Source organism: Stegostoma tigrinum, chromosome 39 (assembly GCF_030684315.1).
Source record: "Stegostoma tigrinum isolate sSteTig4 chromosome 39, sSteTig4.hap1, whole genome shotgun sequence".
NCBI classification, from domain to species: Eukaryota; Metazoa; Chordata; class Chondrichthyes; order Orectolobiformes; family Stegostomatidae; genus Stegostoma; species Stegostoma tigrinum.
The window spans coordinates 509013-581101 of record NC_081392.1 but is presented as its reverse complement, the minus strand read 5'-3'; the positions used below and the strand labels follow the sequence as shown (position 1 = coordinate 581101).

Sequence of the window (72089 nt, the reverse complement as noted above, 5' to 3'; positions counted from 1 at the left end):
AACACACTGTCTGATTCCCATGCAGCTGGATGTGTGTTCAATAAAACAGATTGTCCTGCCAGTCATGCACCGTCAGAATAATACTCAGTCCAATGGTTAATTGCAAGCTGATGAGGGAATCCATCATTTGCAGTCACTTAGGTGGATCCAGCGATTCTGCCCTTTAACTTTAAAAGCTGTCAAAGTTTGAAGTTGGATTTGAAATGGTCCTTTCCACCTGAGTCCAAGCTTCAGACAGTCCCAGTCCCAGAGAAGTATGAAATCTCCGATCTGTGACCATGAAGAGTGATTCTGGTCCTTAAGGTCTTGGTCTGGTGTCTGCGGAGGTGGTCCGAAGGCGCACTTCGCCTATGAATGAAGAAATTTTAGAGATGATGTTAGTTGGTGGAAATACCTTTGCATTTCTTCTCCCATCACATTTCAAGTCAATTTGGGTGGGTGGGCTGCTATTGGCATCCCAGGGTGTTCTGCTGGGTTGGCCATAGACTGAGCGCCCTGTAGTAGAATGGGGTATTATTCACATGTGGTACAAGGTTAGGGGCAAAACCGTTAACCAGCTAAGGCCAGTCTATAATGTCCGCTTGGTCAATTTCGCGTTGAGTGTTCCGTTAGCTCTTTCCACTATCCCTGCTGCCCGGGGGTAGTAGGCACAGTGGAATTGCTGCTGGATGCGTAACTCATCACACAGTTCCTTATTAATCTTTCCTACAAAGTGAGTGCCATTGTCCAAACTAATTTGTTGAGGCACTCCAAACCTCGGTATTATTTCACTTAATGATAATGTTACTACCATTGATGCTTTGTTATTTGTCATTGGAAAAGCCTCTATCCACCTACTGAATACATCTACAATGACAAGACAATATTTATAACAGTTTACACACGGTAATTCAATAAAATCCAGATGAATGCATTCAAACGATCCACCTGGCAAGGGTGTTTTTCCTGGTGAGCATTTCACCCCCTGACCAACATTGTTTTGGTGGCATGTTAGACATGATGCTATACGAGACTGGGCTGCCTCAGCCAGTCTGGGGTGCCACCAGGTACGGAGCATAATACCACTCATTCCCTCCTTGCTAAGGTGGGTGTCAGCATGCAGACAGTCAACAAGCATTGGTAACAAAACATCAGGTATATACACTTGGCCGACTGGGGTAACCCAAAGGCCTGACGACACAGAATGCAAACATTCCAAATATCCTTTTCAGAAGCAGAGGCGACCCCTGTAAGTGCTGAACAGTGACTAAAACTGGCATGCCTGTCCTGTCTGAAGGGCGCATGTGATTTACTGCCTGCTTGTTCATTGAGGGCACAATAAAAGTTTGATCTGCAGCAGCCTGTTTGGCAGCCTGATCAGCCCAACTGTTGCCCTGAGTAACTACAGAATCATCGGAGGCATGGGCAGTGCATTTGATAATAGCCAATTGTTTAGGGAGGAGTATTGCCTGGCGAAGGTTTTCAACATAGAGGCAATTCTGGATGGGTGCACCTGAGGACGTTAAAAACCCATGCTGAGACCATAACTGGCCAAAGTTGTGGGAGACTCCAAAGGCATACCGAGAGTCGGTGTAAATATTCGCTGACTTCCCTGAGGCTGGGATGCAGGCGTGGGTGAGAGCAAAAAGTTCTGCTTTCTGAGCAGACACTGGTGGCTCAAATGCTGTTGATTCTAATGTGGAGGCAGCATTGACAAAAGCGAATCCAGAGAGGGGGTACCCAAGGGAGACATGGAGGAACTGCCATCAACAAACAGGATAAGGTCCGGAGAAGGGAGTGGGATGTCAGTAAGGTCCGGTCAGGGAGAGGTTAGGAATTGGCTCCTTAGCAGGCAGTCATGTGGGGGTTCTAAGAACTCATCCATGGGGGCGCTCAAACACATGACTGGGTTAATAGTGGAGCAGAAAGAGAATGTCAAGAGGGGATTGTTAAGGAGTACGACTTCGTAGCGGCTTAAACGTGCCTGGGTAAGGTGTTGAATCTGGTGCGAGGTGAAGAGGGCTACATGGCATGTGAGGTATAGACAGTAAGAGGCTGGTGGAGAGTAACATTCGAGGTGCAATGACGAAAGAATAAAGCGCAGGAAGAATCTGGGAACAAGGGGGGAGCTACAGAGTCCTTGTGGATAGAGTAGTAGGCAACCAGTCGTTTGCTATCGCTGTGAGTCTGTGTCAATACCCCAGCACCCATCCAGAACATTAGCATATAGCTGGAAATGTCTGTCATATGAAGCTCTTCCCAAAGCCAGGGTGGCATCAAGGGCTGTTTTTAAGTCTGTAAAGGCTGACTTTTGTTCGTTAGAGAGGATGAAGGCTTTTGAGGCTTTACAAGGAGCCAAAGGGTTTAGGATTTTGGTAAGCAAACTGGCCAATCCATGTTATTAGTGCGAATAGCTGTCGCCACAGCCTCAGGTAAACACTGCAGCAAAAGACCATTAAACTGTGGTGAGGGATTCCCTGCAATGTAGGCAGTATCACCAGAATAGGTGCCACAGGTGGAGTAGAAACGGTCCCAGAAATCAGGACTGTCCTCCCTTGGTTTGAGTTTGCACACTGGCACTTTGGTAACGTTTACCAGCTGTTGTAAGGTTCACTTGAGTGCATCTTTAATGGTGTGTAGCTGAAGGCCTTCAACCATGAGACCTGTAAAAGTATTCCAGTCTTGGGGAGCTGGGTCTCCTTGGTGACTTTTCCACCTAGTACATTCAATAGGGGTAAGAGCCATGCAGCACAGGCTAAAGAGGTCTTGCGGGGGGGTGGCTTGGTACATTTGAATAGTGCCCAGGATGTAATCTATAAATTCTTCTGGATTAGTCTTTCGATCAGGGGCCCTTGACGTAATTAAACACGTTTCTTGTGGCTTCCAAGGGGTGTAGATCTGCATGGTATTTTGACACCCCTGTGTTGGGTTTGTGTGAGGGACTGTGCAATTAGGAAATTGCTGATTTCTCTTTCGGGGGTCCTCCTTTAGGGGACGGTTTTCCGAGGGTCCCTCCCAAACCCTGTCCTCAGATTCACTATCCTCCACTTGTGAATCGGGACTATCATACTCTTCACTACTTGTAGAATTGCTGGGGAACACTAAACAGCTGCTAGAGGGTTGAGAGAACTGCATGCAGGGCTTACATTTTTGTGGACTTCCCCTGTGGGTTTTAAAAGAATCCTGCTCTCTCTCTTTTTGCCCACTATCAGTCTGTTCCGTATTCTGTTTCCTGTTTGTCTGTTTAGTTTTAGACCTAGTACGAGAGGAGATAGAGCCTGTACAAGCCGTGGGTTTGTCAGGAGATTCACGTGGGCTGACTACTGAAGGGCTTGGAGATACTATAGCAGGAGGTTTGGTCGTCAGCGTATGGTGGCGGTGATAGGGTTATGGGCAATTGCTGGGACAGATGGCAGTGTTGGGGTACCTGCAGATGGAGGTTGGCCAAGGGCGGGTAGGGTTGTGGAGGGGGTAGTAGTCCCAATGGGGCAGAGGGGAGCCTTCCCCAGTCCTCCTCATCTTGCTCATCTGTATCATTAATTTGGAGCAACATTGGCTTGCCAGATATGTCAGGAGGTACCTCTGATTTTTTATTTTCTGTCAATGTGGCCTGCTGCTCTAAACCCCATTCTTTGTCTTGTCTTTCCCTTTCCAGCCTTTCTTGTTTAACCCTTTCCTGTTCATTCATCCCATGATCCTCACACTGCAGCTTTAACACCTCCCAAGGTTTAGATTTTCCCTCACTATCACATGCACTAATCCCTCTCCTACGTGCATTATCCACCCAACTGGCCAGTTTTGATTTCTCAGTCAGCTCCTCAGCTGTCTTTCTCCAGGATGATATTAACCTTTTCCATTTGCTTCCCACATTATGTGTCCATAGTGCCTCTTCTGCTTTAGTACAGAGATCTATATCCCACGTTCCCCATAATGGCCAATTCTCATTTCCCAATTTTTTTGTTTAGGCATGCTGACAGACGTCTGTACAATACTTCATTTTCGGGGTTATCCCGGCATAACCGATGTAAAGGGGTTCCAACAACCGGCTTATCTAACGTTTGTCCCATTTTTAGCGCTTTTGCTTTTTACTCATTTCTATATACTACACCAGTGTCCTTAGTCTCAACACCCACTTCAGGATCCTGACCTTCGCGTGGGGTATCTCTCCTCTTAACAACAGGTCTAAGGCAGGGTGGTTGAGACAGACAGATACTGTAACAATCCTATGCCTATGTCCGAACACCTATTCTGCTTTACCGGTCTTATACTAATACCCCCACCCCACCTCGGACTTACTTTACCAATTTTACCTGACCTAGGGACTCTAACCCCGGCCACCGGAGGACTCTAACCTCCCGGATTTTCAGTTACCTGACCTGGACACTCGAACCTCCTTGCATTGGGATTTAGCAGTGTTCAAGACCGTGCATCGTCACGGGGTTCCATCAGTACAGAGCCACACAGGGACGAGGGGTCACACGGGTGGCATGTTAGTGAGAGAGACCAAGGTGAGTAGTACCTTGTAGACCCGTCCACCTCACTCCACCGACACTTGAACGATCACTTATTCAGTCCTCCATGTAAGACTGCTGTACATGTTGGAACCCTGCTCGCTGTGCCAAGTGTTCGGTTTGTTTTCGGAGACCCTCACAGACTTGATGCAATGACAAGACACTGACCTGTTTAGAAAAACACAAATCCTTTATTACAAAGCAAGTACAAGCTGTGGAAGATCACTGTACTCAACCCGGCACCGAATGTAGGGTCTTGTAAGCGATTCTCCCTGAGCAGCGGACAGTCCCTGTTTTTTATACCTTATCGAGTGCATAATACATAAAGCAATTTTACATTTCACAATGGCATGTTACATGAATGTAATTTCAAGCCGCCGACATGTCTAGCTTGAACAACAGTCAGTGCCCTGGCCCCTTTTAGCAGAAACAGAAGTTGCATTCTTTACAGGATCTCAGAAGTCTCACACCTTTACAAAACCCTGCCCACTTAATCTTATTTGAGACAGTTTCCACATACCCCTGTGCAGGAAGATAAAGACTTACAAAGTTTTACACCTAATTCTATTCAGGCAGGAAGCTTAAGGCTGTGATCAGAGATAATGGGAACTGCAGATGCTGGAGAATCTGAGACAACCAGGTGTAGAGCTGGATGTACACAGCAGGCCAAGTACCATCAGGGGAGCAGGAAAGCTGGCGTTTTGGGCCAAGACCCGTCTTCCGAATTTTTTCTGAAAATTTTCTGAAGAAGGGTCCATGAGATGTTATTGGGATAATATCTCCTTGATTTCTATATTCTCTATAAGTTAATGCTTTTCATGTGTTTACACAGAGATATGCAGACACTGCCTTATAACTTCCTGCCTGATTAGAATTAGGTGTAAAACTTTGTAAATCCTTATCTTCCTACACCTAAATAGAAAGACACTACCTTAAGCTTCCTAGATAACAAAGTGTGAAGCTGGATGAACACAGCAGGCCAAGCAGCATCTTAGGAGCGCAAAAGCTGACGTTTCGGGCCTAGACCCTTCATCAGAGACCTTGATATCTCTAATAGGGTGGAGGGATTGGCTCAAATTCACTACAACAATACCAAAGGCCATGTGGATAGAACCCAGGAATAGGAAGGGTGCAATTACATAGATGGGATTGTATTACATACCTCTCAATAGCTAGCAGGTGATAGAGGAACAGATATGTGGAAAAAAGTGTGGTAACAGGATTGCTCTGGTGAGTGATTTTAACTTCTATATTGACTGGGACTGGCTTGGTGCCAGGGGCTTTGTGGAGTCTTTGATATATCCTTGAGGTGGGTGGGGGGTGTCACATTTGTTAGGTGTAGCCAAGATAGTTGTTTGAAACAACTAGGGAAAGGCCATGCTAAATCTGGTAATGAAGAATGACGCTGGCCATATGATTGATAATTCAGTGAAGGAGCATTTTGGGAACAGTGACCCTCATTCTGTGAGTTTAAGTGGATACGGATAAGAATAGTTGTCAAGAGAAAGTACTAAATTGGGAGAAGGCTAATTGCAACAATATAAGGCAGGAACTGGGGAACATACACTGAGGCAGCTGTTTAAAGGTAAATCTGGCAAGTGGGGATCTTTTAAAGGTGAAGTCAAACAGAGTTCAGGACCAACAGATTCCTGTGCAAATGAACAATAAGGGTGGTAATTTTAGGAACCTTAGCTACAAGAGAAATTGAGAGATAAATCAAAGACCCCACAAAGAAAAGAAAGATGGCAGGAAAGAGGAATTAAGGGGGTAAAAGGAGCCATAAAATGTTTTTGGCAAACAGGATAAAGGAAAATCCCATGATGTTTTATACATATATAAGGAACAAGAGGGTAGCTAGAGTTAGAGCAGGTCCGTTCAAGGACAAAGGAGGGAATTTATGTATGGACTCAACAGAAGTGTGTGAGGTCCTTACCGAATTGGTATTCACAAAGGAGAAGGACATGGTGGATGCCTCAAGAGGGGTATATTGATCTACTGGGCTTGTCATTATGTGTTTTAAAATGCATTAAGGTAAACAAGTCCTCAGGACCTAATGGGTTCTATTCCAAATGCCGAGGGAGGCAGGTGAGGAAATTGCGGGGGCCTCGTATGACATCTTTGTGTACTGTTTAATCATAGGAGAGGTCTCAGGGGACTGAAAAATAGCTAGCATAATATTCCTGTACTTAAGAAGGGCGATAAGGATAATCTGAAAAATTATAGGCTGCTGAGCCTTACATTAGTGACAGGGAAATTATTGGAGAAGATTCTGGGATTTTCTCATTTTGAAAAGTATGGACTTATTAGTGATGTATTTTGTCTTTTGCTTGAGGAAAGGTTGAGACAAAGGTATATAGCAGTCTACTCAGAGCAAATAAAATAAACAGCTTGTGAGGCCTTGGGAGTTTTTTTAAGTTGGAATAATAGAAGGAGCCTGAATATGCAGGGCCAAGGTCCCACAGAGCCAGGATTTTTAATTTAGCTTTCAGTAGATGTTGCTGGGGTCTTGAAGCTGGATGTGGAAGATTTTATTCTGCTCTCTGCTAAAGCTAAAAGTTGGAGTTCACTTCCTCTGTGAGAATTGTTTGTGGGACAATCTATATTACTGAATTTGCCTTTGCAAAGATGTGTTTATGGTCTGTTACTATATTGGAGCAGTTAATGAGTAGTTTATTATTTTGTTAAGTATTTCAAAAGTTACAGTTAAGCCAATTCTTTTATTTTATTTAGCCTGTATTTTAATTGTGGTCTATGTATAAAGTGTGTTTTGCTTCAAGCCCGAAGCCTTGTCCAATCAAATTTCACCTAAAACACTGCCCTTGCTTTTAAAATAAGAGAGTTAGCATCTAGGCATCATGTTTTCAGGAGGTTTAGTCTGGTCCATATAAATAGGCAGCATGGATTTGTGCAGGGAAGTTTGTATCTCATGAATTAAGTTTTTTTTGCAGAAGTGACAAAGGTGATTGATGAGTGCAGGGTGGTAGATGTTGTCTATATCAGGTCTAGCAAGATCTTTGATAAGAGTTGGCAGGCTGAATCAAAAGGTGAAGTAATATGTGATCTGCATGAGCTGGTGAGAAGATTACAGAACTGGCTTCGCCATAGCAGACAGAGAATAACAATGGAAATGTATATTTCTGACTGGAGATTTGTTACCATGGTGTTCCTCAAGAATCAGGGCAAGGACTAAGGGGGTGGCCATGGGCACCCGCATGGGCCCCAGCTATGCCTGCCTCTTTGTAGGTTACGTGGAACAGTCCCTTTTCCGCACCTACACAGGCCCCAAATCCCACCTCTTCCTCCGGTACATTGATGACTGTATCGGCGCCGCCTCTTGTTCCCCAGAGGAGCTCGAACAGTTCATCCACTTCACCAACACCTTCCACCCCAACCTCAAGTTCACCTGGGCCGTCTCCAACACATCCCTCACTTTCCTGGACCTCTCAGTCTCCATCTCAGGCAACCAGCTTGTAACTGATGTCCATTTCAAGCCCACCGACTCCCACAGCTACCTAGAATACACCTCCTCGCACCCACCCTCCTGCAAAAATTCCATCCCCTACTCCCAATTCCTCCGCCTCTGCCGCATCTGCTCCCACGATAAGACATTCCACTCCCGCACATCCCAGATGTCCAAGTTCTTTAAGGACCGCAACTTTCCCCCGACAGTGATCGAGAACGCCCTTGACCGCGTCTCCCGTATTTCCCGCAACACATCCCTCACACCCCGCCCCCGCCACAACCGCCCCAAGAGGATCCCCCTCGTTCTCACACACCATGCTACCAACCTCCGGATACAACGCATCATCCTCCGACACTTCCGCCATTTACAATCCGACCCCACCACCCAAGACATTTTTCCATCCCCACCCCTGTCTGCTTTCCGGAGAGACCACTCTCTCCGTGACTCCCTTGTTCGCTCCACACTGCCCTCCAACCCCACCACACCCGGCACCTTCCCCTGCAACCGCAGGAAATGCTACACTTGCCCCCACACCTCCTCCCTCACCCCTATCCCAGGCCCCAAGATGCATTCCACATTAAGCAGAGGTTCACCTGCACATCTGCCAATGTGGTATACTGCATCCACTGTACCCGGTGCGGCTTCCTCTACATTGGGGAAACCAAACGGAGGCTTGGGGACCGCTTTGCAGAACACCTCCGCTCAGTTCGCAACAAACAACTGCACCTCCCAGTCACAAACCATTTCCACTCCCCCTCCCATTCTCTAGATGACATGTCCATCATGGGCCTCCTGCACTGCCACAATGATGCCACCCGAAGGTTGCAGGAACAGCAACTCATATTCTGCCTGGGAACCCTGCAACCATATGGTATCAATGTGGACTTCACCAGTTTCAAAATCTCCCCTTCCCCTACTGCATCCCTAAACCAGCCCAGTACGTCCCCTCCCCCCACTGCACCACACAACCAGCCCAGCTCTTCCCCCCCACCCACTGCATCCCAAAACCAGTCCAACCTGTCTCTGCCTCCCTAACCGGTTCTTCCTCTCACCCATCCCTTCCTCCCACCCCAAGCCGCACCCCCATCTACCTACTAACCTCATCCCACCTCCTTGACCTGTCCGTCTTCCCTGGACTGACCTATCCCCTCCCTACCTCCCCACCTATACTCTCTCCACCTATCTTCTTTACTCTCCATCTTCGGTCCGCCTCCCCCTCTCTCCCTATTTATTCCAGTTCCCTCTCTCCATCCCCCTCTCTGATGAAGGGTCTAGGCCCGAAACGGCAGCTTTTGTGCTCCTGAGATGCTGCTTGGCCTGCTGTGTTCATCCAGCCTCACATTTTATTATCAAGGACCCCTGTTGTTTGTAATACATGTATAAATGATATGGAGGAAAATGCAGGTTGCCTAATTACTAAGTTTATGGATCACACAAAGATTGAGGGAGCTGTCGATAGGGAAAAGGATTGCTGGAGAATACAGCTGGAAAAAGATTAGGCTGGAGACTTGGGCATCTGGAAAATGTGAGGGTATAGCATTTTGGAAGTTCTAATCCAGGAGGGAACTACACAATAAATTGCAGAACTCTTTGTAACATTAACATAGAGGGATTTAGCCTTACAGGTCCACAGTTCCCTGAAAGTGGCAATATAAGTGGATAAGGTGGTCAAGAAGGATATAGCATGCTTGCCTTCATCAGTCAGGGCATTGATTATAAACATTGGCAAGTCATGTTGCTGCTGTACAGTACTTCAGTTTGCCCACATTTTGAACATTGTATACAATTCTAGCCACCATAATACTAGAACGATATGAAGGCTTTGGAGAGAGTACAGGAACGGTTTACTAGGATGTTGGTTAGTTTTGACTGTATTAGCTATGAGGAAATATTGGACAAACTTAATTTGTTTGCACTTGAACAGAGAAAGATGAGGTGTAACTTAGTAGAGGTTTACAAAATTGAGAGGTATACATCGTTGGAGTCTTTGATAGGAAAGCAAGCTGTAGGGAAGAATTCAAACAGTCTGCAAATAGACAAAGGTAGGTGAAGTAGGTGAGGTTACATTTGGAAGGTAGAATGTGATGTGGAAAAATGTGAGATTTTGGTCAAGACAAATAGTGTGGGAGTGAACCGACCAGGAGTAAATTTCAGAAGGATGCAGAATTCTGGTTGCTAACCATTTTAACTCTCTCTCCCACTCCCTTACTGACATGCCTATCCTGAGCCTCCTTCAGTGCCACAATGATGCCTCATGCAAACTGAAGGAACAGCACCTCATATTCTGCATTGGGAGCTTACAGCCTGATGGCCTAACCAAAGAATTCATTAGTTCCAAAATCTCCCCACCCCAGCCTCATTGCATGTCCAACCCTCCCTCTCATCCCCACCTCCTTGACCTGACACTACCTGTCTATCTCCTTTCCCACCTATATGCCCCACCCTTCCCACTGACCAATCCCATGACCCCTACCTGCATCCACCTTCCCTTGCCCCACCCTTCTTCCCGCTACTTATGTCCCAGCTCCCTCCCCCTCCCCGGTACTGATGAAGGCTCCAGGCCTGAAATATTGACTCTCCTTATGCTTCTGCTGCCTGACCTGCTGTGTTCCTCCAGCTCCACACTGTATAGACTGACTCCAGCATCTGCAGTTCTTGTACTTGCAGAGTGCAGGCACATAGCTGTTTATTCAAGCATTTACCGTTACCATGCAGGGAGAGGCATTTGAGACACTCCTCACAGGGTTGTGTTGAATGCACTCTACCCTAATGCAAGCAGATTCTCATCTTATACATTTTCCTTGTCCCGCCCTGAAACCACAGTGTACGTCCCTTCCCCCTCTATGCTAGTGGTCAATAGCATTGGGTTGTCCAACCATGAATGGATCCTTGGTATGTCATTCTATATCAATAAGTTGCTTGGTGCTATGTGTGGAACTGCCAATTAATTAGATCAGGAACTTTTAAATATCTCATTACAGAGAATACAAAAGAATATTGATTTTGATCAGTTCCAGCCAAGTTGTGCAGTTACATTTAATATTAGAATTCTTTAGCTAACAAGTTGTACCTCAATGTGGTCATTCAATTCACTTTCCAATGTCTGTTAATCTTTGTCCTCCCTGTAATGATAAGGATGGCTGAGAGGGACACTTCTAACAGCTTGAACCTTTTGTTGTAATGCTTTTAGTGACTTCTTTTTTGTATATATGTGGGTCACAAACTATATTAGAATCTACATCTATGATTACCTGAAGGATCTAAACTAAAACATACTCTTAATATTGTATCGGGTTTATTTAAGTAATTCAAGAAAACAACAAATTAGTATGAAACATTCTTATTTATGTAAGCCATTGCAGGTGCACGTTCCATCCCAGCTAGTAGCCTTGATTATACAGACCTGCTATTTTTCCACATGTGGAAACTCCATTTAAGAAAATATTTGCAAAGCTCTCTAACTACTTTCAGCCATGTCCTGCAGGACTAGAGGGACAACTGTTGGCCATTTTGTGCTGCTCAGTCATGGGCATCCCGAATAAATAGAAAAGCGGAATACGATTAGAGAGACTGAAAAATGCTGCAACACAAGTTGTTTTGGGTCTCCTCATGCATGAACATGATCACAAATATCAAAGTTTGTATTGTGGGATAACAGATAATTAAGAAGGCAAATGGAATGTTGCCTTTTATTGTGAGGAATACAAAGTTTAAAGTAGAAAAGTTTTGCTGCAACTGTACGGGACATTGATGAACCCACATCTAGAATATTGTGTGTAGTTTCTCTTCCTTTATTTAAGGATGAATTTACTTGACTGGAGACAATTCAGAGAAGTTGCACTGGGTTGATTTTTGGGATGGCAGAACTGCGTTATGAGGAAACCTTAGAAGGTTGATTCTCTCACCATTGGAATTGCAAACAATGAGAGGTGATTTTATTGAAATGTCTAAGATTCTGCAGGGACTTGAGAGGATGGACACATAGAACAGCATGTTACCCCTCACCAAGGAATCTAGAACTGGGGGATAGCTTCAAAATAAGGCATGCCTCATTGAGATGAGGACTTGTTTTTTTGTCTCTCAGTCATTAAACTTTGGATTCACTTCACCTGAGAGCAATGATAGCTATCTCATTAAATAGATTTGAGGCTGTCTTGGATATTAGATTCGCAAGGGAGTCAAGGATTATGAGGGCATAGAGGAAGCTGGAATTAAAGCCTGATTGTTTTTCAACAATGTCTCCATAAATACTATTGATGTGTCATGGAATGCCAAAAAATTACCGCAAGCAAGTTCACCAAAGCAGTTTTTGCAAACTGTTTCAGGATTTAACCGTTTATCATAGAACATAATGACTAGGAGCAGGAGTATGCCGTTCAGAATTTTGAACCTGCTCTGCCATTCAATATTCTTATGGCTAACACTTTCTCTCAATGCCCAATTCTTGGTTTCTCTCTCGAACACTGATGCCTTTAGAAATAAAAAAAAACCTTTCTTGAATATATTAAGTGAGTTAATTTCCATAGCTTTCTGTGGAGAGAACTGTTTGATTTGCTGATTGGTGGGAAGGCGACCCTAGCAGATACAAGAAATGATTATTAGAAATAAACAAAGACCCATGTGCTGCAGGGTTATTGTAATGACCTCTCTGAAAAGGTTGATTATAAAATGTCTTGGGTCAGGTTAGGACAGGATAAGCTTCCACAATGCTCAGTCTCCCAGTGTAACTTGGTATTCTGCATGCTGTCAGACAGAAGGAAATTCCTAATGAATATATTGCTCTCTGTAATCACCTTGAATGCATATTTTTCCAGGGTCTACTTCCTCTTAAATAAGATAATCTGATAGGCTATTATCCTGCTGAGGCCGAAGAACACATTTATTACACTTCATCTTCTAGTCACAAATAGACTACAAGAAATCACATATTTGCTCACTAATCAACTTCCTTCATTTGTACCTTCCAGCGCTCGATCAGCTGTCTCAAATCAAAGCATCAAATCAAATAATTATTTACAATAATTTTAAGATCTTTCTTTTCAAATGGTCAGAAGACTTTGCCCTATCTAAATTCATTTCACATTACAAAAATTATATTGATAGCCACATCCCCCTAATCTATATGTCCAGACCTGTAAACACACAATCAATGATGGACACCTCTAGGGACAGCCCTAGATTCTCCCATGATTAGATTAGATTCCCTGCAGTGTGGCAACAGACCCTTTGGCCCAACAAGTCCACACTGCCCCTTGGATCATCCCACGCAAACCCATCCCCCTATAACCCACACACCCCTCAATACGACGGGCAATTTAGCATAGCCGATCACCTAACCTGCACATCTTTGGACTGTGGGAGGAAACTGGAACATCCGGAGGAAACCCACGCAGGCATGGGGAGAAAGTGCAAACTCTGTATAGACAGTTACCTGAGACTGGAATCGAACCCAGGTCCCTGGTGCTGTGAGGCTGCAGTGCTAACCACTGAGCCACCATGTCCCCACATTGTGATCTTATGATGTTTACCAAGACACATTTTTCATCTGTTCTTGGACCCTTATAAGGCATCCCACTGACTTATATTCCAATGCTGGCAGTTATATTCCTTCCCAGAATTTGTCAGCTGCATCTTTGCCAATAAATTGGAATCTTGCTTATTTCTAAGGACTCTTCAAATTCTATTATTCTTAACATTCCCTACGGTCCTTATTATATGAGATACAAAAAGATGCTAATTTCTACTAATTGGAACTGATACTATTCATTTTATAACTATGTAAAGTTGGTGACTTTCAGTGAGATGGAGGTGGAGAAGGACTATCCAGCTGGAGCTCATCCGCTACACTTGTTATTTTTCTTCTTTTTTTGGCCCCCCCTTTCTCCTCCCTTCTTTCGATTTTGGACATCTGGCCCTGGCCTCTGAAGGAGAGTCATCATTTAGCCTCCCAAAACAGAGACACCAGTGATCAGAGGCTCAAGGCAGGGATGCCAGCAACCAGTGGCCTGAAGAGAGGACACCAGCAACCAGTGGCCAAAGCAGCCCCGTGTGGACTGTGGTGGCAGCCAATGGTCAGACCACATGGAGGCCCCCACACCATGGTCTTTGGCAGCCCTTGGACAGAGACTCTGATGTTTGTCTTTTTAATCTATGGCTATACTATGTGTGGCTGTAATTTAACTTTTTCTTCATTTTCTCTATTCTACAATTAAGGATTGTATTTAGGTATTCTGTACCTAAGATGATACTGTAAGTGGTGACCTATGACCTTCCACTGCACTCATTTCAGTACATGTAATGATAAAGCTAAATCAGTTCAATTATATATATTATATGGTTAGGGACTTTACTGTCCCTACTCCAAATATTTATGTATTAACTCTTTTTTTACTTTGTAAGACAACATCTATTCAAATTCCATCAATAAGACTGAAATTCAATCACTTTCACAACTCAAGAAGCTTGTCTAAATTCCTAAGATTTTGTTGTTTATTTCCCATTGTTTATTTGCCATTGTTTATTTCCTCAAAGTCAAGCTGATAGCCTTTAGATATAATAGGAACTGCCGAAGCTGGAGAATCTGAGACAGCAAGGTGTAGAGCTGGATGAACGCAGCTGGCCAAGCAGCATCAGAGGTGCAGGAAAGCTGATGTTTCGGTTCTAGACACGCCCTTCTGAGGAAGGGTCGAGACCTGAAATGCCAGCTTTCCTGCTCCTCTGATAGTGCTTGGCCTGCTGTATTCATCCAGCTCTACACCCTTTAGCAGTTATATGTTTTCCCCATTTGTCATTCAATTCCCCCTTGCTGACGGGATTGTGGCTCCTCTCCACTATCTATAACCCTTTGTTTGAAAGAATTCAGCTAAATTTCTCAATGTTAGTTGTAGATTGTATTTCTTAATTTCTCAATACTCACTAACCTAAGAGTTTGTTGTGGTATTATACTTTTCTTTTAATCCTTGCAAACTTCAAACTTCCGGTTGTCTTTTCTCAATATCTCTTATCAGATGGACTATTACAAACTTCTGCAGCTGTAGGTTTTTACAGAACTATTTTGAGATTAATTTGTAAGATCCTTTGTTCTGTCTAGACTTTGTTTCTTTGGAACTATCTATTCACAAAGCTACAATTGTCCTAACTTATGATCTCACTTAATTACTGAACTGAACAAGCTATTTCTGTTGCTACAGCTAAAAACCTTCTCTGCCGGCTTTAGTCAATTAATAATCCTGGGCCAATTAAGAATTTTGCGCCACGTCCAGCCATGGGCTGCTCTAACACTCTGCCTTCATACATAAATTCTGTCCTTTGTATTTGAGTGGACCTACCCTTTTCCTAGTTGCCCTCTAGCTCCTTGTGTATGTATAAAATGTTTTGGGATTCTCCTTAACCCTCATTGCCAATGACATTTCAAGGCCCCTTCTAAATCTCCTAATTTCTTGCTTAAATACTTTTCTACTTCTTTTGTACTCCTTGAGCCTTGCTTGATTTAAATTTCTTACACCATACAATTTCTTCCTTTTTCTTTTTGACTAAAATTTCAACATCTCTATTCATGAAAGATTCCTGAATCTTGCCATTCTTATCTCTCATCTTCACAGAAGCATGCTGGCCCTGAACTCTGAACAATTGACCTTTAAGTGATTCCCAGATGCCCTGTTATCAGCTGCCATAAATGTAACTTCTCAAGTTCCAGCATCATACAGTTATAAAAACTGAAAGAAGTATGGATGCTGTAAATCAGGAACAAAAACAGAAGTTGCTGGAAAAGCTCAGCAGAACAGTTCTGAGGAAGGGTCAATGGACCAGAAATGTTAACTCTGATTCTTTTGCTTCAGAGATGCTGCCAGACTTGCTGAGCTTTTCCAGCAACTTCTGTGCTTGTTTCTCATACAGTTATACTTAGCCTTTCCCCAGTTTAGCGCTTCCACCCAAAGACCAGTCTTATCCCGCTCCATAACTATCTTAAAACTTACAGAATTATGGTCACTGTTCCCTAAATGCTTCCCCACTGAAACTTTGATCATCTGACCAGTCTATTATGGCCCCTCCCTTCATTGGACTACATACATATTGTTTCAAGAAACCCTCCTGGATGCACATAACAAACTCTGCCCCATCTCAGCCCTTGGTACCAAAGGAATCGGAGCCAATACTGGAGAGATTAAAATCATCCACTCCAAATAACCCTGTTATTTTTATCAGAGATAGTAGGAACTGTTGATGCTGGAGAATTTGAGATAACAAGGTGTAGAGCTGGATGAACACAGCAGGCCAGGCAACATCAGAGGAGCAGGAAAGTTGACGTTTCACGTCTGGAACCTTCTTCAGAAATGGGGGAGGGGAAAGAGACTCTAAAATAATTAGAGAGAGGGAGGGAGGCGATGATGGAAGGCGGATAAAGGAACAGATCGGTGGAGAGGAGATGGACAGATCAAGGAGGCGAGGATGGAGCCAGTAAAGGTGATTGTAGGTGGGGATTTGGGATGGCGGCTGGCCAGTTGAGGGAAAATGGACAGTTCAAGGAGGCAAGGATGAGGCTGGAAGGTAGGAGGTGGGGGAGAGGTTTGTTAGTGAGGTGGGGGATAGGTGGGAGAAAAGACAGGCAGGTCAAGGAGGCAGGGACAAGCTGGGCTGATTTTGAGATGAAGTTGGGGGTAGGGAGATTTTGAAGCTTGTGAAGTCCACTTTGAGACCATTGGACAGCAGGGTTCCCAAGCAAAATATGAGATGCTGTTCCTGCAGCCTTTGGGTGGCATCATTGTGGCACTGGGGAGGCCCAGGATGGACACATTGTCCAAGGAGTGGGAGGGGGAGTTGAAGTGGTTCGTGACAGAGAGATGCAGTCATTTGTCATGAACGGAGCATAGGTGTTCCACTAGGCAGTCTCAAAGCCTCCGCTTGATTTCCTTTGATGAGGATGCCACATCGGGAACAGTGGATACAATGTACCACATTAGCAGATGTGCAGGTGAACATCTGTTTAATGTGGACGATTTGCTTGGGGCTGGCATGGGGGTGAGGGGGGAGGTGTAGTGCAGGTGTAGCACCACCTGCAGTTGCAGGGGAAAGTGTCAGGGATGGTGTTACTAGTGCGGAGTGTGGAGCAGTGTAGGAGTCATGGAGGGAGCGGTCCATCTAGAAGGAAGATAAGGTCGGGGAGGGAAAATGTCCTTGATAGTGGAGTCAGATTGAAGGTGACGGAAGTGGTGAAGGATGATGCGTTGAATCTGGAGCTTGGTCGGGTGGTACATGAGCACAAGAGGGATTCTGTCTTTGTTATTATTGTGGGGAGGGAGTGTGAGGGATGAGTTGCAGGAAATGGGAGAGATACGGTCGAGGGAACTTCCAACCACTATGACAGGGAAACTGCAGTCCTTGAAAAACGAGGACATCTGGGATGTCCGGGAATGGAATGCCTCATCTCAGGAGCAGATGCGGTGGAGGCAAAGGAATTGGGAATAGTGGATGGCATTCTGGCAGGAAGGTGGGTGAAAGGAGGTGTACTCTAGGCAGTTGTGGGAGTTGATAGGCTTGAAATAGATATTGGTCTCCAAGTAGTTGCCAGGGATGGAAACAGAGTCCCAGGAAGGAGACAGAGGTATCAGAGATGGTCCTGGTCAACTTAAGGTTGGGTTGGAAGGTGTTAGTAAAGTGGATGAACTGTTCGAGTCCTTGTCAGGGCACAAGGCAGTGCTGATACAGTCATCGATATAATGGAAGAAGAAGTGGGGGATAGGGCCAGTGTAGCTGCGGAAGAGGGCTTGTTCTTCATATCTGTGTGCAGCACGGTGGCTCAGTGGTTAGCACTGCAGCCTCACAGCACCAGGGACCCAGGTTCGATTCCAGCCTTGGGCGACTGTCTGTGTGGAGTTTGCACATTCTCCCCGTGTCTGCGTGGGTTTCCTCCAAGTGCCCCGGTTTCCTCCCACAGTCCAAAGATGTGCAGGCTAGGCGGATCGGCCATGCTAAATTGCCCTTAGTGTTCAGGGGTGCATGGGTTATAGGGGGATGGGCTTGGGTGGGATGCTTCAAGGGGTGGTGTGGACTTGTTGGGCTAAAGGGCCTGTTTCCACACTGTAGGGAATCTAATCTAATCTAATCCTACTAAGAGGCAGGCATAGGTTGGGCCCATGTGGGTACCCATGGCCACCCTCTTTGTCTGGAGAAAGTGGGAGGAGTTGAAGGAGAAGTTTTTGAGGCTGACAATGAGTGCGGATAAGGGTGACAGTGGAGGGGGACTGCTCAGGCCTGCGGGACAGGAAGAAACGGAGGGCCTTTAGGCACCTGCATGGGGAATGCAAGTATGGGTCTGGACGTCCATGGTGAAGATATTTATATTTTTATTTTTATACCTTTCTATGATCCATTTACATATCTGTTCCTCTATCTGTTGCTGGCTGTTGGGAGGTCTACAGTATGACCTCAGAATAGTGATTGCACCTTTCCTATTCTTAAATTCTACCCATATGGCCTCACTAGCTGAACCCTCCAAAATGGCCTGTCTTAGTACAGCTATGACATCCCTCTCTGTCTCGCCTGAAGCATCTAACCCTGGAACACTGAACTGCCAATCTTGCCCTTCTCTCAAAGTTTCTGTAATGGCTAACAATATCGTAATCCCATGTACTTCATGTACTCATCTGCCTTATCTGTTATACTCCTTGTATTAAAATAAATACACTTCAGACCGCCAATCCTGCCATGTTCTTTAACCTGGAAATGTGTGTTCTTCTGTTAGACTTATGTGACTTAACCTCTGCCTTCTAAATTACTCCACATACTGACCTACTGCTCTGGTCCAGACGCCCTCTCTTACTGGTCTGAGATCTCCCAAATGGCTCTAACAAAACTACCTCCAAGGATATTGGTGCTCCTCCAATTTAGATCGAGTCCATCCTTTTTTAATATCCCAGGTTTTGGAATTTCCAAATTTCAGGCTCTAACTGCCTCCTCTTTACCATGCAAGCCCTCTATTTGTCCATCCCCCACCAGGATGGTCTTGGAGGTCTCTGCTTCTTCCTGGAACAAAGGCCTAAACCATTCCCACGCATTACCACCACCCTCTGCCTGGCCGAAATCATCCTTACCCTAAACAACTTCTCTTTTAAATCCTCTCATTTCTTCAGGTCAGAGGGGTGTGGCAATGGGTACCCACATGGACCCTAGTTTTGCCTTTGTCTTTGTGGGGTACATGAAACATTCCTTGTTGCAGACCTGTTCCAGCTCCCGTTTACAACTCCAATTATATCGATGATATCATTGATGCCACTTCCCTCTCTCATCCAGAATTGGAAAGGTTTTATCAATTTTCACTTCCAATTTCCACCTCAGCTTCACTTTCGCCTGGTCCATGTCCGACTCCTTCCTTCCCTTCCTTAACATTTTCGTTTCTATTTCTGGGGATTGATTTGCCACTAATATCCACTACAAAACTACCAACTCCCAGTTACTTGGACTGTATATCCTTGCACCCTGCTTCCTCTAAAGAGTCTATTCTACTCTCCCTGTTCCAACTCTGGCACATATGTTCCAATGATACCAACTTTGACAAGGGAGCCTTTGAAATCTCCACCTTCTTCTTCAATCGAGCATTCCCCAGCATTGCTGTCGTCAGGGCTAACAACTGGCTCTGACCTGTCTCTTGCGCTTCGGCCCTCACACCCTGTTTTCCCTCCCGCAATAGTGATAGGGTTCCCTTTGCCTTACCTATCATCCCACCAGCACTTACATCCAGACGATCATTAGCTGCCATTTCTGCAACCTCCGGACACATATTCCCCTCCCTTCCTTTTTCTTGCCTTCCGTAGGGATCATTCCCTCCATGACAGTCATGTCGACTCTTCCTTCACTATTGACACTTCTCTGCAGCCCCTCAGCATCTTCCTCTGCAATTGTTGAAGGTGTAAAACCTGCCCATTTTTCTCCTCTCTCTTCAGTATCCATTGCCCAAACATACCTTCCAGGTGAAGCAGTGTTTTACCTGCACTTCATACAATTTAGTCTCCTGCACTCACTGCTCACAATGTGGTCTCCTCTACATTGGGAAAACAAAGGGTAGACTGCGTGACTGTGCCCACAAAAATGACCCTGAGCTCCCGGTTGCCTGCCACTTCAATCCACCACCCTGTTCTTTGGTCAATATCTCTGTCTCAGGTTTGCTGCAGTGCTTCAATGAAGCTCAGCACAAGCTAGGAAAACAACATTTTCTGCTTGCAGCCTTTTTGACCCAATATTGAGTTCAATAACTTTAGGGCTTGAACTTTCCTATGTCCTAGACCTTACCTCCACACACCAGACCTTGTTATCACATAGTTTGTTATTACACACAACTCATTGTTAGCCACTAACATTCTCCACAAATAGCTATTCACCCTGCTGGCCACATCATTATGCACTCCTTTTTCTGTCCAATTGTTCTTCTCTCTCTTTGCACTCTATCCCCACCTATCATTTACTACTTACCTCCTCCCTCCACCCTATCATCTGCATAAAAACTGACACTTTCCTAGCTACAATCATGTTTGAGCAAGGGTTACCAGACCAGAAATACCAACTGTGATTTCTCTTCACAGAAGCAAAAGCTGAACTTTTCCAGCAATTTCTGTTTTGGTTATGCAGGTTTCACCTGCCCTGGAAGACATCCCAATAATCCAGATATCTGAAGCCCTCCCTCCTATACCAGCTCTTTAGCCATGGATATTATGCATATTATCTCCTATATTTGGCCTCACTAGGATGTATGTTGTTATCATCAATGTGGACCACGATCTCTGGCTACCTACCACCTCCTTTCAGAATATCATGTGGTCCCTCAGAGATATCTATGACCTGGGTTCCAGGAGGTGGAAGCTTGCGGTAGACAGTGTTTGTGTGTCTGGGCATTCGTGTCCAGTGGCATACCACAGGGACTGCTACTGAATTTCTCATTGTTCGTGATGTAGATTTGGAAGAAAATGGGGGTGGGAGATGGTAAGAAAGTTTGTAGATGACATGAAGATTGGTCAGGTTGTTGCCAGTGAGAGGAAGGTCTTAGGTTATGGGAGGACATAAACGGATTGGTCTGATGGGCAGATCAATGTCAAACTTCTGTCATGGTGGTCACAAGGTAAGCGAAACAATGTTTAGGCTCCTGAGCTCAGGAACCCGGGGCTTGACCACTCCATCAATTTTCCCTTTTCTTTGACTACATTCTTGTTTCTTTTGAAGTTTTAACTTGACTTTTAACTGGAGACCAAAGGCACGTGATAGTGGAGTAGTGTTCCTAAGCACGGGGCTCATTTGCTCTGTCTGCTTTGTTACAATTCTTTTCTTTTTCTTCTCTTTTCTTGTACATTTTTTATCTTTTACTTACTTCTTGGCAGTGGCAAGTGATTCTGATATGAACCCATGGCAGCGAAACGTGCAGCCAGCATGGTCTCCTGGAAACAGCGTGTGACGCCAGCGCAGTCTTGCAGCGGAAACACATGACCCCAGTGCGGACTCGTGGTGGCAGCATGTGACTACAGCACAGACTCAAGTGAGACTCTTACTTTTCTGGGACAAGCGCAGGACCTGGCATTGGAATCAGCAGCTGCGACATTGGCGGATATGACATCAGCGAGATAGGCTCAGTGACAAGAGATGGCACCTGAGGATCGACAACTTTGTCATTGATTGGGTCCGGCATTGTTGTTGGCGAAGCAGTGGCAGAATGGGCATCGTGGTTACATTGATGAGGTGGGCCCAGTAACAAGAGACAAGACTCCAACTTTGGTGGGTCCAGTGCATGCAGCAGTAAGGCAGTAGTGAAGGAGAATTAGCCCATTGGCGAAAGGTGGTGCCTGGAGAGTGGCAACTTGAATATTGGTTGGGTCCAGTGTAGATAGCGGTGATGTGATGGAGGAGTAAAGGCGACGCAGGCGTTGTTGATGATAAGTTGGCTTAGGATGGACTTTATACAAGCTACATCTTTCTTTTTCTTTTCACTTCCTTGTCCTCAAACTATTTCAAAATGGTGTCAGATCATGGTGACAGTGAAACTTCTCACTATAAAATACATGTGACAATAAAATCATCATAAAATGAACTTAACCGTGATAAGTGATACACTAATGAAGAAATAACAAGGTAAGGGAGTACTCAATGCATGGCAGGATGCTGGGAAGCTGACAGCAACAAAGAGATCTGGGGTGCTTGTTTACAGATCCCTGAAGGCAGCAGGTTCCATTAATATGGTAGTTAAGAAGGCATATGTGACACTTGCCTTTATCAGTCAAGGCATAGAGTACAAGAAGAAAGAGGTTATGTTGGAGTTGTACAGGAATTTTGCTAGGCCACAGCTGGAATAGAGTACGCAATTCTGGCCACTATGCTATCGGAAGAATGTAATTGCACTTGGGGCTGCAAAAAAGATTCACCAGGTTGTTGCCTGGAATGGAACACTTTAGCTGGTTAAGATGAGTTGTTGTATTTGCAGCAGAGAAGGTTGACAGGGAACCTGACTGAGGGGTATAACATTATGAGGGGCATTGACAGGGTGGATAGAATGCAACTGTTACCCTTAATTAAAGGAACAATAACAAGGGGCATAGTTTTAAGGATAGGGAGTTTAGATGGGATTCGAAGAAAGGATTTATTACCTGGGATGTTGGGTATGTGGAATGCACTATCTGGGAGGTTGTTGAGGTAGGAAACCACAACCTTTAAAAAAAAAGGATATGCACTTAAAATAATGGAATATTCAATGCTATGGACCAGCTGCAGGAAAATGGGTCGAGTGTAAATCTAGAGTAGTTTTTTTGTTGGTGAGTTTCAATAGGCTGAAGGGCATCTTCTGTGCTATATGATTCTATAATCACAGCTAACCCTCTTGCACTTTACTCTCCTTTCAGCATCTTACCTTGTTCCACCCTCCTCCACTCTTCTTCTCACTCTTCATTCTCTGCTGCTCAGCCAGGTGAAATAAAAATTTTATCATAGTGGTATCTTTACTGTTTTCCTCACTCAGCTCCTGCATTGAGAAATTCTCATTCTCAGTGACTTGAAGCTCCAACTCATTATGTTTTCTGAGTTCCCTATCCTCCCTAAATCTCTTCCTCCACGTAAAAACTTTTCAATCCATATTGGGTTCTCCTTGTCATCTCAAACAGTCTCACTACTCTGTGTTGACAGCCTTCTCCTGGCACTCATCAGAACAATTTGCAAGAAATTTCAATAAAGTGGGAAACCAGAATTTATACTGTATGAGAGGAAAATGCTGACTGTTTAGGAAGAGGACTCTGCTTGAAGGAGCATTGCCATGGAGAATGCAACAAATAATGTCATCTCTGCTCCATCCACCCTGCCAAAAGCCTGATAGCTTAATTTCTTTAGTTTTTCTTCTTTGTCATATTTCCAAATCCACATGTTTGTTGTGTTTATCTTCTCTTACGTTTGTTCATAAGAACTATGTCTTATACTGTTGATGCTGTTCCCATTAAATTGGTGATCATCCAATCTTCCCTCCTGGGTCGCCAATTTTATCTAATATATTGTCTGTCTCTCCTTTAAATCTATCAGTATCATCCCTCTTCCTGAAAATATCACACCTTCAGCTCTCTTTTCTTGCATACCCAATCTCCCATTCTTCTACAACATTCTTCAACATACTGTGTCTTCCAAATCCATTCTTGTCTTTCCTGGAGCTCCATTATTGAATTCATCCAATCAGGTTTGCCAATGGTACAGAAACAATTCTTATCAACGTCATAACTAACACCTCACATTAGTGTAGCATAGGTAAACTTCCCCTCCTTGTGTTCCTCAACCTGTTTGCAGCTTTTGATCCAGTCAACTACACTATCCTCCTCCGGTGTCTCTCCTCTGTTGTCTAGTTAGGTTGGGCTACTGTCACTTGGTTCTATTCTGAACTGTGACTCATATCTACTCATAACTTAAAACTCTTTCTGCCCCTGCACCGGAACCACTGCCACTTTCTCATGTAGGCTGATGACATTCAGTTCTACATCACCAACACCTCTCCTGACTCCTCCAATTTTGTTCATTTATCAGACTACTTATAAAACATTTGGCTCTGGATGAGCAGAAATTTCCTCCAATTGAATGTTAACGAGGATGAATTTATTGTTATCAGCCCCTTCTCTATTACGTGGGCACTAAATCTATCCTTATCCCTGGTGACAGTCTGAGTTGAGCCAGTCTCTTTACAGTGTTGGTGGGACATTTGAGCTTCTGACCTCAAATTCATGACATCACAAAGACACCTTTTTCCACTTTGTAAGCGTTGTGCATCTTTGCCCACATCTTTCTCTCTAAACATCTATTTCTCTCCATCCATCTTGTGTGCATCTCTTTTTTCTGTCGTATGTAGCTGTGTGTATCTCTCATTCTCTGCCTTGCCATCAAAATATGTCTCTATCCATATGTCTGTCTGTATATCTTTGTGTGAGAATCTGTCTCCATATGTTCCACTATATCCTGCTCTCTATATATCTCTATCCTTCTATCTTTGACTGATTCTCTATGCCCCTCTGCCTCTCTCTCTATCTCTCTTATTCTTGTCTCTTAAATCTTCAACAAATAAAAACATGCACGTGCAAGAATGTGGTGTCATCATTTTAAATGGGAGGCAGAACAATTTCACAGTTCATTTCAATTAATTTGACTTATGTAAAGGGAAAGAGAGAGAGAGAGAGATGAAGACAGGCATTATGTAAGAAAGAAACTGAGAAATACAGAGAAGGGTATGACCTCCACAAAATATCTTGGTTCTTAGGGTGAGAAAAACAGGAACACAGAGAGAGAGAGAGGGAAATGGGGAGAAAGAGGGAATAGACAAATTCACCATTACACTTTATTGTGATTGATGGCATAATGTATTAATCCAGTTGTCTGTTCTCCTCATTGCTCTTGTTTGTCTTCATGGCTGTCTCAATCCAGTCCAGATACTTCTCCACATGAGTGTACACTCCATTTAAACCACAGTTCTTGGGACCAAAAGACACAATTCCCCTGGTCTCATAACGATTCTGGTCCTGGGGTTCCTTGAACACATAGGGTCCCCCACTGTCACCCTGGCAGGAGTCGACACCTGGTTTTCCGGCACAGATCATGTTGGAGGTGAAAATTGGCTTTGGTTCCTCATAGTTTGATCGCTTGCAGTCCTCCATGCTGGCAATAGGTATCTGAGCATACTGCAGGAAAACAGCCTTGATAAACTTTTCCGTCCTTCCCCACCCTGAAATGTAGCCCAATTTGCCACTCTGCAATGGTGATGCCTTTTCTGGGTTAGGCAGGCACACGGGGGACAAGTTTGGTCCAAGTTTGACCTTCTGCTGGAGTTTAACCAGGGCAATGTCATGATTAAAGTTGGGTTGTCCAGTTTTCGTTTGCTTCCTATAGTCCGGGTGCACGATGACCTTATCCACAGGGAGCTGGTTTTGTGGTAACCTATTTCTCATGTCAACAATCCCACCGTAGATAATCACCTGACGTGAGTTGTCAAAGAGGTGAGCAGCTGTCAGGACCCAATCATCAGATATAAGGGCTCCACCCCCGTAAGAAGTTCCACCAATGATCAAACGCAACTGCCAGGGAAAATCGCCCAGCTCAGCTGGTGTGCCACCAAAGATGCGCCCAGGTTTGGAGGAGAGTCGGCTCATCCCACAGACTGGGAAGAGATGAAAATCAGAGCGGTTGAAAAGTCCTTGCATCAGCTCAATTACAAGATTTGCAAAAATATCCAATACCTAAGCCCTGACAGATGTTTAATTTACGGGCAGCATACAGTCAGATGGTATCGCACCAACAGTTGAACTACAATCCTCTCTACCCAAAAGGTGTTGAATTAAAATGGAACTAAAGAACATTAACCACAAAATAAAACAAAGAACTGCACTTGCTGGAGATCTGAAACAACATCTACAATGTTGGCCAATGTACACAGCCATCCCCTTTAAATGATCCGATGACCATGCAAAATCTCTGCCGAATCCTCTGGGAAGGAAGCAGCCCTGAAGGACTGATAACCTTTTCTGAAGTTACTGCTAAAATCTCAGCTGGAAAATGATGTCTCGTTCTGGGCTCGATGTTCAAAAGGATATCAAACTCTCTGAGAGGGTGTGAAAACAGATTGAACAGTTTTGTGCCAAGGGCAAGAGACTTACAGTTACTGCTGAGAGAATGGATAAGTTAGAATTGTTCTCCCTAGAGCTGAGAAAATGAAGCAGAGACTTCATATTGAAGTTCAATATTGAGGGATTTTGATAACTAAGGAGGGAATGTTTCTGCAGCAGGAAGTTTGGCAAATAGATCGGCAGATATAGGATGTTGACAAAAGAACCTAGGGGAGCAGGAGGAATTTTTTTGTTGATGCAAAGTTATTAAGATCATAACTGGTTGAACTGTCAGTGGAAACAGATTCAATACTAACGATCAGGAGGAGATAGAGTACATATTTAGAAGGGAATACTCTGTTGGATAATGGGAAATGGGCAGAGGGGAATGATGTTAATTCCACATACAGTTCCACATACAAGTTAGTAGAGCCACAACAGGGAGAATGGTGTCCTTTGTGGATGGTATTACTTAATGATTTCATGCTGCTTTTCTGTTCACGACTCTTTGTTAAATACTTACCTGGTTTACACTTTGGCAGGATATTCTGGCCACTCGTAACATCCACCCATTCAGCATCAGCTGAGCATTCAAAGACAGCTGGTGGAGAAAAGAATATAAACAGAGAGGGATGTCAATTAGAGAGAAGGCTATGTACTGTTACACCCTTCATCACAAATGGCCTAATGGGGTCATTGCTCCTGGTTCATCATGGCTGATCTTCATTTTAATCATTTATATCTTGTCACTAACTTCTACTTACCCTGTAGCATGTTACTTGACATGTCCCCCACTTTTTTCAGGAGACAATGCTATAGTTTTGGCCATGAGTTCTGTTGGTGTGGTTTGTGGGGACTCTCTTATTTTCTTAAAATGGCCTACTTGCACTCACCGCCTGTAAGGGTGGTAGAGGTAGAAACTTTCATAACATTCAAGGAGCATTTGAATGTATATTTGCATACACATACAAATCTGTGGGCCAATTGCTGGAAGATATAGAATCATAGAATCCCTCCAGTGAGGAAGCAGGCCATTCAGCCATCAAGTCCACATTGACCCTCTGAAGAGCATCCAATCCAGACCCATCATCCCCCTATCCTATCCTGGAACTCCACGTTTGCCATGGCTGATCTACCTAACCTGCACATCCTTGGACACTATGGGCAATTTAGCATACCCAATAATACCCAATCTTGTGGGGCTTCATAACCAGTTCCTCCCAGTCTGCTTTACATTGATGCTGACTCACTGCATATTCCTACCAGTCATAAAGTCATAGAGTCATATAGCATGGAAACAGACCCTTCAGCCCAATTCATCCATATTGACCAGTTTTCCTAAACTGAACTGCTCCCACTTACCTGAAAATGTCTCATATCCCTCTAAACCTTTCCTAAATGATTTAATTATTCACCTTTACCACTTCCTCTGGTAGCTTGTCCCATTTATGCACCATCATTTGTGTGAAAACATTATCGGTCAGGTCCCTTTTAAATCTTTCCCTTCTCCCCTTAACCCTATATTATCTCGTTTTGGGCTTCCCACCCCTGGAAAAAAATCCTGGCTATTCTCCTTATCTATGCCCTCAGGATTGTATACACCTATACAAGGTCACTCCTCAGCTTCCTATGCTCCAGGGAAACATGTCCCAGCCTACCTGCCTCTCTTCATAATTCAAACTCTCCAGTATCAGCAACATCCCTGTAAATATTTTTAACAGCTTTCCCAGTTTCAAACATCCTTCCTATAGCAAGGTGACCAAAATTGTATGCAGTTACCATATGTGGCCTTACCAATGATTTTTTTCAGCCATAACATGACACCCCAGCTCCCGTACTCATTGGTTGACCCATGAAGGGAAGCATGCCATATGCCTTGTTCTATCTATGACGCTACTTTCAAAGAACTATGTACTTGCACCGCTGGATTTCTCTGTTTGACAATTCTACAGCTGATGGCCCATTGCCCCTAATGAGTTTCTGAAGAAGGGTCTAGGCCGAAAACATCAGCCTTCCTCATCCTCTGATGCTGCTTGGCCTGCTGTGTTCATCCAACTCTACACATTGTTATCTCAGATTCTTCAGCATTTTTAGTTCCTGCTACCCCAGCCCCTAATGAATGCCCAGTTCTGAGTTGCTAAATCTGTTTGAAGTCTATCTTGGATTTGAATGTATTTAATGGCCCAGCCATTAAGCTCAACAGCCCTCTGCAGTAAAGAATTCTATGGATTCACTACCCTCTGAAAGGAAAAATTCCTCCTCATTTCAGTCTTAAATGGGCTCTCTTATTGGGAATCTGGAGCTCATTGCTTTTCAAGGTTATCATGCCAGAAACCCAGACATCAGTATTAACTGTTATGCATAAGTCCACAAAAAAATAAGAACAAGCATAGACCATTCAGCCTGTCGAGCCTGGTTTGATATTCAATATGATCTTTGCTGATTGGACACTCTTCATATCCACTTTTCTGCCCTTTCCCCGTAACCTTTGATTGTCCTATTGACCAAGAATCTGTCTACCTCAGGCTTAAATACACAAAAGGACTCTGCCCCCACAGTTCGCTGTAGCAAGGATTTCCAAAAACTCAACCCAACCCTTGGGGACTAGAAGTTCCTCCCCATCTCAATCTTAAGTTGGCACTCCTTAATTCTGAAACTATGCCCTCTGATCCTAAATTCCCCTGTCAGTCTTCTCATGCTCTCAGCATTCACGCTGCCAAGTCACTTAAGAATCCAACATGTTCATTGACAGCTCTTTCTTCTAAATTCAGAAGTCACACAACATCGGCTTACAGTCCAACAGGTTTATTTAAAATCATAATCGAGTGATGAAGGAGAAGCAAGTCAAAAACTTGTGATTTTAAATAAACCTATTGGGCTATAACCTGGTGTTGTGTGACTTCTTTGTTCATGCCAGTCCATTACTGGCACCTCCATATCTTCTAAATTCCAGTAAGTAGAGTCCCAACTTGTTTAACCTTTGCTTATAAGATAATCCCTTCGCACCAGAAATCATCCCACTGAGCCTTCTCTGAGCTGCCTCTGATGAAGTGATATCTTTCCTTAAATAAGGGAACAAAAACTGCTCTCAGTACTCCAGGTGTGGTCTCACAAATACCTTGCATACCTTGGAGTAAAACATCCTTACTATTAAATTCCAATCCCCTTCAAATAGGGGCCAACATTCCATTAACCTTTCTGCTTACCTGTTGCACCTGAGTGCTACCGTTCTGTGTTTTGTGCACAAGCACTTGATGTTTCATGAACTATAAGCTATGGACCAAGTAAGTCTGAAAATACGATTTAGACTGAATGTCTACTTGTTGGCTGCCATGAACACAATGGGTCTCACCATTTCCTTCAAGTTTATAGTATGGTTCTTCACAGCTGTATGTATTCTGGTATCTGTAAACTGTGGATGTGAAGTTCTCATAGCCATTTGTCAATTTATTGGGAGGTCCGCAGTTCACAGCTGTGAATGGGAGACAGTTGAACAATAAGCTACAATCAAGCATGAGGGACATCATTCAAAATTCATAACTTCAGTAATAACTGTATTTATATATTTATTTAGATTAGATTCCCTACAGTGTGGAAACAGGCCCTTTGGCCCAACAAGTCCGCACTGCCCCTTACAGCATCCCACCCAGTCCCATTGCCCTATAACCCACATACCCCTGAACACTACAGGCAATTTAGCATGGCCAATCCACCTAACCTGCACATCTTTGTGGGAGGAAACTGGAGAACCCAGAGGAAACCCACACAGACACAGAGAGAATGTGCAAACTCTGTACAGACAGATGCCCAAGGCTGGAATTGAAACCAGGTCACTGGTACTGTGAGGCTGCCAAGCTAACCACTGAGGCACCGTGCCACCCTCAAATGTCAGCTTTTGTCCTCCTAAGATGCTGCTTGGCCTGTTGTGTTCGTCCAGCTCCACACCTTGTTATATCAGTCTATTTATATTTGTTCAACTTACTGATTTAACATTTTTCCAGTCTATTTTAACCAGCTCTGTCTTCATGCCTTTGTATAATTGCTTTTATTTAAGTTTAACAGGTTTGCCAGGTTTTAAGTTTGCCAGGTTTCTCAACCTCAAATGTAACATGAAATTCTTGATCCTCATGATCACTCTTCTGTAGAGGAACCTTCACTGGAAGATCATGAATTAATGCTGCTTAATTCATTATTACAAATTTTAAAACAGCCTGTTTTCTGGATTGTTACACAATATATTGTCATGTCATCAAGTCTATCTTTGTCTATTTGTTCATGCCAAGCAGCATGAAGATGAATCTACTCTGGTGGTACTTTCCTTACAAGCTCTGACTATTTCTTGATTTATACAAGTCTGGCAGTGTAGCTACAGCTAGGGCGTGATATGGGAAAATGGAGGCACAGTGGCAACGCCATTTCACCAGTAATCTGAAGGTCAGGCTCTTGAGATGTGGATTCAAATTCCACCGTGTCATCCGCTGTAAATAAAAATCAGTAAATAAATCTTGAATTGAAAGTTAGTCCCAACAATGGATAATAACAATAATAATTAAATTATAGTCAATTGTGATTAAAACTTCTCTAGTTTACTCATGCCCTTTAGGGAAAGAAATCTAATCTATTTACCTGGTCTAGCATGTCACTCCATACCCGCAGCACGGTGGTTGACCCTTAACTGCCCTCTGAACTGACTGAGGAACTATTCAGTTCATGATGAGCAACATATGCTGGCTTTTTCAGCAACATTCACACTCAAGCTCATCTTTTTCGTCATCTCATCTCGAAACAGACTAATTTTCCACTCTGATCTTCTGAGCAACGATCAGCATTCTACGATTCTCAGGTTTTATTAACAAAGAGCTGGTCCACCTTTCCTTCCTGTCCTGTCCTGTAAAAATGTCAATTGCCGTTGTATTCAAGACACTTCATTAGTGTGTAAGTCACAACAGCCTGCCACATGAGGAGATATTAGGACAGGCAAGCATAATATTGAATACAGGAACATACTTGAAATTCAGAACGACTGACTCCTGTTATTATGTTTCTTTATGAACAATGTTTTGATCAAAATGGTGGATATATAATAATCAACCTGTTCAGAGATGTTATTGTGTCGGCTGGGCCTTGGACCTGTGCCACCTTGTCTTGAGAAAGGGATACTACAGTGCCCCAGAAGAGCCCTATTTGACCAACAAGGTAAGACTAGTTAATGGAGGAGAGCTGGTCAGAGAGCCTCCCAGCCTATTGGGATAGATTGCATTACTTCACTTACGTCGGCAGGAGTATGGTTCACTGTTCCAGGTCCCATCCTTCTGGCATTGCAGCACGGCAGAACTGATGTGCAGTTTTCGCTTTGAATCCTATAGGGAGTACAGTTAATGGAACTATATTAAAGCAGTACCAAGGATTTCTTCTGCAAGTTCTCAGGAGTCAGGCATTAGCTGTGGCTCCACCAGAGGGGACACAGCAGGTCAGGTGGCATCAGAGGAGAAGGAAAGATGATATTTCAGGCATAAACCCTTCTTCAGATCTTTCTTCTGAAGAAGAGTCTAGATCCAAAATGTCAGCTTTCCTGCTTCTCTGATGCTGCTTGGCCTGCTGTGTTCATTCAGCTCTACACCTTGTTATTTCATTGATAATGGGAACTGCAGATGCTGGAGAATCCAAGATAATAAAATGTGAGGCTGGATGAACACAGCAGGCCCAGCAGCATCTCAGGAGCACAAAAGCTGACGTTTCGGGCCTAGACCCTTCATCAGAGAGGGGGATGGGGTGAGGGTTCCGGAATAAATAGGGAGAGAGCGGGAGGCGGACCGAAGGTGGAGAGAAAAGAAGTTAGGTGGAGAGGAGAGTATAGGTGGGGAGGTAGAGAGAGGATAGGTCAGTCCAGGGAAGACGGACAGGTCAAGGAGGTGGGATGAGGTTAGTAGGTAGGAGATGGAGGTGCGGCTTGGGGTGGGAGGAAGGGATGGGTGAGAGGAAGAACAGGTTAGTGAGGCAGAGACAGGTTGGACTGGTTTTGGGATGCAGTGGGTGTAGGGGAAGAGCTGGGCTGGTTGTGTGGTGCAGTTGGGGGAGGGGACGAACTGGGCTGGTTTTGGGATGCGGTTGGGGAAGGGGAGATTTTGAAGCTGGTGAAGTCCACACTGATACCATTGGATCCACCCACTGCATCCCAAAACCAGTCCAACCTGTCTCTACCTCCCTAACCTGTTCTTCCTCTCACCCATCCCTTCCTCCCACCCCAAGCCGCACCTCCATCTCCTACCTACTAACCTCATCCCACCTCCTTGACCTGTCCGTCTTCCCTGGACTGACCTATCCCCTCCCTACCTCCCCACCTATACTCTCCTCTCCACCTATCTTCTTTTCTCTCCACCTTCGGTCCGCCTCCCCCTCTCTCCCTATTTATTCTAGAACCCTCACCCCATCCCCCTCTCTGATGAAGGGTCTAGGCCTGAAACGTCAGCTTTTGTGCTCCTGAGATGCTGCTTGGCCTGCTGTGTTCATCCAACCTCATATTTTATTCCCTTGTTATCTCATGTTGACCTTCCTGCTCCTCTGATGCAGTCTGGCCTGCTGAGTTCCTCCAGCTCCACTCTGACTCCAGCATTTGCAGTTCTTGCTAGCCCCACCAGAGGGAGGTGGAGAGCAGTGTGAGTGAGTGTGTGATGACAGAAAAGCCTTAAATAATATGTATAGAATTATGGGATCAACAGAGCAGGGAATGGCAGAAAACTTAGAAATATTGTGAACTGGGAAGAAGATATCACAAACATCAAGAGGATTTAGACAGGTTTATGGAATAGGTGGACATGTGGCTGCAGAAATTTAGTGCAGAGATTTGTGAAATGATTTAATGCAGACAAGATCTGAGGAAGGATCACCGGACACAAAATGTTAACTCAGTTTTCTTCTTCACGGGTGTAGCCAGTCCTGCTGAGCTTGTCCAGAAACTTTGTTTTTGTTTCTAATTTACAGCATCCACAGCTCTTTTGGTTTTTAATGCAGACTAGTGTTTGGTATTAAAATAAGAAGAGACAGCACAAGTTAAACACTGCAAGTCTAAATGAGAGGGCAGGCCCGTAGGAACCTTGGAGTATATGTGCACAAATCATTTAACGTGGTAAGACCGTTGAGACAGCAGTTAATTATGTATATAATTATATATACAGAACTCTGAGATTCATAAACAGAGGTCTATAGTACCAAAACAGGGACGCAAGAAGTGACATGCTGGCTCATTGGTTAGTACTGCTGCCTCACAGTGCCAGGGGTCTGGATTTGATTCCACCCTCGAGTGACTGTCTGTCTGTATGGAGTTTGCACATTCTCCCCATGTTTGTGTGTGTTTCCTCCGGGTGCTCCGGTTTCCGCCCACAGTCCAAAAATGTGCAGGCTTGGTGGATTGGCCATGCTAAATTGCCCACAATGTTCAGAGATGTGTAGATGAGGTGGGTTCTGGGGGATGGGCTTGGGTGGAATGTTCTGTGGTTCGGTGTGGACTTGTTGGGCAGGAGGGCCTGTTTCCAGGGCCTGTAGGGATTCTATGATTCAATGATAAAACCTCTATAAATCAATAGTTCAACCTTGACTGGTGTGCTGTGACCAGTTCTGGGCACCACACTTTTGGAAAGGGTGTGAAAGAATTCGAGATGAGTAGAAACTATTTGTCCTCTTGTCCTTGGAGAGAAGATTAAGAAGCGATCTGATTGAACTGTTCAAAATGATGAGGGGTCCAGACAGAGTCGATAGGAGAAGCTATTCGTATTGTACAAGGAGCAGGGACTAGAGGAGTCTGGTTTTAAGGCGACTGACAAAAGAATAACAGCAGCATGAGAAAAAACATTTTCTACACAGTGAGCGGTTGATCTGGGAATACTTCCTGACAGAATGGTAAAGGCAGATTCAATTGAGGCCTTTAAAAGAAAATTAGATAATCATCTAGTGAAAAAAAGAAACACGAGGCTACAAGGAAAAAGTGGGGAGTGGACCTACATGCTTTGCTCTTGCAGAGATCTGGATTGGACACGATGGGCCAATTGCCTGCCTTTTGTTACGTATACCAATCCGTGATTCAGTTAGACCATTCAGTGTGTAATGCATGTGTTGGCTGTTTGATAGAAGTGTTCAATTAACTCTACTGCTTACTTCCCTGCTGTTTTCACACTTACTTTAAATTCAATTATTTACCCAAATTAGTTGGAAAAACAAAAATGCATCTGTTTCAATGTTTTTTCTCATGCTGCTGTTATTCTTTTGTCAGTCACCTTAAAACCAGACTCCTCTAGTTCCTGAGAGAACATGGTGTGAGGCTGGATGAACACAGCAGGCCAAGCAGCATCAGAGGGGCAGGGAAGCTTTATGTTTCGGGTTGGGACCCTTCTTCAGAAAACGATGGTTGGGCCTTTACTGGGGTGTTGCTTTTAATTCTAGGCATCATACTGTAGGATGGAGTCAAGTCTTTGCAGGGACGTTTACTAGAATTGCATCAGGGATGAAGGGCCTTGGTAATGTAGTTAGGCTAGTAAGGCTAGCCAAATAGCATATTATAAAAGTTTAGCATACTGTCCTTGCTTTTGTACAGTCTCTTGATTAATAAAGTCAGGAATCAGTTTAATTTTTCCACTTGAACTGCAACCTTCAAAGATTTGTGTGCATATATCCCAAGTCTTTTGGTTCCTGCTGAGGAGACCAAAAAATGGAGTTAACGTTTTGATTCCAATATGACTCATGTTTGGAACTCTGATGTTGAACTGTTTTGTTTAGAAATCATCTTATACTCAAAGTGTTAACTCAATGTCTCTTACCACAGATTCTGCCAGACCTGCTGAGTTTCTCCAGCACTTTGAAATGAAATAAAGACTGGAATTAAAAATCACCCTTCACCACCTCTGGACAATCCAAAGTACTTTACAGTCAGTGAACTATATTCACTATTCTATTGTAGGGAAGTGGCAGCCAAATTGGCAAAGAGAATGCTCCCACAAAGAGAATTGGGATAATTAGATTCCCTACAGTGTGGAAACAGGCCCTTCGGCCCAACAAGTCCACACTGCCCCTTACAGCATCCCACCCAGACCCATCGCCCTACAACCCACACACCCCTGAACACTACAGGCAATTTAGCATGGCCTGCACACCTTTGGGCTGTGGGAGGAAACCAGAGCACCTGGAAGAAACTCATGCAGACGCGGGGAGGATGTGCAAAGTCCACACAGACAGTCGCCCAAGGCTGGAATTGAACCTGGGTCCCTGATGCTGTGCAGCTGCAGTGCTAACCACTGAGCCACTGTGCTGCCCCAAACCACTATTTTTTGTGATCGGAATTGGAGAATAAACGTTGGCCAGAATATAGTGGAAAATAGCCTTCCTCTTCCTCAAAATACTGATCATGGCATCTTTGCATCCTCTGAGAGAACTATAGGGCCTCCATTTAATGTCTGAAATACAGTACAGCACTCAATTAATACTACAGTGATGTTTCGAGTGAGATTCTTTCACTCATACCTCTTGTTATGGTCCCATGTAATAGTAGTATTAAACACATCAGATTCCCAAAATGAAACGTACCTTGATAGTTCATATGTTTAATTTTTGTGTAGGTCACCCTGGTGGTCAGTCATTGAAACATATTCACATGAAGTGACAGATGTTCTTTAACAATAGAACATATGTTCATTACGCAAAAGAAAGAAAACCAAATAAAACAATATGTATATCAAGATAACAAAGTGTGAAGCTGGATGAACACAGCAGGCCAAGCAGCATCTTAGGAGCACAAAAGCTGACGTTTCGGGCCTAGACTCTTCATCAGAGAGGGGGATGGGGAGAGGGTTCTGAAATAAATAGGGAGAGAGAGGGAGGCATACCGAAGATGGATAGAGGAGAAGTTAGGTGGAGAGGAGAGTATAGGTGGGGAGGTAGGGAGGGGATCGGTCAGTCTGGAGAGGACGGACAGGTCAAGGGGGCGGGATGAGGTTATTAGGTAGGAAATGGAGGTGTGGCTTAGGGTGGGAGGAGGGGATAGGTGAGAGGAAGAACAGGTTAGGGAGGCAGGGATGAGCTGGGCTGGTTTTGGGATGCAGTGGGGGGAGAGGAGATTTTGAAGCTCGATTCGCAATAAACAACTGCACCTCCCAGTCGTGAACCATTTCAACTCACCCTCCCATTCCTTAGACGACATGTCCATCCTGGGCCTCCTGAAGTGCCATAATGATGCCTCCTGAAGGTCACAGGAACAGAAACTCATATTCCTCTTGGGAACCCTGCAGCCCCATAGTATCAATGTGGATTTCACAAGATTCAAAAGCTCCTGCTAGAAGGAAACTGCTCTGTCTTCTGTACTAAACTGATTTGTAGGAACTGAAGTCAAAACCTAAAATAATGGCCTATGGTTTGAGCAAACTCAACAATTCAACAAACATTCTGTCCATTGACATCGCAGGTGTCTTGTCAAACAATTGACTGAAGCCTGCTTGACTATAATGTATTCAGGTCACTATTCTCAAATGACTTTCTGACCTTTTAAAAAATAACCTGAACAGAACTGAATCCACGCATCTGCCTATATTTTAAAATCAACATCCCAAATGGCAATAATATGTATCGTACATAACTTTAATCACGATCCAGAGTGGGAATTGTGCCCATAACCTCTGAATCAGCATGAAAAGTTCATGTATTAAATATCAAAACAGGGTTGACCAGAGTTAAAAGAGCCTTCAATGTTCATGATTTTTTCTTTAAAGAGAATGCAATGTAATGAATAACAACTTACGTAGAGCTCGTACCCATCATCACAGCTCAGTTGTACATGGTCCTTATAATCATACTCTGATTTATTTGGCTGAATAACATTATGCTCCAAGATAGAAGTGGGACATTGTTTGGCTACAGGCAAAACAAACAGGAAACCATATTAGACTTTAAACAAGTAATATTGTCACAGAGAAATCTAGCACAGAAATATGACAATCAACCTATCATGTCTCTGGTTACTGTTTCAAAGAACATCTAATTATTCCCTCTTCCTATAGACTTGAAAATATTTTTCCCCTTGAAGAATTTATCCAGTTCCCCTCTTGAATGTTCCTATTGAATCTTTCTCAGCTGCCCTTTGTGGTTGCATGTTCCAGATTATAACAACTCACTTCACTAAAAGGATGCATTCTCTAAAGTTTTGGCAGCAACCTCAGGACGCATTCTCAAGTGCCACTCTGGTTATTTCACCAATTGTCCTGAATTAGTCTCTCATCACAGACTTACATTCTTTGGAACCGACAGTTTCTACTTTATCAAAATATGATGTTACATCTGTTCTATATATTTAATGAAGTTACAAGATCACCAATAATATTGAAATCATTTTCAAAACTGGCCTCTACTAACTGCTGCGTCTGCTTCCTGATTGCAGGGGTCATTGCAGTAGCCATGGGTCAGTGGCTATTATTCTGAATTAGAATTCATGATACCAAGGATTCAAGTCCCATTCTCAAAGCTTGGAATTCAAGCTTACATTCCCAGTGAAGGAGCGCTGCATCATTGGAGGGTCAGGACAAGATGGATTGCTTAATAAGGATCAGAAGATCCTTATTAAAGCAGCACTGCATGGTCAGAGGATCAGTACTGATGGAGTTGAGAAAAAATATCATTTTCAGGATGTGGGCTTTGCTGTCTAGGCCAGCATTTATTGCCCATACCTAATTGCCCATGGGACAATGAAGAGTCAACAACAGTGTTGCAGATCATGTAGACCAGACCAGGGAAGTTCAGCAGTTTCCTTCACTAAAGGACGTGAGCGAATCAGATGGTTTTTAGCCAACAATCAACAATGGTTTCATGATAGTCATTAGAGGCTTAAATTGAATTCAAATCCCACCACCTGCGTTAGCAGGATTCAAGCCCAGGTCTCCAGAACATCACTCGAAATCTCTGAATCAGATGTCTAGCACTAATACTACAAGGCCATTACCTTCCCAAGTACTGACTTGTTGAATGATCAGTGTTAAAGGAATGCTGCACTTCCAAAGCACCAGCACTGAGAGAATGCTGTATGGTCAGAGAATCACTACTGAGGGAATGCGGTATGGTCAGAGGGTCAGGACTGAGGGAGTGCTGCACTTCAGAGGGTCAATACTGACTGAGTGATACATTGTCAGAAAGTCAGTACCGAGGGAGTGTCACATGTTTGGAAAATCAGTTCTGAGGAAATGCTGCACTGTTTGTTGAGCAGTTAGTACTAATGAAGTGCTGCACTTGTGGGGGTTAGTACTGAGGCAGGACTGCACTAAGGGAACACAGCATTGTTGGAAGATCAGTACACTGTTGGATATCCCATGTTTCAGAATCAAATTTAAAATGTGCGTCCACAGAGAAACTAAAGAATTATGTGAAGATGCTGAAGAAGATTTTGAAAATAATTGATTACGATGCTAGCTGAACTAAAGGATAAATAGCAATTCGAAAAATATTTTAAAAATGTTTGTGGTTTCTTCTCAAGAAGGTTGGGCAGTGGGGCTGCGATCGGAAAGATAATTTTAAAATTATAAGTTTCAACAGAGTAGACTTGGGAAGGATGCTTCCACTTTTGGGCAAGACTAAAATTAGGGGACGTCAGTGTTGGACAGTTCTTCATAATGAGTAAATGTATTCAGAAACTTCTTTATCCCGAGATGGTAAGAATACAGAACTCATTACCACAGGGAGTAAGTTAAGGTGAATTTTAGAAATGGATTGAATGAAGAAACTGGATACAGACTTGAAGGAGAAGGGAAGAGATTGATGTGTTGTTGGGATGAAATGCAGACACGATGGGGGAATGTGCGTTATGAAGCATAACCACTGGCATGGAACAGACAGGATGCATGACCTCCTGTGCAGTAAAGTTCATGTTGTTTTGGCAAATACAATATTTTACCAGTTGATCTGTACATTATTTTCCACCCTTTCCTCTCTCCTTGACCGTCGGTGTGGAAGGTTATCTTCACCTCATTTGACAGAAGTTCAGGAATAACTGGAGCGCTATCTCCACAGAAGGGGCCATATTCCTTTGCTCCAGATGTGACCTGCAATCAGGAGAATCAATATTAGTTGCAGAACCATGGAATAACTTAGCACTGAAGGAGGGCAGTCAGCCCATCAAGATTCCACAAAAACTGGTTTGTCCCTTAACCTTGCAATATTTTTTCTCAGTATGTATCCAGTTTATTTTTAAATACCATCATTAATTTTACCTTAGAGTAGTAAGAGCGTGGAATGCCCTGCCTGCAACAGTAGTAGATTCGCCAGCTTTAAGGGCATTTAAATATTCATTGGATAAACATATGGATGATAATGGAATAGTGTCGGTTAGTTAGGCTTCAGATTGGTTTCACAGGTCGGCGCAACAACGAGGCGCAAAGGGCCTGTACTGCGCTGTAATGTTCTCTGTTCAATGTTTCACCATCCTTACAGAGAGTGCATTCCAAATCCCAGTCGGTATTGCATAGACTGAAGGTTTTTCTTCTTTGGGCTTGTCCCCCAGGCTTCTTTTTTTAACTATTCATGCTATCCCTACTACCTGCCATGCAAGTTCACCTGTGCCATCAACAGCAATCTACATACCACCCCAGGCGAAAGTGAGGAATGCTGTGGATGAAATTTACACCAGTGCAAATGCATTTGGGATGAAATTCTCAGAGGCCTTATTCATCGTAGCTGGTGACTTCAACCAGGCCAAATTCAAGAGGGTATCATCATATATCATCAACGCATCTCCTGTCCCATCAGGGGTCTGAACATCCTTGCCCGTTGCTACATAACAATCAAAGATGCCTACTCTTCATACCCGTTCTGCACTTTGGAAAATCAGATCCTCCTCCCAGTTTACAAGCAGAAGTTGAAACATGAACACCCAGCTCAGAAAATATTATAGTGCTGGTTTGAGGTAGTGGAAGACCTTCTGCAGGACTGCTTGGAATTGGTGGACTGACCCATATTCAAAAATTCTGCAGCCACCAACATTACGGACTCTATCAGCAAGTTCATTTTCATGTTACAGTTGTATTCATGTTACAGTTGTATAAGCCTTTGGTTTGGCCACATAAGGAGTACTGCGTACAGTTCTGGTCGCCACATTACCAAAAGGATGTGGGTGCTTTGGACAGGGTGCAGAGGAGGTTCACCAGGATGTTGCCTGGTCTGGAGGGCATTAGCTGTGAAGAAAGGTTGAGTAGATTAGGATTATTTTCATTAGAAAGACGGAGATTGGGGGGGACCTGATTGAGGTCTACAAATCATGAGGAGCATAGACAAGGTGGTTAGCAAGAAGCTTTTTCCCAGAGTGGGGGACTCAATTACTAGGGGTCATGAGTTTAAAGTGAGAGGAGGAAAGTTTAGGAGAGATATGCGTGGAAAGTTCTTTATGCAGAGGGTGGTGGGTGCCTTGAGCACGTTGCCAGCAGAGGTGGTAGATTCAGACACGTTAGTGTCTTTTAAGATGTATCTGGACAGGTACATGGATGGGCAGGGAGCAAAGGGATACAGACCCTTAGAAAATAGATGACAGGTTTAGACATAGGATCCCAGTCACCGCAGGCTTGGAGGGTTGAAGGGCCTGTTCCTGCGCTGTAATTTTCTTTGTTCTTTGTTCTTTTTGACTGCATGCTAAAGAAGTCAATTCACAAGTTCCCTAACTAGAAACCATAGATGAACCATTGCCTACTGAAGACCAGGAGTTTCAAATCAGACAACTCAGATCTATCTAGGAAATCCAGCTATGCTCTACACTAGGCCAAGAGGCAATACTGGACTAAAGTAGAGGCCCAAACTAACACATGGACTCCTGCCACCTGTGGCAAGGCCTAAGTAACATAACGGGATATAAAATGAGGGAGAACTGAATAGCAAACAAAAACTTATCCCTCCCTGATGTGCTTAATGCATTTTACACACAGTTCAAGCAGAATTCCAGTTGAATGTGTCACCTTCCCCAATAGTCCCAGACACACTTGTTCCCTCAGCCACCTTTGCAGACTTCAGATTGGCCTTCTTGAGAGTGAACCCAAGGAAAGTGTCTGACCCAGATGGAGACCTCGCTTGTGAACTCAGATCCTGTGTGGGAGAACTGGCAGGAGCAATCTTTGACATCTTTAACCTCTCCTTGGTACAACCTGAAGCTCCCATCTGCTTCGAGAAGACCACCATTGTCCCGGTGCCAAAGAAAACACATACAATGTGCCTCAATGACTACTGCCTGATCTCCATAATTATGAAGTGCTTTGAGGGGTGAGTCCTGGCTCACATCATGTCTAGCTTCTCAGCTTGTCTCAAGCCCTTGCAATTTGCTACCGGTACAACAGGCCCATGCAGACACCATTTCCCTAGCCCAACACTCATCCCTAGAACTTTTGGATGATAAGGATACTTGTGTTAGGCTTCTACTGATTCACTACAGTTCTACCTTCAGCATAATAGTCCCAACCAACCTAATCTCCAAACTCCATGACTAAGGTCTCTGCTCCACCTTCTGAAACTGGATCCTCAACTGGATGCTCAACAATCTCGATCAGAGAAGTTAGACAACAGCACCTTCCTCTATGATAATCCTCAACACCAGCACCCCGCAGGATGCACACTTAGCCCCCTAATGTATTCCCTACACAGTCATGACTCTGTGGCCAATTTTCTGAATTCTATCTACAAGTCCCCTGAACACCACCATTGTAGGCTAGATAACAAACAATGACAAGACATAATACAGGGAGGAGATAGAATGCTTGCTGATTTCTCCATCAATGTCAACAATACTAAAGAGCTGATCATCGAATGCAGGAAGAAACGAATAGGACATGGCCCTATCTACATCAGTGGAGCTGAGGTGGAGAGGGTCAAGACTGTCAAGTTCCTAGGATGATGCTAACCAACAATTTGTCCTGGAGTTCCCATGTAGATGCAACAGTCAAGAAGGTGCAATGCCACTTCTTCCTCAGGAAGCTAAGGAAATGCGACATATCCACAAGGATCCTCACCAATTTTCACAGATGTACCATAGAAAGCATTCTATGTGGATGCATCACAGCTTCATACAGCAACTACTATGCCCAGGACTGTAAAAAAACTGCAGAAAATTGTGAATACAATGATGGTCTATCACATAAGCCAACCTCCCATCTAAAGACTCCATGTACACTTCTTGTTGCCACGCAAAGGCTGCCAACATCATCAGAGACCCTTCCCACAGTGGTAATGCTCTCTTACAAGCCCTTTTGTCAGACAGAAGGTACAGAAACTTGAACACACGCACCAACAGATTCAAGAACATCTTCTTCCCTGCCATTATTAGACTGCTGACTAGCTTCTCTAACTTCAAATAATGTTGATATTGCTAATGTTGATCTTGCTTTGCGCACCTTCTGTGCAGTTGTAACTTTAAAGCTTCATTCTATCTAAGCACCCCGTGATTTGTGTGCCCTTGTATGCTATGATCAGCCTGTACTGCTTGCTAAACAAAGCTTTTCACTGTAATTAGGTACATGTGACTACAATAAATCAAATCAAATCAATTTAAAGCCATTAGAAACTATTTTCCCCTTTGTCTTCTATCATGATTTTGAGCATCTCCATCACATCCCTTCTTTGCTTTCTCTGCTTTGAAGGAAGCCAACAATAGCATCTTACGGTCTCTCCTCAGAACTTTCATTTCAAATCCTGGATCTGCTGAAAAGGTTAAGGTTTATATTAATTTGCCTTCAAACTCCTGTTAATTAGAGATAGAGTACTGGAAGGGCTGCTTAATGTCATGTTCTGAGCATCAATGCCAAAAGGTAGCCAGTCAAGTAAGTGGCTTGAAAGGGGCTTAATAGTCTCCTGTTCCTGTTTGGTAGACTCAAGAGGGGCTGAATGGCCTTTTTGTTGCTCTGTGATAGGCTCAAGGAGCTTACTGTACCACCTCCCCTCAATTTGTGTGTAACAGCTTTCTGATAATGCTGAATGTATCTCTTGTTTCTGTGTAAAAGGCATGAAAACGGGCCTCCTCATTATTCCAAAACATTTGTATATGTGTTGTTTGTGCTATAGAAGCAATATTACAAGAGGAAATAGAATGCTCCTTTTTGTACTGTGCCTAAGGGTCAAATTGATTACAGTATTAATGAATGAACTATTAGTGAGTCTCATCAAGAAGGTGCAATTGTCTTGACCACAAAATTTAGTTTACTGCATGATAGCATAAATTACTTGACCTAGTGGATGATCAGGAGTGAAGGAAGATATATTTGACCCCACTGGATTCTTGTGTTAGAGTCTGGGTGCACATTATCCAGCCTCCAACACTAACATTTCAAAACCACACCAAATAGAGTTTAAGAGACAAATGGGCTTCCTCCTCTACCAGTGAAATAAGATCAAGAGGCTAAACAGGCCCAGTTCAGCCTTTAGGAACTTGCTGTAGGGATTAAGTGCCATGCCATTCCTAAAAGATAACTATACCTTCAGGATATCTGACGTGCAACCAACTGAAGGATCCCCTTCCACCTCAAAATCCTTTGCGAATTGCAGGATCACCTCAAATCCTGGATCGATCTGGATTCTGTAATGGCACTCGGAATTTTCTGCATAAACTTCAGGATAATTGGGGCTGGTGATGATATCCTTGAATTTTGTGAACACTTCTCCACTGCAGTTCACTTTTGGTGGAAAAACACAGAATGGATATCAGACTGACAGAATTACAATTGTATTCAGTGTTATTTCAAATGTAGTGTTATATCAGACAGAGAGGGTTTCTCTGGATCAGATTGGCACATATACCTTACATGGGGCTTAATACCATAAACTTAAGACCATAAGACCATAAGACATAGGAGTGGAAGTAAGGCCGTTCAACCCGTCAAGTCCACTCCGCCATTTAAATCATGACTAATGGGCATTTCAACTCCACTTCCCTGCACTCTCCCTGTAACCCTTGATTCTTTCTGAGATCAAGAATTTGTCGGTCTCTGCCTTGAAGGCATCCAACGTCCTGGCCTCCACTGCACTCCGTGGCAATGAATTCCACAAGGCCACCAGCACCCCGCAGGATGCACACTCAGCCCCCTTATGTATTCCCTACACAGTCATGACTCTGTGGCCAATTTTCTGAATTCCATTTACAAGTCCCCTGAACACCACCATTGTTGGCTAGATAACAAACAATGACAAGACATAATACAGGGAGGAGATAGAATGCTTACCCACCACTCTCTGCTGAAGAAATGTCGCCTCGTTTCAGTTTTAAATTTACCCCCTCTAATTTTAAGGCTGTGCCCACAGGTCCTAGTCTCCCCGCCAAACGGAAACAACTTCCTAGCGTCCACCCCTTCTAAGCCATACATTATCTTGTAAGTTTCTATTAGATCTCCCCTCAACCTTCTAAACTCTAATGAGTACAATCCCAGGATCCTTAGCCGTTCATCATACGGTAAACCTACCAATCCAGGGATCATCCGTGTGAATCTCCGCTGGATATGCTCCAGGGCTAGTATGTCCTCCCTGAGGTGTGTGACCCAAAATTGGACACAGTATTCTAAATGGGGCCTAACTAGAGCTTTATAAAGCCTCAGAAGCACATCGCTGCTTTTATATTTCCAACCCTCTTGAGATAAATGACAACATTACATTTGCTTTCTTAATTACGGACTCTACCTGCAAGTTAACCTTTAGAGAATCCTGGACCAACACTCCCAGATCCCTTTGTACTTCTGCTTTGCGAATTTCCTCACCATTTAGAAAATAGTCCATCCCTGTATTCTTTTTTCCAAAGTGCAAAATCTTAGATTTACTCACATTGAATTTCATCAGCCATTTCCTGGACCACTCTCCTAAACTGTCTAAATCTTTCTGTTGGTATTCAGTAGATGTACTATAGGCGGCTATGTGGAATGTCATAGGATGTTGTCTTTTATCCCTTTTTGCTGTTACGAGGGGCATTGTCATAAAATGTTTGCCTCCAATGGAAAATCAAGGGCAATGTAATATTGGAGCACATGGCTCACATTCTTTCTTCGATGAGATAATAACGTTTAACTGTGTGCACAAATGAGGTATAGGCACCAGTTTCACCTATCAGGGCCTCCTTCAGAAGATCATGTCCTGGTAAATGTGATTGCTGAGGATAGATTCAGGAAGAAATAGTCACCAGTCCACATGAAGTTCCAAGGTGCTTTATTTCTAATACATGACATGCTTGTTTTCCTCAGTGCCAATATTTAACCCATTAAAAACTGATTCAGAATGGAATTGATTTGCTGGTTTTTCACACGGGATCTTGTTGTGCATGCTTTGCAAACCAAGTTACCTTGCATTATAGAAGGGAAAACTTGTGCTTTTCATATCTTTGTCCCATTTGAAAATACTTCCAACAGCGCAACTCTTCCTCATCACTGCATTGGGAGACCCAGCCTAAATTGTTGTTTGAAATTTTCGAGAAGATTTGGAGCTCAGGTTTTGGATGAGGTTGTAGATATGCTCGCTGAGCCAATGGGTTTGGCTGCAAACGTTTGATCACCCTGCTAAGTAACATTGTCAGTGCGCTTCCAGTGAAGTGTTGGTGTTCTGTCCTGCTTGTTATTTATATGCCTCGGTTTGCTGCTGTGATTGGTATTACTTCTGGTTCTGTTTCTCAGTGCTTGCACACAGGGTCTAATTCAATGCGTTTGTTGATGGAGTTCCGGTTGAAATACCAGGCCTCCAGGAATTCCCTGGCATGTCTGCTTGGTTTGTGTGATTATCAAAGTGTTGTCCCAGTTGAATTCATGTCCCTTGTTGTCCGTGTATAGTGAGAGAAGTGAGAATTGGTCTTGTCTCTTAGTGGCTGTGGCTGTGGTCAGTAGCTGTCGTAGGGTGGTTGTCAGTTTGTGGGATACTCTGGTACTTACTGGCCTGAATAGCCTTGTGGTCATCTCTGAAATGTCTTTGATGTAAGGGTAGGGTGATAAGTGATTCTGGTCATGTTGTGTCTTCCTGTTGTGGTCTGTCTCAGACATAACGGCGGATACCCTACCATACATTAACCACCCTACGACATCCACCAGCAAACGTAAAGGATCCTATACCTAAAACCAGGGTTAATATACAAAATACCATGTGAGAACTGTGGGAAACACTACATAGGCCATACCAGAAGAAAATTGACTATACGTATACATGAACACCAACTAGCCACCGAGAGACACAACCAATTCTCACTTGTCTTACTACACACGGACAACAAGGGACATGAATTCGACTGGGTCAACACATTGATAACTGCACAAGCCAAACAGAGACACGCCAGGCAATTCCTGAAGGCCTGGTACTCCAACCGGAACTCCATCAAACACGTTGAATTAGACCCTGTACAAGCCACTGAGAAACAAAACTGGAAGTAATACCAATCACAGCAACAAACCAAGGCATTTAAATAACAAGCGGGTCAGAACACTGATGCTTCACCGGAGGCACACTTATGATGTTACCTAGCAGGGTGACAAAACGTTTGTAACCAAACCCACTGGCTCAGTGAGCATGTCCTCAAGCTAAATTGTTCTGCGTAGATCTCTGGAGTGGGATCTAACTCACAACTATTTTGAGCTCAGAAAAGATTGCACCTCACTGTGAGCCCAGGCTGATGTGCGGATGAAAATTGCTTTTTAAGAAGTAGTGAAATGTTGAGATCAAGAAAAACAAGGAAGCACCAGAAAAGAAACTGACATTGCAAAATTGTGGGGAAAGGATGGAGGAGTGAGCTTAGCTGATTAGCTTATTCAATGTTCTGGAATGGACACAGTGAATCAAACTGGATCCTTTTGTTGCTGTAACTCCAATTTTATGATGTAATGACACTATGAGAGAATTAAATGAAAGATAGAAAACATTTTACCCCCGCAGATTCTTTGGTTTTCTTGCAAGAAGTAGCCTGGGTGACAAGAACAATGAAATCCTCCAATGTAGTTGTTGCAGTAATGGCTACAAGGATCCTCTTCCTTACATTCATCAACATCTGCGATGAAATGGAGACAGGTATATGTCACTTGTCAATTTTATATATTCTTCCCTTGGGCTTTGTCAGATATAGACCAAAATTGCCAGGGACAATTGGGTGGGTTGGGGAAGGGGGAAGAGGAAAGAGGCAGAATCAAGAATGGAAATATAGGAAACAATAACTTGGAGTTAGGCAATTGCCCAACTCTCAAACCCACCTCTGTTACAGAGGATTGACTCTGACCTTAGTGTTCTTATTTTTGGGAGTTATGTTTGGGCAGAGGCTGTCATACATCTGAAACAGTGCAGTAAGTCACACCAACAGCTGACTTCAGGCTGATATCTTGACACTCAGACTGAAATGAGCATATTGCCATATCAGGAAAGGTTGGACAGACTGAGCCTGTATCCTCTGGGTAAAACTGAAAGAACTGCAGATGCTGGAAATCAGAAAAATAAACAGAAATTGCTGGAATTGCTCAGCAGGTCCGGCAGCATCTGTGGAGAGAAATCAGAATTAATGTTTCAGGTCCAGTGACCCTTCCTCAGAACTCTATTTGGCCCATCATGCTCAGAGATGGAGCATCAAGTTAAGTATAATTTGTGCAGGGGGAAGACGATGATGAACACTGTCAGAGTGCCCACTGCTCAGAATGTCAATTATGCTGAAATTCGTTTCTTAGGTGCACAAGGCAGTGGAAAGGACACATGCCAGTATGGTGGTGGTGATGGTATTAGTGCATAAGAGTGTGGTGACAGCTGGTACGGGCACAGGTGTGTTAGTGAAGTTGAAGGATTGGTTGTCCAAAGCTTGATCATTGTTGTTGAGGATACAGGCTTCAAACCACACATGGTGTCGCAGAGTGCCAAGGCAGAAATGATTTTGATGTGAGCCACCATCACCCAGCACTCATGATGTCTGATGCTTGTTCACATGACTGCCATGATGCTGCTCTGGCAGGGTTTGAATTGGAATCACAAATGGGGGCAAAAACCTTTTATTTAATTATTTAAAGTATGTAGACATTGCTGGATAGGACAGTATCAATTGTGTGGAGAAAAGTGATGCAATGCCTTTGTGTACTGTTGTATTCCAGATATGTTGGGACTCAGTGCTGTTAGGAAGCACATTCCAGAACTTTTGTCTGGTGACATTGAAGGAATGGCGACATAGTTCCAAATCAGGATATTGTGTGGCAGAAAGGAAAACATTGAGGTGAGAGTGACTGCCCTTGACATTAAAGCTGCATTCGACCAAGTGTGGCATCAAGGAGCCTCAGCACAACTGGAATCAGTAAGCATCGGGGGCAAACTCACCACTGGTTGGGGTTATAGCTGGCACTTAGGAAGATGGTTGTGGTTGTTCGAGGCCAGCCATCTTGGCTCCAGGAAATCTCTGGAGGAGTTCTTCAGGATAGTGTCCCAGGCCCAACCATTTTCAGCTGCTTTATCAATAATTCCCTCTGTCATAAGGTCAGAAGTGAGGATGTTCGCCAGTGAGTGCACAATGTTAGTACCATTTGTTCCTCCTCGAATACTGAAGTAGTTCACATTCAAATGCAACAAAATCTGGACAATATCCAGACTTGGGCTGACAAGTGGCACGTAACATTATGCTGTACAAGTGCCAAGCAATGATCATCTGTAATAAGGGACAATCTAATCACCACCCCTTGACATTCAATGATGTTACCATCACTGAATCCTTCACTATCAACACTTTTGGCATTACTATTGACCAGAAACTCAACTGGACCCACCACAGTGACTACAAGAGCAGGTCAGAGGTTAGGAATACTGCAATGAATAACTCACTACCTGACTCCCCAAAGTGCCCAACATTTATAAGGCACAGGTCAGGGGTGTGATGGAATACTCTTCACTTGTTTGGATGGGTGCAGCTCCAACAACACTCAAGAAGCTTGACATTATCCAGGACAAAACCGCCTGCTTGATTGGCATCCCATCCACAAGTCACTCTACCAGCAACACTTAGTAGTAGCAGTTTATACTATTGACAAGATGCATTGCAGAAATTCATCACAGATCTTTAGAAAGTGCCTTTCAAATGCATTACCACTACCATTTAGAAGGACAAGGGCAGCAGATATGTGGGAACATCATCACCTGCAAGTTTCCCTCTAAGCCATTCACCATCCTGACTTGGAAATATATTGCCATTCCTTCACTGTCACTGGGTCAATCCTAGAATTCTCTCCATAAAGGCATTATGGATCAACATACAACATGTGGACTGTAGAGGTTCAAGAAGGCAGCTCATCACCACCTTCTCAAGGGCAATTAGGGATCAGCAATAAAATGATGGCCAGCCATTGATGTCCGGGTCCCATGAGTGAATAAAAGAAAGCTTACAGAAGTGGCGTTCACCTGCATCGGGAGTCTTTGTTCTCAGTAATAGAGGTTGCGGACTTGGAAGATGCTGTTCAAGGACCCTTGACAAATTGTTGCAGAGCTTTTATAGATGATGTACCATGTTGACATTGTGTCAGTGGACAAGAGAGTGAATATTGAAGATGCTGGATATGGTCTCAGTAAAATGTGTTTTTTTGCCTTGCATAATATCAAGCTCCTTGCATATTATTAGAACGGGACTCACCCAGGCAAGAAAGGCCTACTCCATCACATTCCTGACCTGTGCTTTGTGATGGTGGAGAAGTTTCAGAGAGTCAGGAGGTGAGTTACTCACTGCAGGCTTCCAAGCTCTTGTAGCCACTGCACTCATCCAGTTCAGTTGTAGTCAAGGGGTGCCTTGAAGATGTTGATAGTGGGTGACTCGATGATGGTCATGCTATTGAATGTCAAGGGGAATGTCTAGAATCTCCCTTGTTGGAGATGGACATTACCTGATATGAGTTTACTTGGCACTTCTCAGCTCAAGCCTGAATACTGTTCACGTCTTGATAGCGTTTTTAATGTAACTTCACTCTTTTGATGAGGGCATCACTGGTGGCACCTGCATTTATTACCTGTTCTGAGTTACCCTTAAGAAGGTAGTAGTAAGTTGCCTTCTTCAACAGCCGTAATCCATGTGTTTATGTTAGACCCATTTTGTCACTGGGGAGAGAATTTCAGGATTTTGTCCCTGCGACAGTAAGGGAAAGGTGGTATATTTCCAAGCTAGGATGATGAATGGTTTTGGGGAAATTGCGGGTGCTTGTGTTACCATGCTGCCTTTGACCTTCTAGATGATTGTGATCATGGAATTGCAAGATACTCTCCAAGGATCTTTGGTGGATCTTTGTGGTGATGCGGTGCCACAGTGTTTAGCACTGCTGTCTTACAGCCCCACTGACCTGGGTTCAATTCTAGTCTTGGGTGACGGCCTGTGTGGAGTTTGCACATTCTCCCCATGTCTGTGTGGGTTTCCACATTGGCCTAGGGGTTAAAAGAAATGTAGGCTAGGTGGATTAACCATGACGAATTCATGGTTATGGGTACTGGGTGGAGGGATGTGTCTGAGTGGGATGCTCTTCAGAGGGTCACTGCAGACTTGATGGGGCAACTAGCCCCTTTCTCCACTGTAGTGATTTTATGAATTTCAGCAGCGCACTTTATAGATAGCACACACTTCTTTTGCTGAGCGTTGGTAGTGGAGTGACTGAATGTTTGTGGATGTGGTGCCAATCAAAAGGCTTCTTTATACTGGATTATGCTAAGTTTCTTGAGTGTTGTTGGACCTGCACTCATGTAGGCCAGTGGAGAGCAAACATCCACACTTCTGGCCTGATAATGGAAAGAAGATGATGATGAAGTAATTGAAGATGGCTGGTCCTCAGGCACTATACAGGATAACTCCTGCAGCGACCTCCACAAGTTGAGGTGACCGACCGCCAAAAATCACAACCATCTTCCTATCTGCAAGACTGACTCCAATCATTGGACAGTTTTCCCCCTGATTCTACTGATTCCAGGCTTGCTCACATGTTTAAATGCAGCCTTGATGTCAAGGGACTTTTACGTTGAGGTCCCTAGTTTATTATCTGGATCCCTCCATTAATAGCCTAGTGACAATATTACTAGACCATCACTTCCCTTGGAAAATATACAACAAAAACATATACTTACAGAGATTCATGAAAGAAAACACATAGCTAGAGACACTGTAAAATAGCACACATAGAAACACAAAAGCACACAAATACAGATTTGTGGATATATACCCAGAAAATGCAAAAACACATGTACGTATGTAATAAAACACATACACTATCACACAAGCAATATAGACACATAAACATGGACACACACATTTGTGCATGCTCACAGATTCAAACACACTCATCTACGTTCTCACACATGCGCACACTCATACACAGACTGGGACATACAAACAGATTGACACATACGCAAACTTCACATGACCAAGACACACATGCACACACTTTCACACGCACACATACAGAAAGATTTATAAATACAGAAATGGTCAGAGGCACATACATGACATTTTTTAATGCACTGGGGAAAGAGGAAGAGAAGGATGGAATGAAATCAAGAGAAAGGAGGAGGGGTCATGTTAGCATACACATCAGCACAAATTAGATGGCCCAAAGGACCTTCTGTGATTTTCTGTATGTGAATTTCCAGTAACTTCTTACCAATGGCTGTATAATAGGCAGCAAATCCAGTATAACGTTCTTCATTGGAGAAATCTGATTTAAATGTGACTCTCATCCAATTTCCAGTGGTGTAGTACTCTTGGGGGAATTGGAAATCTTGCTCTTCTCTGCTACTCCCACAGATTGGAGGATGAAGAGCTTCATCACAAAAGACCTGTGGTACAATGGAATGACACAATAAAATTAACTTCATAATTTCAACTGTCAGAACCTCAAGTCTCTACACAATCAATTGAAATTGTTAGATAGAAAAATGGGGAAATTGAGATATAGACTGAGAGATAGAGATGTAGACATAGGTACATAAGTTAGATATATAAAATATGGAGACAGACTGACAGATACATGACAGTTGGGAAGATATATAAAAATAGACAATTAAATAGACAGATAAAGACACATTATAGGTATATGAGGCAGATGATGGAGATGGCCTGTGGATAGCCAGGCAGACAGATAAATCAAATAGATTTAAATGGAAAATAATGTTCAAAATTATTGAATTAAAGTACTTCATGTAAAAGCAAGCAACATTTGCAAAAGGAGTTCATGATTTGAATGTGCAATTAGAGGTAAATTAATATGTTTCAATTGCCATTACAGAGACTTGGAACTGGATATACAAGGATATTCTCTAATTATAGAGTTTGGACAAAATGAAAGGGAGGTAAAATAGCATTCCTGGTAAGGAATTAGTAAATTGGTATGGTGGGGCCCTTGAAATCAAGATGTAGAATCAGTTTGCATAGACCTACAAAGTCAGCAAGAGAAAACAAACATTGCTGAGAGTTGTCCATAGAATGCTAAAACATAGTTCTAACATTGGGCATGCTATAAATTAGGAAATTACGGATGCATATAACATGAATAACACAGCAATAATAGGCAATTTCAATTTGCATAGAGACAGTGTTAAGCCAGTCAGCACAAACACTGTGTGGGATGGACCCCTGGAGTTGTGCAAGATGGTTTTCTGGAACAATGTGTTAAGGAGCCAGCTTGGGATTTTTATTTTGGATTTGATGTGGTGTAATGAGAAAGGACGAATTAATAATCTCACTGTAAAGGAACCTTCAGGAAATAGTTGTCATAATACAGTAGAATTTTGTATGAACTTTGAATGCAAAATGTTTTTTTCTGAAAATACAGCTTTAGGTCTGAGCAAACAAAATTATGAAGCTGTGAGAAGCAAGTTGGGTGGGGTGGATTAGGAAAATAATTTAAACTATTTACAATAGACAGACAATGCCTAATACTTAAAGAAGTACTATACTGTCTATAGCAGATAGGCATTCCTAAGGTACATCTAACCAAAGGAAAACAAATGAATCAATATGATTAAGGAAATAAGTTAACTGTTTCATTAGATTGAAAGGGAATAACATATAAGATTGTCAGAAATACTGGCAAGCATGAGAATTGGGAGAAATTTAGGGCCAAACAAAGGAGAACCAAGAAACTTACAAGTAAAGGGAAAACAAATATGAATGCAATCTAGCAAGGAACATTCATTCTGACTGTAGAAGCTTCTACTGATGAATATTAGCAGGGATAACCGAGGGCCCTTTGCACGTGGAACTAAGTGAATTTATAGCGAAGAGCTGGGAAATGCAGATAAACTAAAGTCACTTTGTGTCTGTGCATACAAAGAATACACAGAAAACCTCTCAGAACTGAGGCAACGAAGGGATTTGTATAACTTAAAAACTAAAAGACATTAGTATTAGTAAAGAGATCATAGTGGAAGAACGAAGAGTTTATAAACCTTTTGGACCAGTTGAACTTCATCTCAAAGTGTTCAAGGAAACAGCAACACAGATGGAGTCTATGGTAGTTACCTTTCTTAATTCTATTAATTCTGCACAGGTTCCTGCTGACAGATGAATATAACCCTAATATTTAAGAAGGGAGGAAGAGGGAGAGTGAGTGGAGAACCACAAACCTGTTAGCTTGCCACCCGTAGTGGAAAAAATGTGAGAATTATAAAAGCTGACGTTTCAGGCCTAGACCCTTCATCAGAGAGGGGGATGGGGAGAGGGTTCTGAAATAAATAGGGAGAGAGGGGGAGGCGGACCGAAGATAGACAGAGGAGAAGATAGGTGGAGAGGACAGTATAGGTGGGGAGGGGATAGGTCAGTTCGGGGAGGACGGACAGGTCAAGGAGGCAGGATGAGGTTAGTAGGTGGGAAATGGAGGTGCAGCCTGAGGTGGGAGGAGGGGATAGGTGAGAGGAAGAACAGGTTAGGGAAGCGGGGACGAGCTGGGCTGGTTTTGGGATGCAGTGTGGGGAGGGGACGCGTTGCGCTGGTTTTGGGATGCAGTGAGGGAAGGGGAGATTTTGAAGCTTGTGAAGTCCACATTGATACCAATGGGCTGCAGGGTTCCCAAGCGGAATATGAGTTGCTGTTCCTGCAACCTTCGTGTAATATTGTGGCACTGCAGGAGGCCCAGGATGGACATGTCGTCTGAGGAATGGGAGGGGGAGTTTAAAATGGTTTGCGACTGGGAGATGCAGTTGTTTATTGCGAACCGAGCGGAGATGTTCTGCAAAGTGGTCCTCAAGCCTCCGCTTGGTTTCCCCAATGTAGAGGAATCAACTCCGCTCGGTTCACAATAAACAACTGCACTTCCCAGTGGCGAACCATTTTAACTCCCCCTCCCATTCCTTAGACGACATGTCCATCATGGGCCTCCTGCAGTGCCACATGATGCTACCCGAAAGTTGCAGGAACAGAAACTCATATTCCGCTTGGGAACCCTGCAGCCCAATGTTATCAATGTGGACTTCACAAGCTTTAAAATCTCCCCCTCCCCCACTGCATCCTAAGACCAGCCCAGCTCGTCCCCACCTCCCTAACCTGTTTTTTCTCTCACCTATCCCCTCCTCCCACCTCAAGCCACACCTCCATTTACCACCTACTAACCTCATCCTGCCTCCTTGACCTGTCCGTCCTCCCTGGACTGACCTATCCCCTCCCCACCTATACTCCCCTCTCCACCTATCTTCTCCTCTATCCATCTTCGGTCCGCCTTCCCCTCTCTCCCAATTTATTTCAGAACCCTCTCCCCATCCCCCTCTCTGATGAAGGGTCTAGGCCCGAAACGTCAGCTTCTGTGCGCCTGAGAATCTGCTTGGCCTGCTGTGTTCATCCAGCTTCACACTTTGTTATCTTGGATTCTCCAGCATCTGCAGTTCCCATTATCTCTGATTAGAATTATAAAACATGTGATTTCTGAACATTTAGAAATAATGGCAGAATCAAAATCGATTTATGAAAGAGAACCATGTTTGACACATTTGTTGGATTTTTTGAGGATGATATTTGTAACATAATTGTGGTGCTTATAGATTTTCTGAAGGCTTTTGATAAGGTCCTGCAGGATATTAGTAAATAAAATTAGAGCATGTGAATTAGGGAAATATACTAGAATGAATTGAAAATTAGTTAACAGATAAAAGACAGAGATTAAGAGTAAATGGATCATTCTTAGGATGGCAGGCTTTAGCAAATGGGATACCACAATGGTTATGCATGACCTACAAGTTTTCACAACCCCTGTAAGAATGATTTGATTGTGGAAACCCATTGCAATATTTCCAAAAGTGCTAATGACATCAAGCTAGGTGTGAATGTAAGTTTTGAGCAAGTGCAAGGTGGCTTCAAGAAAATTGGACAGTCTAATTGAATGGGTTAGAAGGAATATGTAAATAAATGTGAAGATTTTAGTTTAGAAGTAAAATGGGAAAGCAGAATTTTTCTGAAAAGCTTAAGACGTCGAGAAATGTGCATGTCCAAAAGGATACAGGAGTCCTTGTCCATGTGTTTCTGAAAACTGCCATGCCTGTACAGCTAGCAAACAGAAAGCTAAATCATTTGTTGCCATTAATTTTATAGGGAATTGAGAACAGTAGTAAAGATGTCTTATTGCAGTTGTAGAGTGGCTTTGGTAAGACTGCATCTGGTGTACTGTGTAGAATGTATTTGCTATAAAGGGAATGCAGTGGAGGTTTACCAGGTTAATCCTTGGGATGGCAGGATTGCTTTAGGAGGAGAGATTGAGGGAACTGGACATGTATTCGCTACAATTTTGAAGAATGAGAAGTCATCTCATTGAAATTTACTAAGTTATTTCAGGACATACAGGATGAAAGTAATTAGGATGTTTTCTCAGATGGTGGGTCTAGAATTGGGAGGCATATTCCCAGAACCAAGGGTAGGCCACTTAAGACTGAGATAGGAAGGAATTTATTCACTCATTAGAGTGGTAAATCTTTAGAATTCTCTACTTTAAAGGGCTGTGGAAGCTTAATGATTAAACAGATTCAAGGCAGAAATCAGTAGATTTCTGGAAACTAATCGTATCAAGCGATATGGAGATAGTACAGCAATGCCTTTCAAAAGCATTGTGAAAATAATGAGTTCTACTTAAAAGTATAGAAGGCATTAGTCATCCAACAAGTGGAATACTTTGAATAGTTTTGGTTTCCCTATCCAAGGAAAGATATACTGGCATTGAAGGAAGTCCAGAGAAGGTTCATTGAGTTGATCCTGTGTAAGGAAGGATATTCTTATGAGGAGATGTTGAGTAGTTTGGACTTGTACACATTTGAGTTATAAGAGTGAGAGATTACATTATTGCAACACATAATTTTCTTGGGGGATTTGATAAGGTAGATACAGAGAGGTCATTCTGCCTTGCTGCAAAGTCTGAGACTCGAGGACATCATTTCAAAATAAGGTGTTTCCCTTTTAAAACAGAGATGAAGAGGATTTATTTCTCTCAGAGAGTGGTGAATTTGTGAAATTCTTTACCACAGAGGACTGGGTATTAAATATATTCAATGCTGAGATTGACAGATTCCTAATCATTAAGGGAATCATTTGTAATTATGATATTCAGGGCAGCACGGTGGCTCAGTGGTTAGCACTGCAGCCTCACAGCACCAGGGACCCGGGTTCGATTCCAGCCTTGGGCAACAGTCTGTGTGGAGTTTGCACATTCTCCCCGTGTTTGCGTGGGTTTCCTCCGGGTGCTCCGGTTTCCTCCCACAGTCCAAAGATTTGCAGGTAAGGTGGATCAGCCACGCTAAATTGCCCGTAGTGCTCAGGGGTGTGTGTGTTATAGGGAGATGGGTCTGTGTGGGATGCTTCAAGGGGCGGTGTGGACTTGTTGGGCCGAAGGGCCTTTTTCCACACTGTAGGGAATCTAATCTAATCTAATAAAAGTAAAATTGAGGATTATCTGATCACTCACGATCTCATTGAATGGCAGAACAGACTCAATAGACTGAAAGGCCTTCTTTTGCTTCTACTTCTGGTTCTAAAGTGGAATTGAGAAGTTGATCAGCCACAATCTAGAATGGGTGGGGTAGGCTCAATTGCTGATTTGCCTACTCCAATTCCTGTGCTCCTAAAGTAAAAAGATGTATACTAGAAAAACTAAGAGAGCTGTGGACATCAATTCTGAAATGAAAGCATGGATATTGGATTTACTGATCGTTATGAAAAATATAGGCTTGTAGCAGTGATAAGTATAAAGATAAGCAAAGAGTTATATTATTGTGAGGAGGAAAAGCTGACAACTAAATCCATGGTCATCTCTTCAACTTGGACTGTATTTACAATTAGACATAAGACCTGCACATAGTCGTAGGTACAGTTGGCTGATAGCTCGATGTCGATGTGGCTGAAGTAGAGTTTGATGCCATAGCCCCTTGGAACTTGGATATCCCAGCTCTGCTGCTCATCATTGGGGTAGCCTTGGGGGTAATTGGGAGATGTGAACCGGCCTTGGAAACCACTCAGGGAAATGTTGCAGAAAGCCGGACGCATGAGAAGGAGCAGCACAATGATCCTAAAGAAGCAGAGGAAAAAGAGAGAGAAAAAGGGATATAAACACACATACAAGGTGATTGTACGAAATGTTGAGTACACAAATATTCCTTCTTGTTGTCTATTGATTACTACTCATTTGATGCTCTGTTGATATTAAGCATATGCCTCCAAATTTAACTAACCATGTGCAAAATCAGTACTGCGGGAGTGCTGCACTGTCAGAGGGTCAGTACTGAGAGAATGCAGCACTGTTGGTGAGTCAGTACTGAACTGTATGATGTGCTAACTTTTGGCTAAGGCATTAATCAGACACCAGATCCGTTCTTCATCCAGACATAAAAATCTCATGACACTATTTGAGGGCATAGAAGTCATTTTGCACAGTGTCTTGAGGCTAATATTTATAACTAAATATAATTATGTGATAATACTAATTAGTTCCTCAGACTACAAATTGTGGAATCTTGCTATTAAATTGCCTACCACATTTTCAACATAGCAGCAGTGATTAAGCATATTTTAAAAAAGTAAATCTGTATAGCCTGTTGGTTCAGTTAGAGGCATTGTAGAAATGCAAATATATTTTATTCTATCTTTCATGTTTACTTTTACTGTCTCCCTTTTTCTTTCTGCTTTTTTTTCTCCCTAACATTCCTACTCAACACATCTTTTATTCTATCCTTCATTATAACTTTTACCCTCTCTCTTTTCCTTTTTGCCTCTTTTTCTCTCTGCCATTCTTACTCACCACATTTCCATTGGCATTTTAAAACACTCAATAGTGCAGGTACCTCAGCAAGTGTGTCTTCCTCACAGTGAAACAACATGAATTGATTTGCTTGTATGGGTTCAAAATGGACTCTTGTTCTCTGGGATCTAAGGTTGTTTGGCAGGCACCTCACGTACTCTGTAGATTAGTATTCTGCAGCTATTCTGCCAACCCTCACTCATCTGGCCCAGCTCTTAAGGACTGAGAAAATGTTAACAATTCTATTTGTATTTTTATCCGTATGCCAAGGTTGTGAAGGGATAATTACATTTCAAATTTTAAATGTGGGATGCTAGTGTCCTCCAGATGAGTTTATTTTAGGGCTGATTTAAGGTAGAGTGTGATTAAAAATTAACTGAGTTATCCCCAATCCCATCATGACTGTAAACAAAACTCATTTTCAGTAAATATTCCAAACCCCTTCGTGACCAATTCCAGGGATAAATGCAGTCGAAGTATTGATCAGACATGAACAATTGAGCAAACAAAAACAAAAACTGTTGAGTGTGTGGGGTCACCTTCTTGATGGACAAACAAATACACAGACTGAGGGAGACCATAAAAACTCAGAAAAAAGTTGATGTAAAAGTCAACTACATTAATTTCAGGCTGAACAAAAACATTGATTTTCGTAAACCTCGTGGAAAAGTTAACCCTGGCTTTACAGGGATGAAACGTGTTGAGACACGTGTAATTGTGCGAATGTGTAATTACTTATCCGTAATCACCGTGGTTCATTAATTTGAAGATGCCCAAATTCTAAAGACTGGTCTTTACTTCTGCGGTGGGCAAATTATTGGAGAGGATTCTGAGAGATAGTATTTATGATTATTTGGAAAAGCACAGTTTGTTTAGAAATATTCAGCATGGCTTTGTGAGGGGCAGGTCATGCCTCACAAGCCTTATTGAGTTCTTTGAGGATGTGACAAAACACATTGATGAAGGTAGAACAGTGGATGTTGTGTATATGGATATTAGCAAAGCTTTCGATGAGGTTCCACATGGTAGGCTCATTCAGAAAGTAAGGCGGCAGGGGATTCAGGAAAATTTGGCTGCCTGGATACAAAATTGGCTCCCCAATATAAGACAGAGGGTGGTAGTAGGTGGAAAGTACCCAGCCTGGAGCTTGGTGACCAGTGGTGATCCACAGGGATCTGTTCAGGGATCTCTGCTCTTTGTGATATTTATAAATGACTTGGATAAGGAAGTGGAAGGATGAGCTATTAAGTTTGCTGATGACACAAAACGTGGTGGAGTTGTGGACAGCGTAATGCGCTGTTGAAGGTTGCAACGGGACAGTGACAGGATGCAGAACTGGGCAAAGAAGTGACAGGTGGAATTCAACCCAGAAAAGTGAAGTGATTCATTTTGGAAGGTCAAATTTGAATGCAGAATATAGGGTTAATAACAGGATTCTTGGCAGTGTGGAAGAACAGAGGGCTCTTGGGGTCTACTTCCATTGTTCCTTCAAAGTTGCTATACAAGTTGATAGGGTTGTGAAGAAGGCATATGGTGTGTTGGCTTTCATTGGCAGGGGATTGAGTTTAAGAGCCATGAGGTTTTGCTACAGGTGTATAAAACTCTGGTTAGACCACACTCGGAATATTGTGTTCAGTTTTGGTCACCTCATTATAGGAAAGATGTGGAAGCTGTAGAGAGGGTGCAGAGGAGATTTATCAGGATGCTGCCTGTACTGGAGGGCAGGTCTTATGAGGAAAGTTTGAGGGAGCTAGGGCTTTTTTCATTGGAGCGAAGAAGAATGAGATATGTCTAGATAGTGGTGTACAAGATGATGTGAGGCATGGATAGAGTGGATAGTCAGACAGTTTTTCCCAGAGCGGAAATGACTATTACGAAGGGGCATAATTTTAAGGTGATTGGCGGAAGGTATAGGGGAGATGTCAGAGGTAGGTTCTTCACACAGAGAGTGGTGGGCATTTGGAATGTGCTGCCAGCTGTGGTAGTGGTGTCAGATACTTTAGAGACTTTTAAGCAACTCTTGGATCGGCACTTGGAGAATAGTAAAATGCCGGGTATGCAGGGTAGGTTGATCTTAGCAGGATAATAGGTCGGCACAACATCATGGGCAGAGGGGCCTATACTGTGCAGTACTGTTCTATGTTCTATGTTTTATAGAGAGGTAAAAATCTCAGATTTTCCTTCTGCTAATTCTTGCAGTAATTTCCCAATCAACTGAGAAGACCAATGTGTACCACATGATCTAACATGAGGCCTTTTTGAAAGAACAGCATATACGTAGCTCAATGTAAAATGGAAAGTAATTACAGAGTGGAGAAAGATATCCAACGAACTTAACAACAAAGCTACCAAGGAATAAATGCATCCACACAGGAGGAGCAAGGAAGTGGCTTCATCTGGGATGAAATATAACAGAATGGGTGGATTGGCATTGGCCATACTGTCATCCATAGAACTCTGTGACGATGTACTCTCAGAGATATAAAGGAAGATGGTATTCGAGAATGCAAGGCATGTACCAGTAGTGCACAAGTTTTACAAAAGACTTTTAGTACTTTTGTCAGTAAACAAAAGAATCACAGTCTGCCACATCAACTCAATGATAAAATCATCAGATTCTATTGTTTTCTCATCCAGCATCAAAAGATGATTGTATAGTGATTGACCTGCATTGAAAATATGGAGGACCATTAATATACCAGAACCCAAGGCTATTACCAAGATTTGTGAAAAATTTTTATCATGAAGATTAGGGAAAGACATGGCTCTCAATGGTTCTCTTCGGGCAGATTAAAGTGTAAAGCCCCCAAGACAGAAAGAAATGAATGAGAGCAGAAATGTTGATAATGGATTGGATGTGACAATCAAGGAATCCTCGATTGAGAGAGAAGTCACATTGGAAGCACTGGTGTGGAAGGGTTCACCATCATCAGAATCAGGGTAGGCCATTTAGGACTAGGATGAGGAGACATTTCACCCAGAGAGGGGGGAGCCTGTGGAATTCTCTGCAACAGAAAGCAGTCTAGATCAAAACATTGAGTATTTTCAAGAAGATATAGTTAGATATGGTTCTTAGGGCCAAGAGATAAAGGTATTGAGTTAGATGATCAGCCATGATCATATTGAATGAAAAAGCAATCTCAAAGGGCCAGATGGCCTACTCCAGCTCCTATTTTCTACGCTTCTATGTTTCTAGAACAAATGTGATGGAAATGGAGAAACAGGAAAAATGAATTAGTATCATTATAGGATGCTGATTGTGAAATGCATTGTCTGTACCACTTTTATCTATCAAACTTCTCCCTGTCTCTCAGTATTGACTGTGACATGGCTCACTGTCCTTATGTGTGCATGCAGCAGTAGTTCTTTCATTTCTCCAAATCACTGTCTGTCTATTTATCTATTGCAGGTCTGGCAGTTTCAGTGCATATAGCAGCAGGATTAACTTTTGAGGTGGTGACTTGTCACTGGGGAATCATTGACCTGAAACATAGGATTGGACTTCACAGACAAGAAAGCAGGCAGGTGACCCATCTACCTCTCTTAAGAACCTCATCCCTTTAACAGGCTGTGTGAAAGACCTGAAACCAACAGGTTGGACCATGTATTCTGCTGATTAGTGAATGTGTGAGGTGTGACTCCTTTCCTGGTTCCCAGTGCCAGTTGAATACCGCTCTGCTAATTTTCCCTCAAATATCCAGTCTCTCCGCTTGTAATATGCAACATGCCAAAACACCTCTCCCTGTTTCCCCCACCCCCCTAACAAAACTGCAGGGCTTGGTAGTGACCTGGAAAATGTTAGGGGGTGGCACGGTGGCTCAGTGGTTAGCACTGCAGCCTCACAGCACCAGGGACCCAGGTTCAATTCCAGCCTCTGGCGACTGTCTGTGTGGAGTTTGCACATTCTCCCTGTGTCTGCGTGGGTTTCCTCTGGGTGCTCCGGTTTCCTCCCACAGTCCAAAGATTTGCAGGTTAGGTGGATTGGCCATGCTAAATTGCCTGTAGTATTCAGGGGTGTGTGGGTTATAGGGGGATGGGTCTGGGTGGGATGCTTCAAGGGGCGGTGTGGACTTGTTGGGCCGAAGAGCCTTTTTCCACACTGTAGGGAATCTAATCTAATCTAATTAAAACCAACTCTAACACCTAAGCATCTATGAAACCGACTGCCTCCTTCATCCCCAATGATTCACTGCTGACTCCCAATTCCTTGCATTGATAGCCCCCTCCCAAACTCCTGATCTGGTCCTACCCCCAGCCCTCAATAACAGACCTTGGGCTGATCTCAGATACCCAACCATCTCCCCCTAACCCTCTCCCCACACATCCATCCACTCTTCCACTAACCAAGCAACACTTCACCAATCACCTGAACATCTGACCACCCTCTTATTTTCAGAAGATTGAAGGGGGGATCTTATAGAAACATATATAATTATGAAGGGAATAGATAAGATAGAAGTAGAGAGGATGTTTCCACTGGCAGGTGAAGCTAAGACAAGAGGGCATAGCCTCAAGATTAGAGGGAGCAGATTTAGGACTGAATTGAGAAGGAACTTCTTCACCCAGCGGGAATCTATGGAATTCCTTGCCCAATGAAGTAGCTGACACTACTTCAATAAATGTTTTTAAAGCTAAGGTAGATTTTTTTTGAACAATAAAGTAATTAAGGGATACGGTGAGAGCGTGGGTAAGTAGATCTGAGTCCACAAAAAGATCAGCCATGATCTTATGGAATGGCAGAGCAGGCTTGAAGGGCCGGATGGCCTACTCCTGTTCCTAGTTAGTATGTTCTTATATTCTTACCACGCCTCCATCCAATGGAGGACACTCAATTAACTTCTGTCATTGATATCTGAGTATTCTCAAAACTTAATCCACACTATCCCTTAACTCACCTGGCAGTTTACACGCCTCACCTACATCCCACCCTATGATTGCACACATCCCACTGCACCTTATACAACTGTCAGTAGCTGGAGCCTTTCAAATTCAACTGACTGGAATATAAGAAAGCGATTCTGATTTCTGTGATTGTTCACTCCGACATTGCCTGCGTGGATTGCTGGACTGTGCCTGTTGTAATGGATCCTACAAAGTAAATCTGCTGATAACATCATGGAAAGATAAGTGACCAATCTTGACGGATGTGAATAGTTGCCGTACTGGCCTTGAGAATTTCCACATTGTGGCATCATTGTCAACGTGAGAGAAAACGTTTCCCTTTACACTGTCCTCCTGATTTCAAATTAAATATTTCTTTAATCCATTCGTTGCAAGCTCTTCAAATATTACTGAGGAAGAGTCACCAGACCTGAAATGTTAACTCTGATTTTTTTTTTCACAGATGCTGCCAGGCCTATTGAACTTTTCCTGCAACTTCTGATATTTTTCCTGATTTACAGCATCCTCCGTTCTTTTGGTTTTTAATTAGATATTTAGCCTTTCGAATGAACATGGATGACAACACTTTCCTGAGATGTTAGCCTGGCTTCTCCTTCTTCACCAAAGCTGCCTGACCTGTTATAGGCAAATGGACAGGCAGAGTAGTGAAAGAAATATTTCTGCAGGGATAGATATTATAGTTAGACTGACCCATTTACGTAGACATGATTGGAAGGAGATAATGAGAAGTGGGATGGCGTGTAGCAATATAGACATACAGCTTCATTAAGTACTATATTATTTTCCCTGTTTCTCCCAAACTAGATGGTTGCCTCAGGCTCAAAACTTTGTAAGGGACGCGTGGGAATTTAAACAATTCAGTGTCGGCCCCATATGTGGTCAAATGTCATCTCACTCTGACATCCTGAGGATCAGCAAATACTTTTATGCCAGACTTACAACATGAAACTCACAGACAGTGCAGCCTCCTGATGATTCCTGTCCTCTATCATGGAGGTCTTAGATATACGGCACAGGAGAGGCTGGATGAGATAATGCAGATAATTCAAGGCCCTTGAATCCCTAGAAAAGAATAAACCTTCCAGAAGTGATACCTTACTGGCTAACTTGTATTCAGCTCTGTGGAACGTGTTTTGGTCAGGACCTGCTGACGCGGTCCATGTTATACCTCAAATTAAGTGGAAGGAATACTTCTGGCAGGTAACATATGCGAATCCAATTGGAAAAGCATCACATCTACAAGCGGAAAGGGGAGAGGGAGGAAATTAGAAACTGGCGACAAATTTCACTGCTGAATGCAGACTACAAAATCCTATGTAAGATCATCGCCAACTGGGTCAGGTCTGCCAACGTATCAGAGATTCACCCTGACCAAACCTGTGTTGTATCAGGCAGGATGATCTCTGAGAGACTTGTGCTCCTTGGGGATATAATCTCCTATGTGCATACCATGGGGAGGGTGATGGTAGTGGCGATGATGGTCCTGCTTGCCTCATCAGTCTGGATCAGGAGACGGCCTTTGACAAGATATCTGCTGACATTTGAGATGACATTTGACCACATATGGGGCTGACACTGAATTGTTTAAATTCCCACGCGTCCCTTACAAAGTTTTGAGCCTGAGGCAACCATCTAGTTTTGGAGAAACAGGGAAAATAATATAGTACTTAGACCTGCATGTGGGACGTGTACTCCAAAATTGACTTTGGAGACGAAATCTGCAATTGGATCTGATGGCTCAGCACAAACATCAATAATGTGGTCTCAATCAAAGGGTGAGAATCAGGAAGCTTCCAGATCAGATCTTGAGTTAGGTAGGGCTGCCCATTCTTTGCTGCCTTGTTTTTGTGTTGTATAGAGCCTTTTGCTGAGTCCAACAGGAAGGGTGCGAGCCTAAGAGGGATGACTAATCTAGGCAGCAGAGGCCTGTAGGTCAAAGACTCCCCCGACATGATTGATGCCACCATTTTCTGTTCCGAGCTGCTGCCAGTAAGCAGACTCATGAGTATCTGTGACCATTTTGAACTGGTCTCAAGAGCCATGGTAAATCGAGGCAAGAGCGAGACCATGTTCTTTGGCAACTGGGTCAACTGATCCTTTATCCCCTTCACCATTAGGACAGATTTTCTGAAGCTGGTAGGAATATGTTTTGGAGATGCCAGGGTGTACATAAAATCTTGGAAGGAACAAGGTGAGGCAGCAACTGGGGTTTTGGGAGCGGCACTCCCACTCCGTTGCCTGGTCATCAAGTGTGAGGTACTCTCTCTGTTGATATCTGTTCCCAGGGCAGAAAAGGCTAACACCAGGGGTCATAGTTTTAAGCTGGTTGGAGGAAAGTATAGAGGGGATGTCAGAGGCGGGTTCTTTACACAGAGAGTTGTGAGAGCATGGAATACGTTGCCAGCAGCAGTTGTGGAAGCAAGGTCATTGGGGACATTTAAGAGACTGCTGGACATGCATATGGTCACAGAAATTTGAGGATGGATTCATGAGGATCAATGGTCGGCACAACATCGTGGGCTGAAGGGCCTGTTCTGTGCTGTAATGTTCTATGTTCTATGTATATACATGGTGCAGGGTCTGACCCATTCCCCAAAATTGCATCATTACAGCCACCTAAGCCACCTTCCACTTAATTTGAGATCTAAGATGGACTATGTCAACAGGGACACCATGTGTAAAGCTCTGGATAAGGCAGGGGTGGTGGTGGGAAGAATGTACCTGGTGCTGCCCTCGTCTTGATGGCCACTTTTGTGCATGGCTACATCAAGCAGAGCCTAGACCCTCAGTGCAAAAACGCCAAGCACTGAGGTTCAACCTAATCCTGGTGTTGAGGAGGTCCCATTGCCACGGAACACTCCAAGCAGTCATACCACTCCGTATCACTGGACCTTCATGGAGAAATTTGCAAATAAAAATGCCTTGGACTGGCATGGTGACTCAGTGGTTAGCACGACTGCCTCACAGTGGCAGTGACCCGGGTTCGATTCCACCCTCAGGTGACTGTCTGTGCAAAGTTTGTACATTCTCTTCATGTCTCCCAGGTTTTCCTCTGGATACTTCGATTTCCTCCCCCTGCCCAAAGATGTGCAGGCTAGGTGGATTGGCCATGAAAATTGCTCACAGTGTCTGAGGATGTGCGGGTTAGGCAATTTAGCCATGGGAAATGCAGGGCTAAAGGTGGGTCTGGGTGGGATGCTCTTCAGAGAGTTGGCGTGGACTTGATAGTTCCAATGGCCTGCTTCCATATCATAGGGATTCTCTGAAGATTCACTGGGTGACATGTCCATCAGGAAGTGGTCAGCATATAGCATCCTTAAGACCCTGTCAGAAAAGGAAAGATTGGATCCTGTTGGGTTGTTCCTTGAGCAGACTGTCGAATTCATTTGGCAGAATGCCTCATTACCAAAACTTGCCGTGGCATCGCTAGGCTGGTAGTGAGAAGGAAGGCATCCTTACAGACTGGTTACAGACTGTCACGCATCTCGATTTGATTTATTTATTCATTGTCAAATATATTTTGTTAGAAAATACACTGAAAAGTAGCTCCATCTGGAATGTGACTAGAGAGAAATGGACTGGTTTTTGTCAAAGTATGTCCTGAGCAGCTCTGTGATGTAGGACTTTGTGTTCTCTGGTCTGTATCCTGGGACGCACACCAAGACAAACATCGACTACACTTGGAAGACCATCAACTCAGTGAATGACACTCTTTGGTCTGCCTGAAACTTGTTGTTACTTCTAGAACAAGGAATTGTCCTCAAACAAGTGTGGTGGACTGGCACATTCCAAGCTCCAGGACTACGTGCTGAGGGACGCACAAATACTTGGGGTAGCTGCTGCCATGGTGCAGTCAGGAAAGACAACTGCCTAAAGCTTTTCTGCCAAAGTGCAATGGGGATCTGTGCAGATATCAGACTCTCCTGGTGCCTCAAATATATGTAAATAAAATGTTGCAAAGCAAAGAAATGCCTTTGGGTTACTGGAACTGTCAGGAGTCAAACTGCCAATGTTTGTTTGTTCTCAATATGCAAATTCTGCACAGGAACAAACTGCTGTAGTGTTTATGTATGTATATAAAGTTTTTTTTATGAATAAAGTATATTTTTGAAAAAAATATGGATAGTCAACAAATACTGGCCTCCCCCTCGACATCCAAATCCTGTGTATTAATAAAGAAAAGACTTCTGATTTGGTCAGGGATTTGTTTTTAAGGATTACTGCAAATTTTTTTGCATTACTTCTATAAATCATTGTCACTGGAAGTTAAATAGCAGAGCTTTAATTCACAGCCCCACTCATTCCTTGGGTGTGTTCATATAGCAGGGAATTTGAGTTCTCAACATAGAAGCAATAATCTATTACTTCACTTTGCGTGCAAAAGTTGGATGTTGGCATTTCTCCAGCACAAAGATTATCTGTGCTGTGAAGGCTCAGCTAGGGTGGAAAATGCCCTTGCACTGGCCTTGTCATTATCCACTCCACCAGTCTCTCTATTCAATGGATCTTCCTCACCATATATCTGTCACCTCCAGTTGTGCCACCATCAAAAACATTTCTCTTGGCTTCCTGTTCCTACAAAGGATTGTGTCTTATTCATAACACAAACTTCCCAACTATACGAAGAGGATCAGTCACTCAATTAGTTGTGCTCTTTTATTTGAAGAAATGAAACTATGCAACATCCAGGAGGTCAGTCTGATCTGATCTCCAGGACTGTAGTAACCTTCTGTCCCGTGTAATAATATACATCACAATCTGACACATAGTAGTTTTAGATTTGCCACTTTGTGCTGCATTGTTTGTATGAGACACTTGCCAGGTGGTTTGGAGGCCTGAATTTCCACGTAGGCAGGCTCTTTAGCCACATGATCATGCCTGAATTCAGATTTCAACCACTAAAGCCAGCCTTTGCTGCTTTTGTGGGAAGTTGAGAAAGGGTTGGGTGGAAAAGAGAAGTGTTCTAAACTGTGTAATCATCTTTCTTGAAGGAAATTGCTCATATAACTTATCAGCAGCTCTTGTCATATGATTTTGGAGGAATAGGTGTCTGAACCCTAAAGTATACAAGTTAAACCTTGTAGGAGCAGATCTAAAGTTGAGAATTCTTTTGGATGGACAGGGTAACCTTTTGAAATCAAAAGGGTATGATCCCAGAACATCTTTGGAAGAAATATATTCTCTTTGGAAGAGGTCAGGTGCCGTTTGGAAATGTTAAAGTTGGACAGGAATGTGTGTAAAATTGCATGTCAAGATCTGTCAAAGCTGTCAAACAATTGTTGGGACGTCAATGAACCATTAAAGATCATTAAAGCTGTCAAAATCCATTGGAAATGTTAACGCTATCCCTGTTGCACTTCTAAAGAACAAATTTCAAAAAACAATTTTTGCCATTTAACCCATTGATAGAGTCATAGAGCAATACAGCATGGAAACAGGCCCTTCGGCCCAAACTGATCCATGGTGCCCACTCAGCTAGTTCCAATTGCTTGCATTTAGTCCATATCCCTCCAAATCCTTCCCATCCATGTACCTTTCCAAATTTATTTTTTAAAAGTTGCTATTGTACCCGCCTCAACCACTTTCTCTGGCAGCCCACCCTCTGCATGAACAAGTTGCTCCTAAGTTCCTTCTTAAATCTTGCCCCTCTCAACTTAAACCTATGTCCTCTAGTTTTCAATTCCCCATCCATAGGATAATTCTATATGCATTCATCCTATCTACGCCCCTCATGATTGTGCACGCCTCAATAAGGTCACCCCTTATTCTTCTATGTTCCAAGGAATAAAGTCCTATCCTGGCCAGCCTCTCCTTATAACCCAGGCCTCATAGTCCAGGCAACATCCTCATAATTTTGCACACTTTCCATTTTAACTATGTCTTTTCTATAACTGGTTGACCAAAACCAAACACAATACTCTAGGTGCAGCCTCACCAATGACTTATACAACTGTAACATAATGTCCCAACTCCTATACTTAGTGCCTCGAATGCTGAAGGCCAGCATTCTAAATGCCTTCTTCACCACCCTCTCTACCTGTGATGTCACTTTCAAAGAGCCATGTACTTGTGCTCCCAGGTGCCTCTGTTCCACCACACTCCTCAGGACCTTACCATTTACCGTATAAATCCTATCTTTCTTTTACTTGTCAAAGCACAACACCTCACACTTCTTTGTAGTGAATTGTATTTGCCAATCCTCAGCCCACTTCCCCATCTGATCAAGGTCCCTCTGTAATTTTTGATAACTTTCCTCACTATCAATGATACTTCATAATTTTGTATCATTCGCAAACTTATTAATCATGCCATCAGATCATTTATGTAAATAACAAATACCAAAGGTCCCAGCACCAACCCCTAACCCTAACCCTCACCCTAACCCAAACCCTTTGTCCCTCTGTCCTGACCCGCTGTCAGTGATGTGTTCCCTCAGACCTGGCCAGTTGACAGTGACGCGCTCCCTATCCCTAACTCTAACCCTATTGCACATCACTAGTCACAAGCCTCCAGAAACAACCCTCAACCATCACCCTTTTCTTCCTACCATCAAACCAATTTTGAATCCAATTAGCTAGCTCTCCCTGGATCCCATGTGACATAACCTTCATGACTAGCCTGCCATGCGGCACCTTGTCAAATGCCTTACTAAAGCCCATATAGACAGCATCCACTGCCCTACCCTCATCTATTCTCTTGGTTACTTCTTTGAAAAACTCTAAAAAAATTGTCAGACATGACTTCCCGCACAAAAATCCATGCTGACCACCCTAATCAGATCTTGACTATCCAAATGTTGGTTGATTCTGCCCTTCAGTATCCTCTCCAATAACATGCCTACCACTAACATCAGGCTCACTGGCCTGTGGTTCCCTGACTTGTCTTTGCTATCTTTTGTAAACAATGAAACAACATTACCCACCCTCCAGTCTTCTGGAACTTAACCAGTAGCTAAAGTTGAAGCAAAAATCTCTGCAAGGGCCTCTGCAACTTCTTCCCTAACTTCCCACAACAGACTAAAATGGACTGCAGTATTGAATGTTTGCATGCTCAGAGTCAATGTAATATATATGCATTGCAGCGAAATAATAACATAAGACTAAACATTCTCCGTGGAATCCATAGAATTCTACAGTGCAGAAGCAGCCATTCAGCCCATCGAGTTCACATCTGAAGAGCATTCCATCCAAACCTACACCCATACCCTATCCCTATAACACCACATTTCCCATGCCTAATCCAACTGCCAGCACATCCCAGCCACTATGTGCAATTTAACAAGACTAATCCACCTATCCTGAACGTCTTTGGACTGTGGGAGGAAACTGGAGCACGCAGAGAAAACCCAGGCAGACATTTTAAAAATGCAGCCATCTTTGCATATTGATGGTTCATTTTTTTCTTTTAAGGGGAGAGATGTTACAAGATGTGCCTTTAAGAAGGATTTATTCTGTCATGTTTCTTTTGAAAGCAAGTTTTGTAAACTTGGTGATGAGCTGTCTGCTCTGAGCCCAGCTAGCTTCTTTTTTAAGTCGGAACAATGGAAGTAGCATGAAGGCGTGGGGTCAAGCTACCGCAGACCAGGATTTTAGTTCTAGCTTTTAGCAGTTGGTATCTTGAAGCTGGATGTGGAAGCTGTTATTCCTCTTTCTGTTCCTCGAGCAAACTTCCTCACTATCCACAATTCTCCCAATCTTTGTGTCATCCACAAGTGAATTAATCAGGCCACCTATAATTTCCTCCAAATCACATCCCATTTATATGTATTTATATGTATTACAAACAACAGCAGTCCCAGCAATGATCCCTGCAGAACTTCACAGGTCACAGAAACCACTCAGAACAACATGCCGTTCAGTAGACATCCACCAAAAGTCCACCATCCATGCCATCTTTGAAAGGCTGCTGTACACCCTAGATGTGCACTGGCAATACAAAGCTGCCCTACTTGGCAAAGGATACAGTTGGAACAAGGCAGAGAATGAAGAACTGTCACTGAATTTCTGACAGAGACTTGGAGGTCCTAGTGTATAGGTCATTTGGACAGGGCTTCCCTCTTTCCAGAGAACAGGCAGAGGAGGTTGCACCACCAGATGGTTCCAGCCAAGGTCACCATTTAATGCCATTTCCAAGATGAATCCAGCAGCACAAGATGATGTTGAATGACCTTCTCCACTCCACCAGGCTATGTGTCATTCTCTTTTCTCTGCAAACTTACATTCAGTTTATCTTTGCCAATGCACTCATCTCCCTCCGAGGCTCAAGCTGCTATGACATATAATGTTGTTCCTCATTGAATCACAACCCGACCCCCCCCCGCCATTCTCCCACAGCACTAATCTTGCTTGCCCTTTATGCTGCCTCCCATTCCCTTGGAACAGCTTAACATATTCCTCCACATGCCCTAGCAATAACAGCTGTGCCACCCACTTTTATCAGACTCAATCCCCCCTTTCTATCTTTGCAGGAGAAAATAATCCATAACATGGTTGAGCAAGGATGTGTGGATGGGCAGGTGCCTGATGTTTGGCTCTTCATCTCCTACAAAGAGAGAATCCTAGCCCTCTGAGGAGAAGACCAGGAGTGCATTCTTGTGGGACAAATCCACTGAGTAAGCATTATCTGTCATTCCCACTGCAAAACTGACATTAACCGGTTGGTGAGTGTCATTTATTACACACCAGTTCTAACCATGGCCATGATACCTTCTCCCTCGTCTGTGTTAAAGGTACAGCCGTATACTTTGTGATGTCTGCAGAGAAATGCCTGGCTCCCCCAGAAACCATGTTGTTGATCTCTGAGACTGACAGGACTGAGGCCTCAAAGGAAGCATTGGCAAAACTGCCTTCATTTTTCAGAATTCATTCATGGAAAGAGGGCATCACTGGTAAGGACAGCATTTATTTCCCATTCTTAATTGCTCAGAGAACAGTTA

General features: G+C 43.4%; 1 protein-coding gene across 2 annotated transcripts; it reads right to left on the bottom strand.

The window, feature by feature from the left end:
• Positions 1–24545: 24545 nt before the first annotated feature.
• LOC125447638 (complement C1s subcomponent-like) lies at positions 24546–58390 on the bottom strand. Of its 2 annotated transcripts, none has more exons than XM_048522218.2 (11): positions 58296–58390; positions 57307–57523; positions 51647–51821; positions 46927–47046; positions 43518–43714; positions 38968–39115; positions 36829–36941; positions 31321–31408; positions 29401–29520; positions 26572–26649; positions 24546–25603 (listed from the first exon to the last, which is right to left on the bottom strand). In XM_048522218.2, exons 2-11 carry the CDS (start codon positions 57499–57501, stop codon positions 24813–24815), a joined length of 2025 nt encoding a protein of 674 aa, XP_048378175.1. In that variant the 5' UTR covers positions 57502–57523; positions 58296–58390; the 3' UTR covers positions 24546–24812. The 2 variants fall into 2 exon arrangements, with proteins under 2 accessions (XP_048378175.1, XP_048378174.1); XM_048522217.1 differs by having other exon boundaries at positions 58253–58371.
• Positions 58391–72089: the final 13699 nt, after the last annotated feature.

Excerpts from the sequence above, each read along its gene's own strand:
- LOC125447638 (XM_048522217.1), bottom strand. Across the intron at positions 51,822-57,306 it reads GTACCTACGACTATGTGCAG|GTCTTTTGTGATGAAGCTCT; the intron begins GTCTTATGTCTA and ends ATTGTACCACAG. Across the intron at positions 36,942-38,967 it reads AATAATGTACAGATCAACTG|CCAAACAATGTCCCACTTCT; the intron begins GTAAAATATTGT and ends TTTTGCCTGTAG.